At 36.7% G+C, this 72,089-nt stretch overlaps 2 protein-coding genes and 1 pseudogene across 2 annotated transcripts; 1 reads left to right on the forward strand and 2 right to left on the reverse strand.

Annotated features, from left to right (window-relative positions):
* Positions 1-30,626: 30,626 nt before the first annotated feature.
* Positions 30,627-33,434, reverse strand: LOC146887640 (uncharacterized). Its single transcript, XM_085670316.1, has 12 exons — positions 33,414-33,434; positions 33,123-33,326; positions 32,794-33,045; positions 32,138-32,716; positions 31,949-32,041; positions 31,719-31,894; positions 31,465-31,632; positions 31,289-31,393; positions 31,141-31,216; positions 30,961-31,056; positions 30,823-30,882; positions 30,627-30,638 (listed from the first exon to the last, which is right to left on the reverse strand). The coding sequence occupies exons 1-12, from the start codon at positions 33,432-33,434 to the stop codon at positions 30,627-30,629; spliced, it is 1,842 nt and encodes a 613-aa protein (XP_085526442.1).
* A 179-nt stretch (positions 33,435-33,613) lies between these two features.
* Positions 33,614-36,851, reverse strand: LOC114175213 (uncharacterized; annotated as a pseudogene).
* Positions 36,852-43,828: 6,977 nt separating this feature from the next.
* On the forward strand, positions 43,829-44,512 carry LOC114175214 (uncharacterized). The gene is made up of 2 exons (XM_028059977.2): positions 43,829-44,119; positions 44,240-44,512. The coding sequence occupies exons 1-2, from the start codon at positions 43,829-43,831 to the stop codon at positions 44,510-44,512; spliced, it is 564 nt and encodes a 187-aa protein (XP_027915778.2).
* Positions 44,513-72,089: the final 27,577 nt, after the last annotated feature.

The following is a 72,089-nucleotide window of genomic DNA, read 5'->3' on the forward strand; positions in this document are numbered from 1 at the left end:
ATCTAGCTACTTCTATAATCTTCTTTTAGTATCATTTCTCCTTCTTGTTCTCTTCATCTCAGTATAAAGAATCAAATTTTCAACCAATTTTTGACCTTGCATACAATAAGTAACTACAAGGCAAGTAAGCATAGAAAGATCAAAACAATATAATTAAAAACTAATAAATATCTACAATGATTCACAAGAAAATATGAAATTCATTAAGACTACCAAATATTTTGGCACAAGTTACAATTAGCGATCCCAAAAATTTGTTAAGGATTAACGAGAATAGAATTGCAACTAATTAGCCATGGATTAGTGAGAATAGAATTGCGAAAAATTAACTATGGGTTAACGAGAAAAAATGTGCGAAAAATTAGCTATAGATTAGAGAGAACACAATTGCAAAAACTAACAACTGTTTGGGGGGAATGAAATTGCGACAAATAAGATACCAATTAGCTAGAACAAAATTGCGACAAATTAGGTACCTAGTACTAAGAGCAATGTTGTGACACATTAGCTACAAACTTATGTGAGCAAAGTTGCGAGAAAGTAGCTACAAATTATATAGAAATTATAAAACTTTCTCACCTCAATTAAGGAAGAATTAGCGACGAATTGACCACAAAATAGCGAGAAATTATATCTTTCTATACTTAGCAACCTGGATTTACCAACAAAAAAAACATTTTCTAGCAATTTGATAGTTAATCTTTCGCAAAAGTTCTTAGCGCAGGATTAGCTGCAGAATAGCCAACAAATATTTTGGAGCTAATATGCAAATATTTTATAGTTAGGTGATGATTTTCCTTTAGAAATTGTATTTAGTTTTTGTAATAAACTGAACAAGTGTCATTTCCATAAGGACTTATGCCAAATTTAAGATAGTTACAATCTGCTACTAAATTTTACATAAAAAGAAAAACAATTATGACTTTTCATATTTCTTTTTCTCTATATATTTATGTATCTCCTGTTCAAAAAATTTTTCCCATTTCATTTTTGGGACATCATTAGTTTCAATAGATAAGTATTTTTTTTTATTTCATGTAATGGCATGGATAATATAATGCTTCATTTACCATTCAACCAAATCACACATTATAAAAGCAAAATAGAACATGCTATTACGTAATTATAATTACCCACAATTAAAATTTTTAAAATTTTATTAATTAAATAATTTATTTCCTAAATTTCTTATTTATAGTTTTTTTTCCGATATCAATGACATATTATTAAAACGATTTACAACATAAATTGGACTTTCATTTTTATTTTTTATGAATATTTGATGTGATGAACAATAGAAACTTAATTATGAGGAATGCATTAATTTTACTTATAAATAAATATTAATTATTATATTTTATTATTTTCAGCAAAACTTTATATATATATATATATATATATATATTTATATATTCAACTATTTTTAAAATTATATTTATTTAATACCATATTTAATCATTGGATTAAGAATACAAATTGAAAATAGATACATTATTATAATTAAAATTAAAAAAGATATACATACATTAATTTTACTCTGACTTATACATAATTTTTGAAAGACTTAAACACGAAATATCGATCAATATAATATATATAGAAACATACATTAATGATAAAATTAAAAAAAATGTATAAAAAAATTATATGGCTGTTAATTCCATAAAAGAATACATACACACACATCTATATATGAGGCAAGGAGTAGAATATTGAAATTAAAATCAAGAGAAAGAAGATGAAGGTGTGTTTGGTTTTGCTCTTACTAATCGTTGTTTCCATTGAGATTGGTATGTGATATAAGGTTTTGAAGTTGATGTTTTGTTTTAAATAAGTTTGTGATGTTGAGACTAATGGCTTAACATTGAATATATTATGTATCTTTTATAAAACAGAAAGCGATGGACCATTGAAAATGATAGAGGGAAAAGTTTGTGAAGTGAAGCTATATGACTATTGCGAAAGTGATAATTGCTTGGTTGATTACCCAAAGAAATATGGAGCAGGAGCAAGTGCTCATTGTAGCCTCACTGGAGAGTGCTTATGCGATTATCCATGCTAAGGTGCTTGTCACCTTCTTTTCCGACCTTCTCTCTATTTGTATGGGGAATTGAGTCATTAATTGTACCCTTAAACTCTAATTCAAACGAAATAAAATCATTCTCTTCTCATTATATTTATTTATGTTCTTCTCAATCATATTCCAGAGTTTATATATTCTTTACTTCACACAATAACCCTTGAATTTTTTTCATATATATGTCAATAGATAGTGAATTTTTTACTTTTGATCTTATCCATATTAGTTATTATAAACAAAATTGAAACAACTTTTTACCTACTACATTTTATAAAAAACTATAAATATATTTTGCAATGTTTTTCTTTTCTAAATTTATGTATTTCATTTATATTTTTAACTTCTTTTTCCAAAATTGATGTCTTTTATAATTTATGAATTGAATTTCAATTGAAATATCTTAATACGACCGAGGATTAAAATCAATACTTTGTTAAATCTATCTAAGATGGAACTTTGCCAACTCCACTAAAAGTAAAAATTTATGTTTTCTTTAATTAATATTAATAAAGTTTCTAATAATTTTATTTTTTATAACGAAAAAGTTTTTTTCTTAAATAAACCGGTTTTATATTTCGTTCTGTCATATATTAAAAATAAGATCGTAATATGTTTCAACCAAAACAATATATAAAAACATAATATTTTTTGTTCAAAAAAAATATTAGTAACATTTTTAGGAAATAAATTCACTGGAATAAAATTATACACACATATATATATATATATATTGCTTTATTTATTTATTGTTTCATAATTGTATTAATGTGTGCAATTATGAATCATCATAAACAACGCACTGGAACCAATGCTTGCATTGATTTTTCGGTATATTTGTATAACATCATTATTCAAAATCAAAACAAATCTTACAAGTTCTCATTTGTCTAAAAAATAATTGTTGCACATGATTTGTTTAGAATTTGAAAGCATCATATTGTAAAATCAAATCAATCGTTCGTGCATTAAAAGCTTACACATCCTACACATACTCCAATTTCTCTAATTAATCCAAAAACTGTGAGAAGCATGATTATTAAAAATCACAATATATTACTTAAGCTTATAATATAGAAAACCATGAAACTCAACATTTTAATTTCCGAATTCACAATTTGAAAAACATTTTACATTAACAAAAATAGATAATTGGAAAGTTATTAATTTATGTTTACTTATTGCTTGGAACAAAAAACTATAAATGATATAAAAAAATCGAAGATTGACAATGTACACAACATTCTCGCATTGCTTGAAAACAAAAAAGGGAGAGGGGGTGTAGCGTAGGATGATAAGACTGGATCCTGTCAACATCTTCAAAGTAATCCTTGGAATCGTCATTGTAATCAGTGTAGTAGTCCAATGGCACATGTAGGGCGGTGATTTTTCTTCAGCAAGTATATTGAGTCGACGAAATAAATTTAACAAATTTCGTGTCCATGAATAAGCTTAACAAGTCTCATATCCACGAGCACATTGATTCCCTATTCCACCTACATTTCTAGGCACCCATTTGCTCTATTTGTCCTTCTAGAATTTAAATGAAGTGGACGACACTTCCTGTTGTTGCCTGTCCTTATCTAGCTGCTTCTATAATCTTCTTTTGGTATTATTTCTCCTTCTTGTTCTCTTTATCTCAGTATAAAGAAGAAAATTTTCAACCAATTTTTGACCTTGCATACAATAAGTAACTACAAGGCAAGTAAGCATAGAAAGATCAAAACAATATAATTAAAAACTAATAAATATCTACAATGATTCACAAGAAAATATGAAATTCATTAAGACTACCAAATATTTTGGCACAAGTTACAATTAGCGATCCCAAAAATTTATTAAGGATTAACGAGAATAGAATTGCAACTAATTAGCCATGGATTAGTGAGAATAGAATTGCGAAAAATTAACTATGGGTTAACGAGAAAAAATGTGCGAAAAATTAGCTATAGATTAGAGAGAACACAATTGCAAAAACTAACAACTGTTTGGTGGGAATGAAATTGCGACAAATAAGATACCAATTAGCTAGAACAAAATTGCGACAAATTAGGTACCTAGTACTAAGAGCAATGTTGTGACACATTAGCTACAAACTTATGTGAGCAAAGTTGCGAGAAAGTAGCTACAAATTATATAGAAATTATAAAACTTTCTCACCTCAATTAAGGAAGAATTAGCGACGAATTGACCACAAAATAGCGAGAAATTATATCTTTCTATACTTAGCAACCTGGATTTACCAAAAAAAAAAACATTTTCTAGCAATTTGATAGTTAATCTTTCGCAAAAGTTCTTAGCGCAGGATTAGCTGCAGAATAGCCAACAAATATTTTGGAGCTAATATGCAAATATTTTATAGTTAGGTGATGATTTTCCTTTAGAAATTGTATTTAGTTTTTGTAATAAACTGAACAAGTGTCATTTCCATAAGGACTTATGCCAAATTTAAGATAGTTACAATCTGCTACTAAATTTTACATAAAAAGAAAAACAATTATGACTTTTCATATTTCTTTTTCTCTATATATTTATGTATCTCCTGTTCAAAAAAATTTTCCCATTTCATTTTTGGGACATCATTAGTTTCAATAGATAAGTATTTTTTTTTTATTTCATGTAATGGCATGGATAATATAATGCTTCATTTACCATTCAACCAAATCACACATTATAAAAGCAAAATAGAAAATGCTATTACGTAATTATAATTACCCACAATTAAAATTTTTAAAATTTTATTAATTAAATAATTTATTTCCTAAATTTCTTATTTATAGTTTTTTTTCCGATATCAATGACATATCATTAAAACGATTTACAACATAAATTGGACTTTCATTTTTATTTTTTATGAATATTTGATGTGATGAACAATAGAAACTTAATTATGAGGAATGCATTAATTTTACTTATAAATAAATATTAAATATTATATTTTATTATTTTCAGCAAAACTTTATATATATATATATATATATATATTTATTTATTTATTTATATATTCAACTATTTTTAAAATTATATTTATTTAATACCATATTTAATCATTGGATTAAGAATACAAATTTAAAATAGATACATTATTATAATTAAAATTAAAAAAGATATACATACATTAATTTTACTCTGACTAATACATAATTTTTGAAAGACTTAAACAGGAAATATCGATCAATATAATATATATACAAACATACATTAATGATAAAATTAAAAAAAAATGTATAAAAAAATTATATGGCTATTAATTCCATAAAAGCATACATACACACACATCTATATATGAGGCAAGGAGTAGAATATTGAAATTAAAATCAAGAGAAAGAAGATGAAGGTGTGTTTGGTTTTGCTCTTACTAATCGTTGTTTCCATTGAGATTGGTATGTGATATAAGGTTTTGAAGTTGATTTTTTGTTTTAAATAAGTTTGTGATGTTGAGACTAATGGCTTAACATTGAATATATTATGTATCTTTTATAAAACAGAAAGCGATGGACCATTGAAAATGATAGAGGGAAAAGTTTGTGAAGTGAAGCTATATGACTATTGCGAAAGCAATAATTGCTTGGTTGATTGCCCAAAGAAATATGGAGCAGGAGCAAGTGCTCATTGTAGCCTCACTGGAGAGTGCTTATGCGATTATCCATGCTAAGGTGCTTGTCACTTTCTTTTCCGACCTTCTCTCAGATTGTATGGGGAATTGAGTCATTAATTGTACCCTTAAACTCTAATTCAAACAAAATAAAATCATTCTCTTCTCATTATATTTATTTATGTTCTTCTCAATCATTTTCCAGAGTTTATATATTCTTTACTTCACACAATAACCCTTGAATTTTGTTCATATATATGTCAATAGATAGTGAAATTTTTACTTTTGATTTTATCCATATTAGTTATTATAAACAAAATTGAAACAACTTTTTACCTACTACATTTTATAAAAAACTATAAATATATTTTGCAATTTTTTTCTTTTCTAAATTTATGTATTTCATTTATATTTTTCACTTCTTTTTCCAAAATTGATGTCTTTTATAATTTATGAATTGAATTTCAATTGAAATATCTTAATACGACCGAGGATTAAAATCAATACTTTGTTAAATCTATCTAAGATGGAACTTTGCCAACTCCACTAAAAGTAAAAATTTATGCTTTCTTTAATTAATATTAATAAAGTTCCTAATAATTTTATTTTTTATAACGAAAATTTTTTTTTCTTAAATAAACCGGTATTATATTTCGTTGTGTCATATATTAAAAATAAGATCGTAATATGTTTCAACCAAAACAATATATAAAAACATAATATTTTTTATTCAAAAATAATATTAGTAACATTTTTAGGAAATAAATTCACTGGAATAAAATTATACATATATATATATATATATATATATATTCGTTTATTTATTTATTGTTTCATAATTGTATTAATGTGTGCAATTATGAATCATCATAAACAACGCACTGGAACCAATGCTTGCATTGATTTTTCGGTATATATGTATAACATCATTATTCAAAATCAAAACAAATCTTAGAAGTTCTCATTTGTCTAAAAAATAATTGCTGCACGTCATTTGTTTTGAATTTCAAAGCATCATATTGTAAAATCAAATCAATCGTTCGTGCATTAAAAGCTTACACATCCTACACTTACTCCAATTTCTCTAATTATGACTTTTCATATTCCTTTTTCTCTATATATTTATGTATCTCCTTTTCAAAATTTTTTCCCATTTCATTTTTGGGACATCATTAGTTTCAATAGATAACATTATTTTTTTTTATTTCATGTAATAGCATGGATAATATAATGCTTCATTTACCATTCAACCAAATCACACATTATAAAAGTAAAATAGAACAAGCTATTACCTAATTATAATTACCCATAAGAAAAATTTTTAAATTTTATTAATTAAATAATTTAAAAGTTTTGATATAATTTATTTCCTAAATTTCTTATTTATAGTTTTTTTTTTCGATATCAATTGACATATCATTCAAACGATTTAAAATTGGACTTTCATTTTTATTTTTTATGAATATTTGATGTGATGAACAATAGAAAATTAATTATGAGGAATGTATCAATTTTACTTATAAATAAATTTTAATTATTATATTTTATTACTTTCAGCAAAACTTTATATATATATATATATATATATATATATATATATATATATATTCAACTATTTTTAAAATTATATTTATTTAATACCATATTTAATCATTGGATTAAGAATACAAATTGAAAATAGATACATTATTATAATTAAAATTAAAAAAGATATACATTAATTAATTTTACTCTAACTAATACATAATTTTTGAAAGACTTAAACAAGAAATAACGATCAATATAATATATATACAAACATACATTAATGATAAAATTAAAAAAATGTATAAAACTATTATATGGCTATTAATTCCATAAATGCATACATACACACACATCTATATAGGAGGCAAGGAGTAGAATATTGAAATTAAAATCAAGAGAAAGAAGACGAAGGTGTCTTTGGTTTTGTTCCTTCTAATCGTTGTTTCCATTGAGATTGGTATGTGATATAAGGTTTTGAAGTTGATTTTTGGTTTTAAATAAGTTTGTGACGTTGAGACTAATGGCTTAACATTTAATATATTATGTATCTTTTGTGAAACAGAAAGCGATGGACCATTGAAAATGATAGAGGAAAAGTATGTGAAGTGAAGCTATATGACTATTGCGAAAGCGATAATTGCTTGGTTGATTACCCAAAGAAATATGGAGCAGGAGCAAGTGCTCATTGTAGCCTCACTAGGGAATGCTTATGCGATTATCCATGCTAAGGTGCTTGTCACCTTCTTTTCCGACCTTCTCTCTGATTGTATGAGGAATTCAGTCATTAATTGTACCCTTAAACTCTAATTCAAACGAAATAAAATTATTCTCTTCTCATTATATTTATTTATGTTCATCTCAATCATTTTCCAGAGTTTATATATTCTTTACTTCACACAAAAACCCTTGAATTTTGTTCGTATATACGTCAATAGATAGTGAAATGTTTACTTTTGATCTTATCCATATTAGTTATTATAAAAAAAATTGAAACAACTTTTTACGTACTACATTTTATAAAAAACTATAAATAAATTTTGCAATTTTTTCCTTGTCTAAATTTATGTATTTCATTTATATTTTTCACTTTTTTTTCTATAATTGAAGTCTTTTATAATTAAAAAAAAAACTTTGTCAATCTATCTAAGATGGAACTTTGTCAACTCTACTAAAATTAAAAATTTATGCTTTCTTTAATTAATATTAATAAAGGTCCCAATAATTTTATTTTTTATAACGAAAAACTTTTCTTCTTAAATAAACCGGTGTTATATTTCATTGTGTCATATATTAAAAATAAGATCATAATATGTTTCAACCAAAACTATATATAAAAACATAATGTTTTTAGTTCAAAAACAATATTAGTAACATTTTTAGGAAATAAATTCACTGGAATAAATTTATACACACACATACACGCACACACACACACACACACACACACAGATATATATATATATATATATATATATATATATATATATATATATATATATATATATATTCGTTTATTTATTTATTGTTTCATAATTGTATAATTGTGTGCAATTTTGAATCATTATAAACAACGCACTAGAACCAATGCATGCATTGATTTTTCGGTATATATGTATAACATCATTATTCAAAATCAAAACAAATCTTACAAGTTCTCATTTGTCTAAAAAATTGTTGCACGTGATTTGTTTAGAATTTGAAAGCATCATATTGTAAAATCAAATCAACCGTTCGTGCATTAAAAGCTTACACATCCTAAACATACTCCAGTTTCTCTATTTAATCCAAAAACTGTGAGCAACATGATTATTAAAAATCATAATATATTGCTTAGCTTATAATATACAAAACCATGAAACTCAACATTTTAATTTCTGAATTCACAATCTGAAAAACATTGTACACTAACAAAAATAGATAATTGGAATGTTATTAATTTATGTTTGCTTATTGCTTGGAAGCAAAAACTATATAATGATATCAAAAAATCGAAGATTGAAAGTGTAAACAACATTCTCGCATTGCATAAAAACAAAAAAGGGAGAGGGGGTGTAGCGTAGGATGATAAGACTGGATCCTGTCAACATCTTCAAAGTAATCCTTGGAATCATCATTGTAATCAGTGTACTAGTCCAATGGCACACGTTAGGCGGTGATTTTTCTTCAGCAAGTATATTGAGTCGATGAAATAAATTTAACACATCTCGTATCCATGAATAAGCTTAACAAGTCTCGTATCCACAAGCACATTGATTCCCTGTTCCACCTACATTTCTAGGCACCAATTTGCTCTATTTGTCCTTATAGAATTTAAATGAAGTGGACGACACTTCCTGTTGTTGCCTGTCCTTATCTAGCTGCTTCTATAATCTTCTTTTAGTATTATTTCTCCTTGTTGTTCTCTTTATCTCAGTATAAAGAATCAAATTTTCAACCAATTTTTGACCATGCATACAATAAGTAACTACAAGGCAAGTAAGCATAGAAAGATCAAAACAATATAATTAAAAACTAATAAATATCTACAAGGATTCACAAGAAAATATGAAATTCATTAAGACTACCAAATATTTTGGCACAAGTTACAATTAGCGATCCCGAAAATTTGTTACGGATTAACGAGAATAGAATTTCAACTAATTAGCTATGGATTAGTGAGAATACAATTGCGAAAAATTAACTATGGGTTAACGAGAAAAAATATGTGAAAAATTAGCTATAAATTAGAGAGAACACAATTGCAAAAACTAACAACTGTTTGGTGGGAATGAAATTGCGACAAATAAGATACCAATTAGCTAGAACAAAATTGCGACAAATTAGGTACCGAGTACTAATTTCATTAGTTTCAATAGATAATATAACATATTATTTTTATTTCATTTAATAGCATGGATAATATAATGCTTCATTTACCATTTAACCAAATCACACATTATAAAAGCAAAATAGAACATGCTATTACGTAATTATATTTACCCACAATTAAATTTTTTTTAATTTTATTAATTAAATAATTTAAAAGTTTTGATATAATTTATTTCCTAAATTTCTTATTTGTAGTTTTTTTTTTGGATATCAATTGACATATCATTAAAACGATTTACAATTGGAATTTCTTTTTTATTTTTTATGAATATTTGTTGTGATCAACAATAGAAAATTAATTATGACGAATGTATCAATTTTACTTATAAATAAATATTAATTATTATATTTTATTATTTTCAACAAAACTTTATATATATATATATATATATTTATATTCAACTATTTTTAAAATTATATTTATTTAATACCATATTTAATCATTGGATTAAGAATACAAATTGAAAATAGATAAATTATTATAATTAAAATTAGAAAAGATATACATACATTAATTTTACTTTGACTAATACATAATTTTTGAAAGACTTAAACATGAAATATCGATCAATATAATATATATACAAACATACATTAATGATAAAATTAAAAAAATGTATAAAAAAATTATATGGCTATTAATTCCATAAAAGCATACATACACACACATCTATATATATGAGGCAAGGAGTAGAATATTGAAATTAAAATCAAGAGAAAGAAGATGAAGGTGTCTTTGGTTTTGCTCCTTCTAATCGTTGTTTCCATTGAGATTGGTATGTGATATAATTTTGTGACGTTGAAACTAATGGCTTAACATTGAATATATTATGTATCTTTTGTGAAACAGAAAGCGATGGACCATTGAAAATGATAGAGGGAAAAGTATGTGAAGTGAAGCTATATGACTATTGCGAAAGCGATAATTGCTTGGTTGATTGCCCAAAGAAATATGGAGCAGGAGCAAGTGCTCATTGTAGCCTCACTGGGAGTGCTTATGCGATTATCCATGCTAAGGTGCTTGTCACCTTCTTTTCCGACCTTCTCTCTGATTGTATGGGGAATTGAGTCATTAATTGTACCCTTAAACTCTAATTCAAATGAAATAAAATTATTCTCTTCTCATTATATTTATTTATGTTCTTCTCAATCATTTTCCAGAGTTTATATATTCTTTACTTCACACAATAACCCTTGAATTTTCTTCATATATATGTCAATAGATACTGAAATGTTTACTTTTGATCTTATCCATATTAGTTATTATAAACAAAATTGAAACAACTTTTTACCTACTACATTTTATAAAAAACTATAAATATATTTTGCAATTTTTTCCTTTTCTAAATTTATGTATTTCATTTATATTTTTCACTTCTTTTTCCAAAATTGATGTCTTTTATAATTTATGAATTGAATTTCAATTGAAATATCTTAATACGATCCAGGATTAAAATCAATACTTTGTTAAATCTATCTAAGATGGAACTTTGTCAAGTCCACTAAAATTAAAAATTTATCCTTTCTTTAATTAATATTAATAAAGTTCCTAATAATTTTATTTTTTATAACGAAAAACATTTTTTGTTAAATAAACCGGTATTATATTTCGTTGTGTCATATATTAAAAATAAGATCGTAATATGTTTCAACCAAAACAATATATAAAAACATAATATTTTTTGTTCAAAAACAATATTAGTAACATTTTTAGGAAATAAATTCACTGGAATAAAATTATACACACACACATACATACACACACACACACACACACACACACACACACATATATATATATATATATATATATATATATATATATATTCGTTTATTTATTTATTGTTTCATAATTGTATTAATGTGTGCAATTATGAATCATCATAAACAACGCACTAGATTGTTTCGGTATATATGTATAACATCATTATTCAAAATCAAAACAAATCTTACAAGTTCTCATTTGTCTAAAAAATTGTTGCACGTGATTTGTTTAGAATTTGAAAGCATCATATTGTAAAATCAAATCAACCGTTCGTGCTTTAAAAGCTTACACATCCTAAACATACTCCAGTTTCTCTAATTAATCCAAAAACTATGAGAAGCATGATTCTTAAAAATCACAATATATTACTTTAGCTTATAATATACAAAACCATGAAACTCATAATTTTAATTTCCGAATTCACAATTTGAAAAAGATTTTACATTAACAAAAATAGATTAATTTGAAAGTTATTAATTTATGTTTGCTTATTGCTTGGAAGTAAAAACTATATAATGATATAAAAAAATCGAAGATTGAAAGTGTACACAACATTCTCGCATTGCATAAAAACAAAAAAGGGAGACGGGGTGTAGCGTAGGATGATAGGACTGGATCCTGTCAACATCTTCAAAGTAATCCTTGGAATCATCATTGTAATCAGTGTAGTAGTCCAAAGGGCACATGTTAGGCTATGATTTTTCTTCAGCAAGTATATTGAGTCGACGAAATAAACTTAACACATCTCGTAACCATGAATAAGCTTAAAAAGTCTCGTACCCACGAGCACATTGATTCCTTGTTCCACGTACATTTCTAGGCATCCATTTGCTGTATTTGTCCTTCTAGAATTTAAATGAAGTGGACGACACTTCCTGTTGGTGCCTGTCCTTATCTTGCTGCTTCTATAGTCTTCTTTTAGTATTACTTCTCCTTGTTGTTCTCTCTATCTCAGTATAAAGAATCAAATTTTCAATCAATTTTTCACCTTGCATACAATAAGTAACTACAAGGCAAGTAAGCATAGAAAGATCAAAACAATATAATTAAAAACTAATAAAATTGGCACAAGTTCCTATTAGCGATGCCAAAAATTTGTTAAGGATTAACGAGAATAGAATTGCAACTAATTAGCTATGGATTAGTGAGAATAGAATTGTGAAAAATTAACTATGGGTTAACGAGAACAAATGTGCGAAAAATTAGCTAGAAACTGTTTGGTGGGAATGAAATTGTGACAAATAAGATACCAATTAGCTAGAACAAAATTGCGACAAATCAGGTACCGAGTACTGAGAGCAATGTTGTGACACATTACCTACAAACTTATGTGAGGAAATTTGCGAGAAAGTAGGTACAGATTATATAGAAATTATAAAACTTTCTCACCTCAATCAAGGAGGAATTGGCGACGAATTGACCAAAAAATAGCGAGAAATTATATATTTCTATGCTTAGCAACCTGGATTTAGCAAAAAAAAACATTTTCTAGGAATTTGAGAGTTAATCTTTCGCAAAAGTTGTTAGCGCAAGATTATCTTCAGAATAGCCAAGAAATATTTCGGAGCTAATATGGAAATATTTTATAGTCTTAGGTGATGATTTTCCTTTAGAAAGTGTACTTAGTTTATGTAATTGTTCCTGCAGAGAACAAATAAGATAGGTTAGGCACAAGCGTCACCTTACCATGTAGTCCGCTATCTCCTCAGTTGGCCTCTTCTTGGTTGATACATGTTAGCTTGGACCCAGGAGGGGTTACCTGTAGAAGAGTCTCCGAATCTCAAGTAAGTCAAAGTTCTCCTAAAGTCAAATTAGTGATTAATGAATGTGTACCTTTAAATGATGGGGTCCACGCATATTTATAGAGTATTAATGACGTTTGACCATTTCATGGGTTGGGCCTTGACTTGGGCTCTAGGTGGGGCTTGTGAGTGGGCCAGGGCCCAAACCCAGGCCCTTAAGATTTATTGAATGCGGGGGCTTCTATCATACTGAGTTTATTGACGTGGTCGGCTTAGGCTGTAATCTTACCAGATATGCTCGAGTAGTCGGTCTAGGCCGACTACTTGCCTTGATGGCTTATGTTGGTGATATGAGGTGCAGGTTGTCCCTTTGGACGTTTAGTTTAGGTTAAAACCGGTACAAGTTAGGCTAACTCGGCCTAGGCTGGATACTTGGCTGCCTCGATATGCACATTGTTTACTTATTTGGTCGAGTTTGGCTAGGTACGGTACACCAGTCCCCCAGCCTTGTCCGATATGAGTTGTCGGTCAAGGATGATATGTGTTGATAAGCTAGCGGAACCGGCTAGGTGTGATACACCAGTCCCCCAGCCTTTAAGTGTCGTGAAGAATGTTAAGGCTAAAAAAGTGATAACCGTCAGAGGGTAGGTGAAGGGGCGTCAGGGGTCAAATCTGGAAGTTCCAGCGCCGTCGTTTTGAAGTGTCATATCCTTTGCAATGATGGTGTCGATTGGTCTGTGGTATGGTTTTGGCGGGAAGAATTTCGTCGTTTGGGATTATGGACTATAAATATGGGTTTGCAAACAGATGAGGGGTTACTTGTTTCATTTGTGAATTCTGAATTTAGAGATCTTGTGCGCGTAAAATTGTCCGACTAGTCCTCAATTTCGACCGACATCTTCTCGTAAAAAACAAAATCAGGTATGTCCAGTAGTGGTAGCGTGTCTTCATCTAGTAGTAGTGAAAGTACTGAGTCAGATAGAAGTAAGGATAGGCAACTTGGCGGAGAGGGTACGAGTTCTGGAGTTGTTACGAGCGGGATGCCGATGGAGGTTGTGAGGGAGGTTCGAGAGGATCCCCCCGAAAAGTTGGAGGAGAGCAACTGGCCGGCGAAAGGCGGCTATGGGTGGGTTGCTGCTGATGTTCGTGATCAATCATCTTTATTCAGGTGGTCTTGTCTGTTGAACTCTTGGCTGAACTGCACACCCGTCATTTCCAAGGGTGTCAGTGGAGACATTGTTTCGCTGGAGAGGGTGAGTGTCGTCGACCGTCAAAGAAGTCCAACGCCTCATCGGCCGCCTCACAGCCATCTCCCGCTTCCTACCCAAACTAGCTGAACAAACTCAACTCATAATCCAGCTCCTAAAGAAATCCGTCCGGTTCACGTGGAGTGATGATTGTGAACAGATCTTCCAAAAACTCAAAACAACCCTAACATCACACCCATCCTCATCAACAACACAAATATCTTTGCCTGGTCGACCGCCGACCTCCCAGGAGTAGACCCCCAGGTGGCATCCCACAAGCTGTCCATATATAAAGAAGCCCGCTACGTATTCTAGAAAAAGCGCAAACTTGGAGAAGAACGTCGACAAGCGGCCAAGGTGGAGGCCGACAAGTTACTGAGCGCAGGATTTATAGAAGAAGCTCAATACACCACTTGGCTTTCTAACGTTGTCTTGGTAAAGAAAGCCAATGGCAAATGGCGGATGTGCGTAGACTACACAGACTTGAATAAGGCTTGCCCTCGCGACGCCTACCCCTTACCCAACATCGATCGACTCGTAGACGGCGCGGCAGGAAACAAGGTGCTTAGCTTTTTAGATGCATATTCAGGTTATAACCAAATCCCCATGGCCACAACAGATATGCACAAGACCGCCTTCATCACAGACAAGGCCAACTACTTCTATAGGGTCATGCCCTTTGGCCTCAAAAACGCCGGGGCAACTTACTAGCGACTAATGGACAAAGTCTTCAGCCATCTAACAGGGCACTGTGTCGAAGTCTACGTCGATGACATGGTTGTCAAGTCCCCAAGCCATCATCAACACGCTGAAGACCTGGCGGCAGTGTTCTCCGCGCTGCGCCAATATAACCTCCGCCTAAATCCCGGCAAATGCGTATTTGGCGTCGATCGGGGTAAATTCCTTGGTTTCATGCTAACCCAACGCGGCATAGAGGCTAACCTTGAAAAATGCAAGGCTATCATCGAAATGCGCAGCCCCACTACCGTCAAAGAAGTCCAACGCCTCATCGGCCGCCTCACAGCCATTTCCCGCTTCCTACCCAAACTAGCTGAACAAACTCAACCCATAATCCAGCTCCTAAAGAAATCCGCCCGGTTCACGTGGACTGATGATTGTGAACAGATCTTCCAAAAACTCAAAACAACCCTAACCTCACCCCCTATCCTCCACAAACCAGACACCAGCCAACCCTTGCTGGTATATATCACGGCCACCGACTATACCGTCAACGCAACGCTCGTTCAAGAAGTAGAAGGCACATAACATCCTGTGTATTTTGTGAGCAGAACACTTCAAGATCCTGAAACCAGGTATTAGATGGTAGAAAACTAGCCCTATCTTTGGTCCACGCAGTACGCCGCCTCCGCCCATCTTTTCCAAAACCACACCATAACCGTCAAGATCGACTACCCAATCCAAAAAATATTACAAAAGCCGGATCTAGCCAGACGCATGTCATCATGGGCCGTGGAACTGCCAGAATTCAACATCCGCTATGAACCCCACGGCCCCATCAAAGCCTAGTGTCTCTTAGACTTCGTCAACGACCTACAACAAACAACCGTTGAGGACCAGTGGACGCTTCACGTAGATGGCTCCTCAAACCCAAGGGGTGCCGGCGCTGGCATCGTCTTAGAAGGCCCCAACGACATCCTCATCGAGAAATCCCTTCATTTTGCTTTCAAAACGTCAAATAACCAAGCCGAGTACGAAGCCATCCTCGCCAGCCTTTCCCTAGCCCGTGAAGTCGGCGTCAAGAAGTTAACATGCAAAACCGACTCCAAACTCACCGTAGGTCATCTAAATGATGAATTCCAAATCAAAGACCCCATCCTCCTACAGTATTACCATCTGGTCCGTGCGATTATTCAATCCGCTTTCGAACAAGTCCGTGTCAAACACATCCCGAAAACCGACAACGTCAGGGCCGACATCCTTTCCAAATTGGCCAGCACCAAACTCAGAAACCGTAATCAATCCCTACTACAGCAAACACTCTCCACACCTTTCATCACACACACTTGCCAAACATTAAACCACACCCCAGCAAGCAACGTCACCCTCTCCCAAACCCAAAACTGGACCACCCCCTACATTCAATACCTCAAAACCGGCAACCCCCCCTCGATGCAGACAAAACTTGGCTGGCTAAGGCCGCCAGGTACACTATGATAGGTGATGACCTCTACAAACGCGGATACGGCCAACCCCTACTTCAATGTGTCACAACAGAGCAAACCCAATATATCATCAAAGAATTACACGAAGGAATTTGTGGTTATCATTCAAGCGCAGGCACCATGGCTACAAGAGTTCTCAGAGCCGGATACTTCTGGCCCACTATAGAAGCAGACTGCTAGGATCATGTCAGGAAGTGCAAGCCATGCCAGAAGCACGACAACCTTATTCATCAGAAACAGGAACAACTACACCACATACTGTCCCCATGGCCATTCGCTAAGTGAGGAATGGACATCCTCGGCCCCTTCTCACCTGGCAAGGGGCAAGTAAAATTCCTAATCGTAGCCGTTGATTATTTTACCAAATGGATCGAGGCCAAGCCGCTAACCACCATCACGGCCCAGCAAGTCCAGCAGTTCGTGTGGAAGGACATTATATGCAGATATGGTGTACCACATACCATTATAACAGACAATGGCCGACAATTTATTGACAAGGAGTTAGCCAAATTCTACACCGGCCTAGGCATCAAACACATCACAAGCTCTGTAGAACATCCACAAACCAATGGGCAAGCAAAGGCAGCAAACAAAGTTATTCTCGTAGAGCTGCGCAAGAGGTTGGATACCACCAAAGGCCGATGGTCTGAAGAGTTAATAGAAGTACTATGGCCTTACAGATGCACCCCTCAATCATCAACAAACGAATCCCCATTCAGCTTAGTCTACGGCGCAGACGCCATGATACCAGTAGAAATTGGCGAACCATCCCTGCACCGAGAACTATACGACCCAACCCACAACCACCAAAACATGGCCTTACATCTCGACCTCCTACCCGAACTCAGAGAAAAAGCCCAAATACGCAATCTAGCCGCCAAACAACGAGCTGCCACGAAATATAATGCAAACCTACACCCACGATCATTTGTCGTCGGGGACCTAGTATGGAGAATGGCCAGTAGTGCTAGAAAGAAGGATGGCAAGTTCTCCGCCAATTGGGACGACCCGTACCACATACGAGAAGATGCAGGAGGAGAAGCTTATCGCCTAGAACAGTTATCTGGGGAAGAGATTCCCAACATATGGAATGTATCCCACCTCAAGTTCTACTTCAGCTAAATGTATATTGTAATCGAACCAATACTTGTAATCCCGGGTGTACTCTTTTTCCTCACTTGGTCTTTTTTCCCTAAGGAGGGTTTTGGCCAAGGAGGTTTTAACGAGGCACCACTATTCAATAAATAAAAAGAAGGGTTCCCTACTTTATGACTCTATGTTTTGACTTTTGGATAATTTGTTTAAGTTCCCCACCCTTACCCCAAGTAAGCGGCCTGGGTGGAACACCCTTTACTCATGGTCAATTTGTTTAAGTTCCCCACCCTTACCCCAAGTAAGCGGCCTGGGTCGAACACCCTTTACTTTTGGTTAATTTGTTTAAATTCCCACCCTTACCCCAAGTAAGCGGCCTGGGTCGAACACCCTTTACTTTTGGTTAATTTGTTTAAATTCCCACCCTTACCCCAAGTAAGCGGCCTGGGTCGAACACCCTTTACTTTTGGTTAATTTGTTTAAGTTCCCCACCCTTACCCCAAGTAAGCGGCCTGGGTCAAACACCTTTTACTTTTGGTTAATTCGTTTAAATTCCCCACCCTTACCCCAAGTAAGCGGCCCGGGTCGAACACCCTTTACTTTTGGTTAATTTGTTTAAATTCCCACCCTTACCCCAAGTAAGCGGCCTGGGTCGAACACCCTTTACTTTTGGTTAATTTGTTTAAGTTCCCCACCCTTACCCCAAGTAAGCGGCCTGGGTCAAACACCTTTTACTTTTGGTTAATTCGTTTAAATTCCCCACCCTTACCCCAAGTAAGCGGCCCGGGTCGAACACCCTTAAACATACAATCGCTCACGCCGTACATAACATACACCACAAGTCGTCAAAATTCGATATACACAATAACATACAGAAACTAATCGCATTAAGCATGAACACAAATAAATGTACCAACGCAGCGAACATATTGTACTAGATAATACAGACATAGGCTCAATAATACTTTCACAAATTTAAAAAATCAATGTCCTACTCTGCTAAATCATGGCCCACCTCTGCAGCCTCATCCGCTTTCCTCTCCTCCTCTGCCGCCTTCTCCTCCACCTCCTCAGCATCCCCCTCATCCTCCCTCACCAACTTTCCATCAACTATGTCCTTATCTACATCGAACCTTGAATCCGAGATGTCTACATCTGGATGGAAGAAGGCCGCCTGCCGCAACCCCTTCTCAAAACCATTGATATGCTCCTGGATGACGATGTTCTTCAGATCATCAAGTTGCCCAACAGCCCCATCATACTTATCCTTCAAGTCCTCATAGTCTTCCTCCAACTCCCCTATACGCTCATTCAATTTATCCTCAGAATCCAAGCAACGCACCTTCCATGTTGCCAGCCTTTTCCTCTCCGCTTCCCAGCCTTCTTTCTCCTTTTTTAAGGCCGCCTTCTCCTCCTCCAGCTTATCCACCCTACCCTGCAACTCCCCAACCTCCTTTACTTCCTTTCTGTAAAGAGACCCTACACGCCGACTCAGGACTAAGGCCTTGCTCCCAAACTCTACCATGGTTCTCACAATATGATCCACGTCCATATTATCGATAGAGTTAACAACGGTATCCGGGAGGTCGATCGAGATATCCTTCCTAACGGATATCTCTGGCAACTCGATCAACCCGGCTTCAGGCCCTTTCTCCCCACTAGCCGACCCCGCCCCGCTAGCCGTTCCAAGAAGAGCTGCCCTTATCTTCTTCACATCTTTGCCCTTCCTAGGTCGAGGCAAAAGCTCAACCTTCCTTTTCGTCCCTCCATGTACGTGCACCTCCACCACTGATTCCTGCAGGTTGGGAACATCAGATTTCCCAACCGCCTTGGCCTTAGTGGCCATTTCTTTCCTTAATGATTGAAAGAGCGCCAGATTCTTCTTGCCAGATTGCGCCATATACCCTGCAATAACATATCACGACTCGGATCAAAACAACAGCATTATTAACATAGCTTAAGTAATAAACAGATACCTTCAATATCTATTATCGGATGCACCAAATTATAAACCCTAACTAGGCCCTTAGTGGGCAACTTATCCACAAACTTCAACAACATCCCCACCACCTCCTTATCACCAGCCGACAACTCCTCCACTCCCATGTCTTTATATCGAGAAGGATTGTTGGTCCAGCTAAAGGGAAACTTGGTACTCCCATCCGCATTCAAAAAATGAGATTTACCCCCTTCCTTAACAACGACTTTGAAGTACCCGTCCTTGAAATGCTTGAAAGACTGGGAGAAAGCATCCAGTCTGCTGATGCTGGGGCGACTGATCAAAGAGAGCCAAGTAGTCGGTCTTTGGGGTCTGGTGTCATAAAAATATAAGAAAGCATAGGGAGTAGGCTCCAAATATAAGGACTTGCACAGAATGTGGAAGGCCTGCAAGTAGGCCCAACTATTAGGATGTAGCTGGGTAGGTGCCACATTCAATGCCCGCAGCACACCCATAGTGAAATCGTCTAAGGGCAGTCACACATGAAGCTGAGAAAAGTGGCACATATACATGTAGAAGAATTTTTCGGTAGCCCCCTCCTGCCCGTGGCATAGCCGGTCGACGACACTCACCCTCTCCAGCGAAACAATGTCTCCACTAACACCCTTGAAAATGACGGGTGTGCAGTTCAGCCAAGAGTTCAACAGACGAGACCACCTGAATAAAGATGATTGATCACGAACATCAGCAGCAACCCACCCATAGCCGCCTTTCGCCGGCCAGTTGCTCTCCTCCAACTCTTCGGGGGGATCCTCTCGAACCTCCCTCACAACCTCCATCGGCATCCCGCTCGTAACAACTCCAGAACTCGTACCCTCTCCGCCAAGTTGCCTATCCTTACTTCTATCTGACTCAGTACTTTCACTACTACTAGACGAAGACACGCTACCACTACTAGACATACCTGATTTTGTTTTTTACGAGAAGATGTAGGTCAAAATTGAGGACTAGTCGGACAATTTTACGCGCACAAGATCTCTAAATTCAGAATTCACAAATGAAACAAGTAACCCCTCATCTGTTTGCAAACCCATATTTATAGTCCATAATCCTAAACGACGAAACTCTTCCCGCCAAAACCATACCACAGACCAATCGACACCATCATTGCAAAGGATATGACACTTCAAAACGACGGCGCCAGAACTTCCTGATTTGACCACTGACGCCCCTTCACCTACTCTTTGACGGTTATCACTTTTTTAGCCTTAACACTGTTCACCACACTTAAAGGTTGGGGACTGGTGTATCACACCTAGCCGGTTCCACTAGCTTATCAACACATATCATCCTTGACCGACAACTCATATCAGACAAGGCTGGGGGACTGGTGTACCGTACCTAGCCAAACTCGACCAAATAAGTAAACAATGTGCATATCGAGGCAGCCAAGTATCCAGCCTAGGTCGAGTTAGCCTAACTTGTACCGGTTTTAACCTAAACTAAACGTCTAAAGTGACAACCTGCACCACATATCACCAACATAAGCCATCAAGGCAAGTAGCCGGCCTAGACCGACTACTTGAGCATATCTGGTAAGATTACAGCCTAAGCCGACCACATCAATAAACTCAGTATGATAGAAGCCCCTGCATTCAATAAATCTTAAGGGCCTGGGTTTAGGCCCTGGCCCACTCACAAGCCCCACCTAGAGCCCAAGTTAAGGCCCAGCCCATAAAATGGTCAAACGTCATTAATGCTCTATAAATACACGTGGACCCCATCATTTAAAGGTACGCATTCATTAATCACTGATTTGACTTTAGGAGAACTTTGACTTACTTGAGCTTCGGAGACTCTTCTACAGGTAACCCCTCCTGGGTCCAAGCTAACATGTATCAACTGAGAAGAGGCCAACTGAGGAGATAGCAGACTACATGGTAAGGTGACGCTTGTGCCTAACCTATCTAATTTGTTCTATGTAGGAACAGTAATAAACTTAACAAGTGTCATTTCCATAAGGACTTATGCCAAATTTTAAGATAGTTATAATCTACTATTTTAAATTTTACATAAAAAGAAAAAAAAATTATGACTTTCATATTTCTTTTTCTTTATATATTTATGTATCTCCTTTTCAATTTGTTTCCCATTTCATATTTGGGACATCATTAGTTTTAATAGATAACATTATTTTTTTTTCATTTCATGTAATAGCTTGGATAATATAATGCTTCATTTACCATTCAATCAAATCATACATTATAAAAGCAAAATAGAACATGCTATTACGTAATTATAATTACCCACAACTAAAATTTTTAAAATTTTATTAATAAAATAATTTAAAAGTAATCCTTGGAATCATTATTATAATCAGTGTAGTAGTCCAAGGGCACATGTTAGGTGGTGATTTTTCTTCAGCAAGTATATTGAGGCAACGTAATATCCTTAAGACATCCTGTATCCATGAATAAGCTTAACAAGTCTTGTATCCACGAACACATTGATTCCTTGTTCCACCTATATTCCTAGGCACCCATTTGCTCTATTTACCCTTCTAGACTTTAAATGAAGTGGACGACACTTCCTGTGGTTGCCTGTCCTTATCTAGTTGCTTCTATAATCTTCTTTTAGTATTATTTCTCCTTCTTGTTCTCTCTATCTCAGTATAAAGAATCAAATTTTCAACCAATTTTTCACCTTGCAAACAATAAGTAACTACAAGGCAAGTAAGCATAGAAAGATCAAAACATTATAATTAAAAACTAATAAATATCTTCAAGGATTCACAAGAAAATTTGAAATTCATTAAGACTACCAAATATTTTGGCACAAGTTCCTATAAGCGATGCCAAAAATTTGTTAAGGATTAACGAGAATAGAATTGCAACTAATTAGCTATGGATTAGTGAGAATAGAATTGTGAAAAATTAACTATGGGTTAACGAGAACAAATGTACTAAAAATTAGCTATAGATTAGAGAGAACACAATTGAAAAAACTAGCAACTGTTTGGTGGGAATGAAATTGTGACAAATAAGATACCAATTAGCTATAACAAAATTGCGCAAATCAAGTATCGAGTACTGAGAGCAATGTTGTGACACATTACCTACAAACTTATGTGAGGAAATTTGCGAGAAAGTAGGTACAAATTATATAGAAATTATAAAACTTTCTCACTTCAATTAAGGAGGAATTGGCGACGAATTGACCACAAAAGAGCGAGAAATTATATATTTCTATGCTTAGCAACCTGGATTTAGTAAAAAAAAACATTTTCTAGGAATTTGAGAGTTAATCTTTCGCAAAAGTTGTTAGCGCAAGATTATCTTCAGAATAGCCAAGAAATATTTTGGAGCTAATATAGAAATATTTTATAGCCTTAGGTGATGATTTTCCTTTAGAAAGTGTACTTAGTTTATGTACTATATTTAACAAGTGTCATTTCCATAAGGACTTATGCCAAATTTTAAGATAGTTATAATCTACTATTAAATTTTGCATAAAAAGAAAAAAAATTATGACTTTTCATATTTCTTTTTCTTTTTATATTTATGTATCTCCATTTAAATTTTTTTCCCATTTCATTTTTGGGACATCATTAGTTTCAATAGATATCATTTTTCTTTTTTCCATTTCATTTAATAGCATGGATAATATAATGCTTCATTTACCATTCAATCAAATCAAACATTATAAAAGCAAAAGAGAACATGCTATTAGGTAATTATAATAACCTACAATTAAAATTTTTGAAATTTTATTAATAAAATTTTTCATATAATTTATTTCCTAAATTTCTTATTTATAGTTTTTTTTCCGAAATTAAAACGATTTACAACATAAATTGGACTTTCATTTTAATTTTTTATGAATATTTGATGTGATGAACAATAGTAAATTAATTATGAGGAATCTATCAATTTTACATACAAATAAATATTAATTATTATATTTTATTATTTTTAGCAAAAAATTCTATATGTATATATATCCAACTATTTTTAAGAATACAAATTGAAAATAGATACATTATTATAATTAAAATTAAAAAAGATATACATACATTAATTTTACTCTGACTAATATATAATTTTTGAAACACTTAAACAGGAAATATCGATCAATATAATATATATATATACAAACATACATTGATGATAAAATTAAAAAATTGTATAATAAAATTATATGGCTATTAATTCCATAAAAGCATACATACACACACACACCTAAATATGAAGCAAGGAGTAGAATATTGAAATTAAAATCAAGAGAAAGAAGATGAAGGTGTCTTTGGTCTTGCTCCTTCTAATCGTTGTTTCCATTGAGATTGGTATGTGATATAAGGTTTTGAATTGGTTTTTGGTTTTAAATAAGTTTGTGACGTTGAGACTAATGACTTAACTTTGAATATATTATGTATCTTTTGTGAAACAGAAAGCGATGGACCATTGAAAATGATAGAGGGAAAAGTATGTCAAATGAAGCTATATGACTTTTGCGAAAGCAATAATTACTTGGTTGATTGCCCAAAGAAATATGGAGCAGGAGCAAGTGCTCATTGTAGCCTCACTAGGGAGTGCTTATGCGATTATCCATGCTAAGGTGCTTGTCACCTTCTTTTCTGACCTTCTCTCTGATTATGCGGGGAATTGAGTCATTAATTGTACCCTTAATCTCTAATTCAAACGAAATAAAATTATTCTCTTATCATTATATTTATTTATGCTCTTCTCAATCATTTTCTAGAGTTTATATATTCTTTACTTAACACAATAACCCTTGAATTTTGTTCATATATATGTCAATAAATAGTGAAATGTTTACTTTTGATCTTATCCATATTAGTTATTATAAACAAAATTCAAACAACTTTTTACGTACTACATATTATAAAAAAGTATAAATATATTTTTCAATTTTTCCCTTTTCTAAATTTATGTATTTTATTTATATTTTTCACTTCTTATTCTAAAATTGAAGTCTTTTATAATTTATGAATGGAATTTCAATTGAAATATCTTAATACGATCGGGGATTAAAATCAATACTTTGTTAACTCTAAGTTGAAACTTTGTCAACTCCACTAAAATTAGAAATTTATGCTTTGTTTAATTAATATTAATAAAGGTCCTAATAATTTTTTTTTTACGAAAAACTTTTTTTCTTAAATAAACCGGTGTTATATTTCGTTGTGTCATATATTAAAAATAAGATCATAATATTTTTCGTTGAAAACTATATATAAAAACATAATATTTTATGTTCAAAAATAATATTAGTAACTTTTTTAGGAAATAAATTCACTGGAATAAAATTACACACACACACACACATATATATATATAATCATTTATTTATTTATTAATTCATAATTGTATTAATGTGTGCAATTATGAATCATCACAAACAACGCACCAGAACCAATGGATGCATTGATTTTTTAGTATATATGTATAACATCATACATTCAAAATCAAAACAAATCTTGCAAGTTCTCGTTTGTCTAAAATATTGTTGCACGTGATTTGTTTAGAATTTGAAAGCATCATATTGTAAAATCAAATCAACCATTCGTGCATTAAAAGCTTGCACATCCTAAACATACTCAAGTTTCCCTAATTAATCCAAAAACTATGAGAAGCATGATTATTAAAAATCATAATATACAAAACCATGAAATTCAACATTTTAATTTTCGAATTCACAATTTGAAAAACTTTAACATTTTACAATAACAAGAAGAGATTAATTGGAAAGTTATTAATTTATGTTTGCTTATTGCTTGGAAGTAAAAACTATATAATGATATCAAAAAATCGATTATTGAAAGTGTACACAACATTCTGGCATTGAATAAAAACAAAAAAGGGAGAGGGGGTGTAGTGTAGGATGATAAGACTGGATCCAGTCAACATCTTCAATGTAGTAGTCCAAGGGCAGATGTTAGGCGGTGATTTTTCTTCAGCAACAATATTGAGTTGACGTAAAAACCTTAACACATCTTGTATCCATGAATAAGCTTAACAAGTCTCGTATCCACGAAAACATTGATTCCTTGTTCCACCTATATTCCTAGGCACCCATTTGCTCAATTTGTCCTTGTAGAATTTAAATGAAGTGGACAACACTTCCTGTTGTTACCTGTCCTTATCTAGTTGCTTCTATAATCTTCTTTTAGTATTATTTCTCCTTGTTGTTCTCTTTATCTCAGTATAAATAATCAAATTTTCAACCAATTTTTCACCTTGCATACAATAAGTAACTACAAGGCCAGTAAGCATAGAAAGATCAAAACACTATAATTAAAAACTAATAAATATCTTCAAGGATTCTCAAGAAAATTTGAAATTCATTGAGACTACCAAAATTTTGGCACAAGTTCCTATTAGCGATGGCAAAAATTTGTTAAGGATTAACGATAATAGAATTGCAACTAATTAGCTATGGATTAGTGAGAATAGAATTGTGAAAAATTAACTATGGGTTAACGAGAACAAATGTGCGAAAAATTAGCTATAGATTAGAGAGAACAAAATTGCAAAAACTAGCAACTGTTTGGTGGGAATGAAATTGCGACAAATAAGATACCAATTAGCTAGAACAAAATTGTGACAAATTAGGTACCGAGTACTGAGAGCAATGTTGTGACACATTAGCTACAAACTTATGTGAGCAAAGTTGCGAGAAAGTAGCTACAAATTATATAGAAATTATAAAACTTTCTCACCTCAATTAATGAGGAATTAGCGACGAATTGACCACAAAATAACGAGAAAGTATATCTTTCTATACTTAGCAACCTGGATTTAGCAAAAAAAAAACATTTTCTAGCAATTTGATAGTTAATCTTTCGAAAAGGTTTTAGCGCAGGATTAGCTGTAGAATAGCCAACAAATATTTTGGAGCTAATATGCAAATATTTTATAGTGTTAGGTGATGATTTTCCTTTAGAAAGTGTACTTAGTTGATGTAATAAACTCAACAAATGTCATTTCCACAAGGACTTATGCAAAATTTTAAGATAGTTACAATCTGCTATTAAATTTTACATAAAAAGAAAAAAAATATGACTTTTCATATTTCTTTTTCTTTATATATTTATGTATCTCCTTTTCAATTTTCTTTCCCATTTCATTTTTGGGACATCATTAGTTTCAATAGATAACATTTTTTTTTATTTCATGTAATAGCATGGATAATATAATGCTTCATTTATAAATCAACCAAATCATACATTATAAAAGGAAATAGAACAGGCTATTACGTAATTATAATTACCCACAATTAAATTTTTTTAAATTTTATTAATAAAATAATTTAAAAGTTTTCATATAATTTATTTCCTAAATTTCTTATTTATAGTTTTTTTTCCGATATAAATTGACATATCATTAAAACGATTTACAACTTAAATTGCACTTTCATTTTTATTTTTTATGAATATTTGATGTGATGAACAATAGTAAATTAATTATGAAGAATCTATCGATTTTACTTATAAATAAATATTAATTATAATATTTTATTATTTTCAGCAAAAAATTCTATATCTATATCTATATCTATATATATATATATATATATATACATATTTAATACCATATTTAATCATTGGATTAAGAATAAAAATTGAAAATAGTTACATTATTATAATTAAAATTAAAAAAGATATACATACATTAATTTTACTTTGACTCATACATAATTTTTGAAAGACTCAAACAGGACATATCGATCAATATAATATATATATATATATATATATATATATATATATATATATATATATATATATATATACATTACTGATAAAATTAAAAAATTGGTTAAAAAAAATAGATGGCTATTAATTCCATAAAAGTGTACATACACACACATCTATATATGAGACAAGGAGTAGCATATTTAAATTAAAATTAAGAGAAAGAAGATGAAGGTGTCTTTGGTCTTGCTCCTTCTAATCGTTGTTTCCATTGAGATTGGTATGTGATATAAGGTTTTGAATTGGTTTTTGGTTTTAAATAAGTTTGTGACGTTGAGACTAATGACTTAACTTTGAATATATTATGTATCTTTTGTGAAACAGAAAGCGATGGACCATTGAAAATGATAGAGGGAAAAGTATGTCAAATGAAGCTATATGACTTTTGCGAAAGCAATAATTACTTGGTTGATTGCCCAAAGAAATATGGAGCAGGAGCAAGTGCTCATTGTAGCCTCACTAGGGAGTGCTTATGCGATTATCCATGCTAAGGTGCTTGTCACCTTCTTTTCTGACCTTCTCTCTGATTATGCGGGGAATTGAGTCATTAATTGTACCCTTAATCTCTAATTCAAACGAAATAAAATTATTCTCTTATCATTATATTTCTTTGTGTTCTTCTCAATCACTTTCCAGAGTTTATAGATTCTTTACTTCACACAATAACCCTTGAATTTTGTTCATATATATGTCAATAGATAGTGAAATGTTTACTTTTGATCTTATCCATATTATTTATTATAAGCAAAATTGAAACAACTTTTTACGTACTACATTTTATAAAAAAGTATAAATATATTTTTCAAGTTTTTCCTTTTCTTAACTTATGTATTTCATTTATATTTTTCACTTCTTTTTCTAAAATTGAAGTCTTTTATAATTTATGAATTGAATTTCAATTGAAATATCTTAATACGACCGAGGATTAAAATCAATACTTTGTCAACTCTATCTAAGTTGAAACTTTGTCAACTCCACTAAAATTAGAAATTTATGCTTTCTTTAATTAATATTAATAAAGGTCATAATACTTTTATTTTTTATTACGAAAAACTTTTTTTCTTAAATGAACCGATGTTATATTTCGTTGTGTCATATATTAAAAATAAGGTCATAATATGTTTCCTTAAAAAAAAATATAAAAACATAATCTTTTTTGTTCAAAAATAATATTAGTAACTTTTTTAGGAAATAAATTCACTGGAATAAAATTACAGACAAACACACATACATATATATATATATATATATATAGTCGTTTATTTATTTAATGATTCATAATTGTATTAATCTGTGAAATTATGAATCATCATGTTCTTGTGGAGAACAAATAAGAGATGTCAGACACAAACGTTACCTTACCTCAATCCACAATCTCTTCAGTAGGCTTTCTTTTGGCTGGCATATGCTATCTGCTGGTGTCTTGGCTTGGACCGGTTTGGACCCAAGAGGGGTTACCTGCGGAGAAGACTCCGACGCTCAAGTCAACAAAGAACTCTCAGAAAGTCAAATCTCGTGATTAAGGGATTAATGAATGCATACCTTTAATTGCTAGGGTCCATGCATATTTATAGATTATTAATTATGCTTGGCCACATCATGGGTTGGGTCATCGTTAGGAGCTGTAGGTGGACCTAGGCCTGGCCCAGGCCCTTAGTTTGACCACTCATAGCCTAGGGGTCTTACTTGTAATACCTTAAGTCTGGAATACTTGACAGGTTCTCGTTTTATCCTCTGATGTAGGCGGCTTAGGTCGCTTACGCATGCTTGATTGGTTCATCTGATAGCTGTTTGCGGGTATTTATTCAGGCTAAGCCGCCAAGGTGTACTACACCAGTTCCACAGCCTGTGCCGGTGTATCTAGAGCGACAAAGGATGAGAAGTGTTGGTGTGTTTTGTTAGGTCGCCTAGGTGTAGTACACTAGTCCCCCAACCTTTAAGTGTGATGAACAATGTTAAGGCTTAGAATTTGAATAGGTTTGTGGTAGGTGAAAGGGTGAAAAATGTCAAAGGTCTAGTCAAAGGGGTTTTGCGCCGTCATTTTGAGGTTGGTGACCTTTGGTGTGCGTTGTGATGTTTCGTTTAATCATTGTTTTTTGCGGGAAAAGTTGAAGCATTTGAGATGATGACTATAAATACAAGTGTATGAGAAAAGAAGGACTTCACTTTGGTTCATTCGCAAGAATTTGGGGGGAGCTGTCTGTTTGCGTGAGATCGTGTCCGATATCTTCCTTATTTCTGCCGTCTTCCTAAAAAAGAATAGGTATGTCTACTAGTAGTGATAGGTTTTCCTTGTCAAGCCTGAGTAGTGAGCGGTCAGGGGGGAGCGAGAGTAGTCAGTCAGGTGGTAGTGATGGGGAGCAACCGGGAAATGTGGGGAGGATTCCTATGGAGAGAACAGTTGAAGTTAGGGAGGATACGCCAGAGGAGTTGGCGGAGAGCTGTTGGCCGGCAAAGGCAGGATACGAGTGGGTTGCAGCGGATGTGTGAACGCAATACTCAATATTTCGGTGGTCACGATTGTTGAAGTCGTGGCTGAATTGTACTCCACTAGTATAGAAAAAGCCTATTACATCGGTTATTTTGGGCCTATTACATCGGTTTTCTCACCGATGTGGTAGTTCTCGATATAGTAAGTGTTTGATATATTACATCGGTCCCCGAAACCGCTGTAATATCTGTAACATATTACCTCGGTGCAACTTTAACCGCTATAAGCGCTTTGAAAATAAAAAACAGAGTCTGTAACATATTACATGGTCACAACCGCTGTAATAGGGACGTGTTTTTTTTTCAAAAGCTGATTTGTTTTGGGAACTATCCAATAACCTGCAAAAGTCACAAAAAATCTAGATTCCAGACAATTCAAATTTTCGTTTCCTAAGATACAATCATTTACCCTATCAAAACTATAAGGCTAAATGTTAAAGCCACAAAATACCTTAAATATGAAAAATAAAACATTTCTAAATGGCTATCAAAACTAATGTTTTAGCCTCAAAAAATATCTTGCCCATTCCTTGCGAATTTCTTCAATTTTATCGTTACCCAAGGGCTCGACTCCATCAAAAACCTGAAATATGGAATATATTAATTATGGTGTATCATAGGAAGCAAAGTTAAACATCAATAATTAAATTATAACTCTTACATTGGCCCATGAATCAACAATGGTAGCACGAGCTATGGTCCACATCCAATGCATAATGTAGTATCCACACTCAAAGCTTCCACGTTGCCTATTGCACTAATATATGAAAATTATGTAATTAATATATGAAGAACTAAGAGATTTAGTTGATAATATGTAGATTCAATGCAAAGTACATACCTTAGGATAAATCCAATCAGGATGAGATGAAGATGCAGTGGATTTACCATCCAAGACACCACTTACATTAATAGCACTAAAATAAAAGTCATTAGTAATTTACAATATAATTATGATAAAACACATTACATTTGTAATGAACACATACCTTTGTATTAAAGTTTTCATTTCTTTGCTTGGCTTCTTGTGCAATGAACAAAACCATATGACAATACGGTCTATGGGGCAAATAATAATCAATTGCCAATGACACCTGCTAAATAAGAATTTTAGTTAGTGATATGAAATTAGTTAGATAATAACTAAAGTAAGAGTCCAACTTACCCTTCAATATAAGGGGCGATGTCAATTCTTTTCTTGGATTCATGAATCCATCGTTGAATATATCTTTGAGTGTGCATTGATCTATTCCCAAACTTTTGTATAATTTGAGGCTCAAGGAAACCATAAATATCATTGTGCCCCGCATTGACAATTAATTCATTTATATACCTACATTCACACAATTTCAGAAGGCTAAGGTTGATTTCACAAAAAACACAAGATAAATGCAAAATCTAAATTTAGAGTGCACTCACATAATCCAAAGTTGAATGACTGCAATGTTCAACATATGATTACCCTCTATTATTTCCCACAAATCTGACATGTTGACATACAAAGGTATATTGCCATTGTCAACGCCAAATATTGTTGCATCCCAAGGAATGGGAAAAGGTTCTTGATACAAATCAGAAGAAGCCACAATCAACCCCTAAATTGGATTACCATTCTGATGAGATAGGGGCTCGAGCTCAGGCTCATCCACGGGCTCATCCTCGGGCTCATCCTCGGACTCATCCTCAGGCTCATCCTCAGGCTCATAATCGGGCTCAAGGCTTGCATGAGATATAATTGGGGACTTTTGTCTAATCATAGGGTCTTATAAAACATACTAACAAACTTAAATATGATGTGTGTTAAAAGTTATGTACAAATGTAATTAAGAAAAACATACCTTTTTTCTTGAAATTGACTTGATTAATTCTTTTGGCCATGAGATAAATGTTCCAATTGTGTCTCCTACTACTTGCACCTCCCTTGTGGGCACTGGTACTGGAGCAGTGGCATCTCTAATGTCTTCAACCACCACTCTAACCAAATCATCTAGCATTGGCACAATGTGCATGGTGGACCCACCTGGATAGACTCTCCCAATGGCCATAAAATGAGGAACACCTCCAACAAAAAACTTACAGCAATAGGAGATATCAGTCTCTATGTCCTCATCTTCATTTGGATTCAGCACATTATGGTTGGTGGACATGGACTCCCATCGTTGCTCCCACTCACGCCTTAAATCTTTAGTAACTTGTCTCCTTATTTGCTGAGAAAATTGCTCCATCATCTCTTGAGTCATAGGTGCCGCAGAAGTGTTGGGTCGAGGACATGATCCAAAATATTGTCTCACACCCACACCAAAACCAGCAGTACGCACACGACCAGGGTGTTCTTCACTACCAATAGCAGTGGTCAATATGTCACGACGACCATGAGAGACAAAATTACCTTGTGAACTTTGTTCTACAAGTTCATCCTGCAAAAAAGAATACATTGTCACTTATAATACAAATTACAATAAATAATTGCTACACCATCTCCATTGTAACTTACAATTCTTTTAGCAATCATCATTGATTTCTCATATGTCATTTGTCCTCCTGCTTTTGTACGAGCCATCTTCCATTTCTCATGTCGGCTAGGAGGAGATGGGGGAGAAGGAACTTCTTCAGCAGCAGCTATGTCTATTTGTTTCTTTAACTTCTCTTCCATCATTCTCTTTTCCAATAAGTCATATCCTCCTCGAGAAAGTCTGTGAGGAGTAGTATTATTTTGTTGGATAGCTTGAGCTTTCTTTCTCTTTTCCTGTTAAAGAAACAATATTCATAAATAGTGAATGGCACTATGAATTTATCAAAGTGTAACATCAACAAAAAATATACCTGCCAAGAAGGATCCAATCGAGTCTGAATAAACAATTGCCATGTCTCCTCATCTATGCCATACATTTCACAAGGTCTTTTGTCTTTATATTTTCCAAAGACGTAAAAGCTAATCAAATTAGTCTTGAATTGTCGCCATTTTGAGGCTACTGATGACATTATCTTAATCCTTATGGAATTGGAAGTTTCAAATTCAAAGTTTGACTACAAAATAAGATATTGGTCATAAGTAATTAATATTCAAAATCATAATTAATGAGTTAATATATATAAGTTGAGCAAATAACTTACACGAATATCCTGCCAAATCATGTTTCTTTCTGCTTCTGTCACATGATCCCATTTAGGTACTAAAATGGACACCTTTGATCGAGCTAAGACACCTAAATAAATAACAAAATCATTTCGATTGGGTCCTTTAGCTCTTCATGTGTCAGGGTCTATTGCAACATGAACTTTACCCTTAGTTTATCGTTTAAGAGCTAGATGTTTCATACGTGTAGCTTCTCGAGTCTTCTTTGATGACTCAGCCATGTTAACTGCAAAATAGAACTATTAATTTTAAACATTGTATTCAAAAAGAAATTGTTAACTATAACAAATATAACTTCATCATTATCAACTTCATCATTCATTGGAGGTATTCGCCTTAACAGTGAAGGAGTATCTATAAGATTCAGTGCTGACTCATCATGATCATGACCATCATGCTTAACTTTTTCTTGAAGAACACTTGACCATCTCTCATTTGAAGGATCATTGACGTAAAAAACTTGTTTTGCTTGGTATGCCATGATAAAAGGATCTTCCTTATAGGAAACCTTCTTAAGATCAACTAGAGTAAATCCCAACTCATCAACATGTACTCCTGTATTGATGTCAACCCATTTGCACTTAAATACAGGTACTCTAAATTTGATATAATCCACCTCCCAGATTTCTTCAATGACACCATAATAACTTATAGAAGCCATAACAAGATTATTGTCTTTTGAACTAGAAAAGTGCATTGATTCAGCTTCAAGGGTCACACCACTATTTTGCATAGTATTTTTGTCATCTTCCGCCTTTGTATAAAAAGACAACATATTAATGTCATATCCGGTCCATGTTATAACATCAAAGTTCAGCCCTCTAGCTAACCATTTTAAATGCTCAACATCATAATCTTCTTGACTAATTTTTTCTTTAAACCATTTCATAAAAGTCTTGTTATGTTCAATCAACAACCACTTTTCATTTGCCCGAGGATTCATTGACTTCAACAAGCTTTTATGTGAGTCAATGTAAGGGATAACATCATTAGTATTATTCAATATATAGAAATGTGCCTGGAGGACTTCATGTTGATCTTTTCGAACAACCTTTACACCCCGTGTGCCTTTACCTTCATTTCTTCTTCATGTCTTGACTTTGGAAGGCCAATGACTTCAACATCTGACAAATATTCTGTACAAAACTAAATTGCTTCCTCAGCAATATATCTCTCAATAATAGATGCTTCTGGTCGATAAGTATTCTTCACATACCCTTTCAATATCTTCATATATCGCTCAACTGGGTACATCCATCTTAAAAACACAAGGCCACATATTTTAATCTCCCTTACTCGATGGACTATTAAGTGGACCATGATGTCAAAAAATGAAGGAGGGAAATACATTTCTAGTTGACATAAGATAATGACAACTTCATTTTCCAAGTCATTTAATGTGTTTGGCTCAATTACTTTCTGACAAATACTATTAAAAAATATGCATAGATGAGTGATGACTTGTCTTACATTCATAGGTAAGATGCCACGAATACCCACTGGGAGAAGTTGTTGCATGAGAACATGGCAGTCATGAGATTTCAAGCCAACAAGTTTCAAATCTTCCATTGAAACAAGACTCTTAATATTTGAAGAGTATCCTTGTGGTACTTTCATTTCGCGGAGGCATGCATAAAAACTTTTCTTCTCAACTTTTGACAAAGTATGACATGCTGGAGGCAAATAAGTCCTTTTACCATAAGCTTGTGGTTGTAACTCCAAGCGAAGACCCATCTCAACTAGATCTTTACGAGAATTTACATCATCCTTTGTTTTCCCTTTAATGTTAAGCAATGTCCCAATTATACTATCACAAACATTCTTTTCCACATGCATTACATCAATACAATGCCTGACATCTAATTTGGCCCAATATGGAAGTTGAAAGAATATTGAGTTTTTCTTCCAAATGTTTTTCATGATAGGTTTCTTTAGTATTTTTCCAAATGTCACATTGACTTGACACACTCGCTCATAAACTTCTTCTCCAGTTAAGGGTGGAGGTGCAATTTTATCCTTTTGAAATCCATTGAAAGCCTTTTTCAACCTACGATATGGGTGATTACGTCTTAGAAATTTTCGATGACCAATGTAACATGTCTTCCTGCCATGTTTGAGTTGATGATAACTTGTGTTTTCTTCACATATCGGACAAGCATAATGTCCCTTCACACTATAACCGCTTAAGTTTCCATATGCCGGAAAGTCATTGATTATGCAAAATAACAAAGCTCGCACATTGAAATTGTCATTTCCATGTGCATCAAACACCTCCACTCCTTCATCCCACAACAATCTCAAATCTTCTATCAATGGAGTTAGGTAAACATTAATATCATTTCCTGGTTGCTTTGGTCCTGATATCATTATTGATAACATCATGTATTTTCTCTTCATAGACAACCAATGAGGCAAGTTGTAAATGATCAACAAAAAAAGCCACAAACTATGCTTGGTACTTAAATTACCGTAAGGATTCATCCCATCTGCTACAAGACCAAGCCTCAAATTTCTTGGATCACTCCCAAACTGTGGATAAAGAGTATCAATTTTCTTCCATTGAGGTGAGTCAGCTGCGTGTCGTAACAATCCATCACGCTTTCTTCCATTTGCATGCCAAACAAGGTTTTTTGCATCATTAACATTGGCAAATAAACGTTTAAATCGTGGTATGATTGGAAGATACCATAACACTTTTGCAGGAGGGCCCTTCTTCATGTTATCTTCATCCACGTCATCATCCTTCACTTTGAATCGTGATACCCTGCATCTTGGACACTTAGTCAATGTTTCAAACTCTTTTCTATATAATATATAATCATTTGGACAAACATGTATTTTCTGGTACTCCATACCCATCGGACATAGTATCTTCTTTGCTTCATAGTGCCGGGTTGGCAATATATTCCCCTCTGGGAGCATTTCATGCAATAATTCAAAAAATTCAGTGAAACTTCTATCGGTCCACCCATTTCTTGCCTTGATGTTAAATAATTTTAATATTGCTGACAAACGCATGAATCTTGTACAATCGGGGTATAAAGATTTTTCTGAATCATCTTTTAATGACTCATACAGTTGTGCGCTTTTAAAATTGTCTTCTCTAATATCATCAATCATATCCTCCATGCGATCTTCATGATATACATTCGACTCTTGAGATTGAGGTATACTTGAGAGGTTTACAACTTCACCATGCCAGGTCCACGTTCTATAACTCTTTAAGAAACCGTCACATATGAGATGTTCTCTTATCAACTATATTTATTATCGTCTAACATTCAAACAATTAACACAAGGGCAATAATATTTTCATTCACGAGTGTTGCATTTCGCTGAGCAAATTGAAGAAACTCTTCAACGCCATTCTCATACACATCAGTAATTCGACTAGCATGCACCCAACTCCGATCCATTACTACACAACATAAAAAGCTCGTTTATACTTGCATTCAATATTCTCCAACTGTCTAAATGAACAGTTAAAGTTGATAAGAATCATTTTCTTGATGATTGAAAAACATCTTTAAATCATTGATTGAAACCACTAAAAATCTTTTCTAAAAACATTACCGAGGGTCGGACACCTTTGGACTCAACGAACACGTTCAATAATAACCGCAAACATACAACAACAAATACAATCTTAATTAGGTATTCAATTCAAATTTAAAATTAATTCTAATTCTAACAAATATAAAAAATAAAATTTAAAAAATTTAAAAAAACTAACCGTGAGGAGGTAAGAATCGTTGCCCACTGTGTTTGAACTTCAGACAACAATGCAACACTTAAAGGAGCCCTGAAAAATGAATAAAGTGCAGCGACAACAGATAGGATGGGGGACAAGCGACGGCGGCAACAGCGGGAAGCGGTGGTAGCAGTGGGTAGCGGCAGTAGTGGAAAACCAACGACAACAACAGTAAGCGAGAAGCTTTAGACCACCAACGTTGGAGAACCCTCGACGACGCGGTGGTGCGATGGAATGACGGCAGCGCGAATGGGCGCGGTTCGGAGCGCGATTCGGAACTCGACTAACGGCGGAAGAACTCCCAAGCAGCGGCGTCGTTGTTCGAATAGCGGAGAGCGACTCCGTGAATGGTGGCCTGATTCGCGAAGGTGGAGGAGATGCTGCGTTGAACGAAGAGCGACAACGCGGAGAGGGTGTACGTGGAGGAGAGGAGTGGCTGCGCAGAGGAGAGAAAGCGCAACGCCTGCGCAGAGGAGTGGTTGCGTGGAGTATCGGCCGCGCGAGGAGAACCTGCGGTGTGCTGCGGTGGTCGTGCGGTGTTGGTGTGAAGCGCCTACGCGATGCTTGTGCAGAGGAATGGTTGCGTGGAGGAGCGGCCGCGTGAGGAGAACCTACGATGTTGGTGTGGTGCGGTGGCCGTGCGGTGCTTGTGTGGTGTGGTGGCCGTGCGTTGTTGCTGTGGTGCGGTGTGGTGGTTGGGAACGAAGAGCGAAGAGAATGAAGAAAGTGCGAAGACGAAAAGGAGAAATGAGGGGGAAACCCCTACTGAGAAAAAAAATGCGTACTACATCGGTTAAACGGGGCAACCGATGCAGTATAACTGCTCAACCTATTTTTTATTTAATTTTTTTTTAAAAAAATGGGTATTACATCGGGTGTGTTGGGAAACCGATGTAATATAGTTCGCAGAAATTCCAAAAATGCCACCGCACACTATATTACATCGTTTTTCATGTAATTGATGTAATATCTTGTTGTAATATACCATTTCTGCACTCATAGGCCTAAGGGTCTTACCTGTAATGCCTTAAGTCTGGAATAGTTGGCAGGTTCTCGTTTTATCCTCTGATGTAGGCGACTTAGGCCGCTTACGCATGCTTGATTGGTTCATTTGATAGTTGTTTGGGGGTATTTATTCAGGCTAAGCCGCCAAGGTGTACTACACCAGTCCCCCAACCAGTGTAGGTGTATCTAGAGCGACAAAGGATGAGAAGTGTTGGTGTGTTTTGTTAGGTCACCTAGGTGTAGTACACTAGTCCCCCAACCTTTAAGTGTGATGAACAATGTTAAAGCTTATAATCTGAATAGGTTTGTGGCAGGTGAAGGGGTGGCAAATGTCAGAGGTCTAGTCAAAGGGGTTTTGTGCCGTCATTTTGAGTTTGGTGACCTTTGGTGTGCGTTGTGACGTTTCGTTTAATCATTGTTTTTTTGCGGGAAAAGTTGAAGCATTTGAGATGATAACTATAAATACAAGTGTATAAGAAAAGAAGGACTTCACTTTGGTTCATTCGCAAGAATTTGGAGGAGCTGTCTGTTTGCGTGAGATCGTGTCCGATATCTTACTTATTTCCGCCGTCTTCCTAAAATAGAATAGGTATGTCTACTAGTAGTGATAGGTTTTCCTTGTCAAGTCCGAGTAGTGAGCGGTCAGGGGGGAGCGAGAGTATTTGTAAGGCCCACTTTTCGTGCTGCCCTTTTCCTTAAGGTTGTCCTAACCTTTGGGCCGGAGGGCTGGCTCAAAAAAGGAAAAACTGACCTAAAGCTGCCCAAAACCCTAATTTTGGTACTTTTGCGTAAAACAGATTTCCACACACCCTTGAGCTGTTGCTGCCGTCTCTGCTAGGGTTTGGTGTTCCGTTCCGTTCGAGTTAGTTCAACCTCGTTGCTCCTGCACATAAGTTTGTTCCATGACCTTAAACCCTCTCTAAGTTATTTTTCATGTTCTATGTTGGGATTCACTATAGTAAACCTAATCTCCCTTCTGTGCCACTATCTCTAGCTCTTCAATCTTCTCGTGGAGCTGCTGTAGTGGTGCGCTTAGGTGTCAAAGTTATTTTGCTAGCTCATTCTAGGTAAGGGAAGCTAGGACCCTTGGTTGTTGTGTTTTTTCGCTGTTTTGTCATCATTTCGTGTCTATATGGTTTGATTGTTGTTGTGTTCGATTTGGATTGAGTTAAACCATGTTTTGGTTCGTGGTTTTGGCTGCTGTACGAGAAAACAATGGTGAGTGCTGGTTTTCTCGCCCAAGCGAGCTAGTCTCGCCTAGGCGAGATTATCAGAGGCTTGCCCAGGTTTTTGTTGCACAAATTGTCGCATAGGCGACGTGCATTCTTTTTGACGAGGAGTGCTCTTGCCTAGGCGAGAAGGGACACGCCTGAGCTAGACCTCGCAGAGTTCCCTATCCCCTCATCGCGCCCTCGCCTAGGCGAGATGTGACTCGCCTGAGCGAGAGGATCCGTCTCACCTGAGCGAGCCATGTTAGCTTGAGCGAGGCAGTAGGCGGGTTTTGATGTTGTTATTGAGTGGTTCAGCGATATGTGGTTTGTCTATCTGACCCAAATGCTTTACTAGAATGGCTGTGTGATGATGGCACGATTAATATGTACATTTGAAATGGAAATGGCATGTTGTTTGATTGGGTATGAATTGGAAAGCATGAATTGTATGAATTGTTGATTGTACATGATATTTATGTTATGGGAAATTCTTGATTGGTGGGCGGAACATGTTTAAAGCATTGGTAGGGCATAATTCCATGACTCTTGTAGTGAGAGATCTTGGTGGCGCCTCATCGGTTGGACGTAATCCCATGGACCCTCTTAAGGGGAGTCCCTGGTGGTGCCTCGACAAAAAGGACGTAATTCCACGGGGGGTCGTGGTGGTTCCTCAAGGCCAGGGCGTAATTCCATGAAGACCACGTGGTGGTGCCTCAGTTACGTATCCCGATAGTTAAATCTTAGGGTTTTATATGGATGGATACTTCACATGTGGGTGTCTGCTATGTATGCTTGAATGTGAAATGGTATGTTGAGTGCCTAATATGATGATTTATTCGCTAGCTTACCCTTTCGCTTGCTTGTGTGTTATGCGTGGTCTCTTCCTTTGCAATGATGATCAACCTTGTTGATGTGAGCAGATGTGAGAACCCCTAGCAATGGTGATGGAAATAGGAATGTTGCAGCTTGATGGATTGGACAGGTGTTGGGCCCACTGTGGGGCCCATGAATGGAGGATTTTATTATTTATGTTTTCTTGTCCGAACAAGACCTAGTATATTTATTTGTGTTCTTTTCAGTACATTTCTGGTTGGGCCATGTGGGCCCTTTTCTTGTAATTCGGGTATATTTGACGTATTGTATACCTTCTTACCCTAAACCCCGTACTCTCTGAATATTCATGTATGTGATGGTTTATTAATTGAGGTTATTCAGTTTTGGGATGTTACATTTATGGTATCAGAGCGGTCGATCCTTAAGTCTGTGGACTTGGGTGTCCGCTTAGCTTTCTCTGTGTCTTTCTGAGTATTCTTCGTTAATTCCTGACTTATCGAGCCTAACCAAGTGATTTTCTGTGTGCCAGTGAATTATGGCACCGTCTCGTAGGACCCCGCAATCTTCCCAGGGCGATGTGCCAGATATCGCCCGAGCGATTGAAGCAATGGTAGCTGCTATGACGCAGCAAAGTACGGCAATGATGCAACAACATGAAGCATCAATGCAGCGATAGGCAACAACGCTTGAACAGCAGCAATTGGTGATGCAGCAGATGGAGGCTGCTAGGGCGGCTGCTAAGGATGCTCACAGACAGCACATGGAGGCGCTCTGCCAATTGGAGGAGGACAGGGTAGCTGCCCTTACTTTTGGCCCGGAGCCATGACCTACGGCTAGGGAGTGGAGTCTGGAGGACTTTCTAAAACACCACCCCGTGAAGTTTGAAGGCAAGACCAGTCCAGACGCAGCAGACTAGTGGCTGAAAGACCTGGAGAGGATATTTGATGCCAAGATATGCCCAGAGGAGAGTAGACTGGCATTCGCGGTGTATATGCTCACGGGTGAGGCTGAGCACTGGTGGGTCTGTATGAAGTCCATGATGAAGGAGAGGCAGGAAGTAATTATTTGGGAAGTCTTTAGGAGAAAATTTCTCTCTGAGTACTTCCCCAATAGCGTTAAGTATGCTAAAGAGGTGGAGTTTCTACAGCTAACTCAAGGGAACGGATCTATGACCGACTATGCGAAAAAGTTCAAGCATCTCAGCCGTTTCTACGCGATCAAATTAATACTACTTATCTATAACAACTTCAGTATTATTAAGAAAGTAGTCAACAAAATAGAAAGGGTAAAGTAACCCAAAGTCGTCTCCCAACGAACACGGAATTGATTTTTAACAAATTAGTTCTTATAAATTCTATACAAAAGAGTTAGTCAAATAAAATAATAAAAATGTGGGGATTAAGATAAACACAGATAGAAATAAAATTTAAAAGATAAAAAGAAATAAAAACAATAGTAAAGAAAATAGATTGATTCCATTGCTTTTTCAAAATAAATTCATCATCGGTTATCTAAAGATTATTGCTCAATTAATTATTGTTATAGATTTACAAATTAATCAATGTAAAGTCTCAATTAATTTGTTGGCGTTCTCACTTTTAACCAAAGTACAGTCTCAATCAAAAGTGAGAACTTTTAGATTATCCACAGTAAATTCAACCAAAGTACAGTCTCAATCAAATTTTACTATGCCTAATCATGTCTATTCTTTTATCTTCTCACCAAATAAAAAGCTTAACTAATCAAAGTAAAGTCTCAATTAATTGTAGTTAGAGTAAATACCTTTAACCAAAGTAAAGTCTCAATTATTGGTAAAAACTCATTTAATCATATGAAAGTTTCTAAATAAAATCAAAGTAAAGTCTCAATTAAATTTAAAAACCCTTGAACTCATATGATTAACATGCATATAGATTTAAAATCATTACTTTTTACGTGATTCAAAGATAAAAGACATAGATGAATTAAAACCTCAACAATAATAAAAAGAACAAAGAAATTAATTCATTCTAACCTCAGAATCCATAATGAAATTACAATGGAATCAACCCAAGAAGTTTAGCACTCCATGAAATACAAAATAGAAATAAAAGAAGAATAGAGAGAGAAAGGAAACGAAATTAGGCCCCCCTGAGGGTTCCTAAACTCCGAAGTCCCGAGCTTGTTTTTTTACTTCTCCCTTGGTCTCTTTATATAGGAATTGGACTGGGCTTTTCTGTTGCTAAAATCTCTCAAATATCTTTTAAAATAAAGATAAATATAAATATTTAAAAATATTTGGAGAGATTTAGAGTATTTGACAAATATAGTTGGTTGATAATATCAATATCTAATATAATTAAATAAATTAATTACTTAAAGATATATGATAAATTATCACCAATTAATATTTGTATTAATTTTCCAAATCAACACTTTGCAATCTCCTCAAATTATCTTCTAAATAATCCAATATCTTCAAGATATATTTGTTTGTTGTGGATCTAAAAAGATTCCAGAAGATCTTGTCATATTTAAAAAGATTTGGTAGTTATTATCTTTTAATATTTTATGATATAATTAAATAAGATAATTATTTAAAAATATCAAATAAAATATCTAAGATATATTTTTCTCAAATTATCTTCTATCATAAAGATAAAGAAAATTGCAAGGTCCAATTTTTCTTTCCTCTCTTCTTGGTTTAGCCAAACTTCTTCACTTTTTCAAGCTTTCCTTGCCGTCTTCATGTAATGCTTGGCCTGAATTTTTGTGCTTTTGATCATTTCTTATTCTTTGATTTATCTTTAAGGTGTCATGAAGCTTTAATCAATTTATTTCCACACCTCTAAATGAGCTTAAAACTTAACTTCAACTGCATCAACAAACGTTAAAATATCCAAAAATAATTTATGCAGCTAAAAATCACTTTTTAAGACATTTTTATCACACAAGCTCAAACAACCTAATTATCAGAATTATCAATTAAATCACTCTTTAGGCACACAAATTCAATTAAATACCCAGAATTAAACATTAAATGAGGGCAAAAATACGCACTCATCAGACCGACTATGCGAAAAAGTTCAAGCATCTCAGCCGTTTCTACACCATGCCACTAGATGAAAAGTGGCGATGCAGGAAGTTCGAGAACGGCCGCCGTGGAGACCTTCGTCTGATGGTGGCCCCACAATCCATCAAGGACTTTGCCGCCTTGGTGGAGAAGGCAAGGGTCATGGAGAATATAAGGGTAGAGGTTGGAACTCAGCGCCCATCACAACAGAGAGTGGGAGGACCATCTGGGTCCAGGCATAGGCACGAGGAGAGGAGGAAGCCCTATACTAGGCCCCATTTCCAGTCTCAGGGGTCTAGGGAGTCTTCTTCCTAGCGGAACTGGATTAAGTGCTACCAGTGTGGGGGACCGCACAAGAGGAATGTCTGCCCCCAACTTGCAGGCTTCAAGAAGTGCAACAACTGTGGCAAGGAGGGCCACTTTGGGAGGGACTGCCCCACCCTTGCTAGAGTAGTGACGCGACCTCCAGTATAGGCTCCTGCACAGAACCAGCAGAGGCACAGAGGCAATAGGCCTCAGGCGACCAATAGGGTGTACGCCATGACCGGAGCGGAGGCTGGAGGCTCAGGTAACCTTGTTATAGGTCATTGTTTGATAGCTGGGAAAGCTTGTTTTGTACTATATGACTCTGGAGCGACACACTCATTTGTGTCAGATGCATGTGTGAAAAAGTTGAGTCTGCCGATGTGTGAGTTAGAGTGTGAACTTGTGGTGTCTATTCCGACATCGGGTTTGGTCAGGACGTCGTCCTTGTGCGTTAGGTATCAGGTGGAGGTAGAAAGGCGGAAGTACAAAGTGAATCTGATCTGTCTACCTCTACAAGAGTTGGAAGTGATCTTAGGGATGGATTGACTCTCTACTAATCGCATCCTTATCGACTGCCGAGAAAAGAGATTATTATTCCCCGACTCAGAGGAGCTTGAGTTGTTGTCATCCCAAGGGGTTCTGAAGGAACTGCGAGATGGTGCACAGTGCTTTGTGATCATCACACATCTAGGGGTGGAAGGAGGAAAGATGGAGTCTGCCATACTAGTGGTGCAGGAATTCGAGGATGTATTCTCCGAGGAGGTGCCAGGGCTACCTCCCCATAGAGAGGTGGAGTTCTCTATCAATCTAGTACCGGAGACGGGTCCGGTGTCGATGGCTCCATACCGAATGGCTCCGACAGAGTTGGTTGAACTTAAGAAACAGATTGCGGAGTTGATGGCGAAGCAGTTTATCTGACCCAACACTTCGCCTTTGGGAGCACCAGTTCTGTTGGTGAAAAAGAAGGATGGGAGCTCACGCCTATGTGTGGACTACAGGCAGCTAAACAAGATGACAATCAAGAATAAGTATTGATGGACATCCTAGGTGTAGGAGAGGAAGGAGATCCATGGAAGACACAAAAAAGAAGATGAAATGCAGCGGAAATGAAGATAAGAGCAAGAAGAGCTTTAGGCAATGAAGGTTTTTGGTGAAGATGAAGAGTAGAAGTGGAACTATGGTATGGAAGGTGGCTAGAGGAGATCAAGGAGAAGGTTAGCCATGTATGCTCTCAAAATAATAGAAGAGTGGAGTGATCTCAACACAAACATTCTATTAGAAATTTCAAGAGTTAAAATGTACAAATGGTCTACTTTTGGCTTTTATATGTGAGCCTAAAAGCTAGACTAATTCTTGGCCCTTAGATCAAGCTTGGAGGAGAAGCTTTAATCATCACCCTTGGATGGTGGCTTGGAGAAGGAGGCATCTTCCTAGCCTTTGGATGAAGACTTGGAAAAGAAGACACTCTCTTAGCCCTTGGATGAAGGAGGCACATGGGTAGAGTGTGGACTTGGCTCCATGGGATGCATGATCCATGAGGTGTAGGAAGGAATGTTGACTTCCACTTAGTCTACCTTTGACCTTTGGTAGCTCATGGCCAAATCTCCTATTGGGCTTAGTCAAGCCCAATTTTATCAATTCAACTACACATTGTTTGACTTATTATTCTAGAAAAACAAGGCCTAAACAATGGCCCAATTTAAATCTATACTACTTCCTTCATGCATCATCTCATATTTTAGAGATTTCTTTAGCCCATGTGAATAATGTAAAAAGCCCATGATTGACTTGATCATCTTGTGAGAGGCCTGTGTGAATCTTTCTCATCATGCTTCTAGTGATTGGGCCTTGATGTGGGCTTGGGCTTGTTGATGCACTTGAGCTTGGGCTTGTTGGGGTCACATCATCCCCTCCCCCTTGAAGAGGATTTGCCCTCAAATCTTGGTGGTCACCCTCTTCATCAAAAATACCTACAAAAGGAATCAAATCAGTAATGTTGAAAGTAGGATGCACACCATATTCTGGAGGAAGATCCAATTGATAAGCATTATTATTGATCTTCTTGATTATTTGGAATGGACCATCACCTCGGGGACTAAGTTTGGATTTTCTTATATTAGGAAATCTTTCCTTTCTTAAGTGCAACCAAACTAAATCTCCTTCATTAAAAGACCGAACTCTCTTGCCCTTGTTTTTAGAATAAGCAATCTTTTCAACTTGCGCTTGAATTTGGTGTTTAACCTTCTCATGAAAATCTTTTATGAACTTGGACTTAGAAACCCCTTCTTTATGAACAAAATCAAAAGAAGTTGGAAGAGGTAATAAGTCCAATGGTTTGAGAGGGTTAAAACCATAAACTAACTCAAAGGGTGAGAGTTTGGTGGTGCTATGGACCACTCTATTGTAAGCAAATTCAATGTAGGGAAGATACTCATCCCAAGATTTATGATTCCCCTTAAACAAAACCCTAAGCAATGTGGAAAGGGATCTATTGACTACCTCGGTTTGCCCATCAGTTTTTGGGTGACAAGAGGTAGAGAAAGAAAGTTTTGTTCCTAGCCTAGACCACAAGGTCATATCAAACACAATTGTTTTGGGTAAACCATGGAGGCGAACCACTTCTCTAAAGAACAACCTTGCTATGTTACTAGCATCATCTACTTTGTGGCATGGTATAAAATGTGCCATTTTAGAAAACGGTCCACCACCACAAATATAGAGTCAACAGCCCTAGAAGTCCTTGGAAGCCCTAGGACAAAATCCATACTTATATCCTCCCAAGGGGTGGAAGCAACAGGCAAAGAAGTATACATCCCTACAAGCATTGCGCTAGACTTAGCATGCAAACAATTCAAACAACTAGCGCAATGGTTTTGTATTTCCCTTTTCATATGGGGCAAAAGAATTTCTCTTTAAGCATGGCCAAAGTTTTGGCGACCCCAAAGTGACCCATAAGTCCTCCCTCATGCATTTCTTTGATCAAAAGTTTTCTATGAGAACCTAGAGGAATACATAGGTGACCTTCTTTGAAAAGATATCCATTTGAGAGATAAAAGCCGCCTTGGGACTTAGTGAAACAATCATGATAAATGGTAGCACAGAAGGGATCATAAATATACAATTCACATATGTTATCAAATCCAAGAATTTGGGACCCAAGCTTGGCTAAGAGAGTATATCTCCTTGATAGTGCATCAACCACCACATTAGCTTTCCCTTTCTTGTACTTGATAACATAAGGGAATTGTTCCAAGTACTCAACCCACTTTGCATGCCTTTTATTCAATTTGTGTTGGCTCTTCAAATACTTGAGAGTTTCATGATCACTATGGATAATAAACTCTTTTGTCACAAGATAATGTTCCCAAGTATGAAGAGCTCGCACAAGAGCATATAGCTCTTTGTCATAGGTGGGATAGTTACGAGAAGGACCATTTAGTTTTTCACTAAAATAGGCAATTGGATGGCCTTCTTGTAACAAAACTGCACCTATTCCCACCCCAAAAGCATCACATTCTAGCTCAAAAGTTTTCTCAAAGTTTGGAAGAGCAAGAATGGGAGCTTGGGTGAGCCTAGTCTTGATATTATCAAAAGCCTTTTGTTGTCTTTCACCCCATTCAAAAGATATGTCTTTCTTAACAAGTTCATTGAGGGGTGAAGCAATGGTGGAGAAGTTGGGGACAAATCTTCTATAAAAATTTGCTAATCCATGAAAACTTCTAATGTCCCCAACATTCTTTGGCACAGGTCATTCTTGGGTGGCCTTGATTTTTGCAGGGTCAACATGCACCCCACTCTTATTGACCAAAATTCCCAAAAAGATGACACTCTCTACACAGAAAGTGCACTTGTCAAGGTTAGCATAGAGTTGGTGGTCTCAGAGAAGAGATAACACAACTCTTAGAGCTTGTACTATACACCAAGATGTCATCAAAATAGACAACAACAAACTTGCCTATACAATCTCGCAAGACATGATTCATTAGGCGCATGAATGTACTAGGAGAGCATTGACTAACAATTCATATAGACCAAATTTTGTTTTGAAAACAGTTTTTCACTCATCACCTTTTTGAATACGAATTTGGTGATAACCACTTTTGAGGTCTATTTTTGAAAATATTTGTGCTCCATGTAATTCAACCAACATATCATCTAGTCTTGGGATTGGGTGCCTATATTTTATGGTGATGTTGTTGATAGCCCTACAATCACAACACATACGCCACTTTCCATCTTTCTTGGGCACCAACAACACAGGCACAACACAAGGACTTAAACTTTTTTGAACCCATCCCTTGTCTAGCAACTCATTCACTTGAGTTGAGTTTTTATCTCCTTGGACTCAATTGGATTTGTCCTATAGGCGAGTCTATTAGGAAGACTTGCCCCTGGTACAAAATCAATTTGGTGCTCAATCCCTCTAAAAGGTGGGAGACCATGAGGGCCATCCTTTGGAAAAATATCTTGAAATTCATGAAGAAGAGCACGGATGGAAGGAGGTAGATCCTTAAAAGAAGGATGTTCGAGACAAGTAAGGATTGCTTGACAAAGTAAGAGGAAGGGAGGTTGCTCATTATGAAGAGTGTGCAAAAGAGTTTAATGAGTTAAAAGAACTTCATGAGCAACATCCTTAGAAAAAGAAACTTCCTCTACCTTTGTCTTGTCTTTAGAATCTTTAGAAGCATTAGAGTTCTTGGAACTCTCTTCCTCTCTCCTAGCTCGCATTTGAACTTGATCACTAGCAACTTGGCTAGGAGTGAGGGGATGCAACACAAAAGTTTTTGAATGATGTTGGAGGATGATCTCATTGGTGTGGCCATTGTGTAAGGTTTTATGATCAAATTGCCATGGCCTCCCCAAGAGAATATGGCAAGCTTCCATTGGGATTACATCACATAAAACTTTATCTTTAAATTTCCCAATAGAGAACTTGACTTTTACTTGATGTTCAACTTTGAGATCCCCATCTTCATTAAGCCAATGAAGTTTGTAAGGTTTGGGATGGGGTAACAAATTCAAATTCAACTTCTCAACCAATCTTGTGCTACAACAATTGCAACAAGACCCACTATCAATGATCAAAGAACAAGTGTTTTTCAAAACCTCACATCTTGTGTGGAAAATATTTTCTCTTTGATCATTGAGAGGAATGCTAGGTTGGTTATTGAGAAGCCTCCTAATCATCAAAAGTTTCCCTTCATTTGGATATGAATGTTGTTGAGAATCACTAGAATGAGAAGTGTCAGAGTCACTTGAAGATGATTCCTCTTGGCTAGTGTAGAGGTCTTTGCCCTTAAGCACAACGGTGTGTTTGGTAGGGCATTGAGCGACCACATGACCTCTACCTAGACACTTGAAACATTTGATGTCACTACCTCTTTTGTTGGTGGAGGATTCATCCTTGTCACTTACCTTTGTAAGGCTCTTATGAGTGGACTTTTTTTCTTTTGAAAAATCTTTCTTTTGAAAATCACTTTTAGAAAAAGAGGGAGAATCCTTGCGAGAAGGACGTCTCAAAAGTTGTTGCTCCACCTTGATGCTCATTTGAACAAGATCATTAAAATTGCGGTAGGGGAGCAACTCAACTTTATCTCTTATGTTGTAATTGAGTCCACTTAAGAACCTAGCAATGGTAAGTTCCTCTTCTTCTTCAATTCCGGCTCTCATGATGTAGAGCTCCATCTTTTGTCTATACTCTTCTATAGACATAGATCTTTGTTGGAGCCTTTGGAGCTTGTCCAAGAGCTCTCTTTTGTAGTAGGAGGGAACATGGCGGGCATGAAGAGCTTCCTTAAGATCATTCTAATACTCAATATCATGTAGCCCTTTTCTCTTTCTTTGGAGGACTAAGGAAGTCTACCAATTAAGAGCATGCCCTTGAAAGCTAAGAGTAGCTAGAGACACACGCCTCTCTTCCTTCACAACATGACTCTCAAACAATTGTTCTACTTTGGCAACCCAATCAAGAAAAACCTCAATATTATCCTTTCCATAGAAATGAGGCAAATCAATTTTGACTTCCTTTGGGTGAGGAGGTATGCGCCTTTGCCTTCTTACACGAGGAAATTGTCTAAGGTTAATGCGCTCATCTTCCTTCTCTTCAAAATCATACTCATGCCTTGAAGGGGCACAAGAAGGCCTAGGAGAGGCATGGGTATTATGGTTGGGAGGGGTAAGTTGATTGGCAATTAATTGAAGATTGGCTTGCATGGAAGCCATTTGAATTTTAAGGTCCGTAACCTCTTAAGAGAGATTATTTAGGACTCTAGGATCAACCTCAACCTCCTCATCACCACTTGTGTGGAGGTTGATTTCATCATGTTATTGATGTTGGGTACTAGCACGAGTAGCCCTTCTAATGCTCATGGTGATTAAAAGAACTTATAACTTTAACAAATTGGTGAAAGAAGAAACCAAGCACAAGTAGACCTCCAGGTTAGGCGAGGTGAGTCTAAAAGACTTCTTAAGTACCAAGGCCAATCCTTGCCAAGATGTACTTGCAAAAGGTTTCAAAGATCACACAATTGTTTAAGGCTAAGTAAATAGAATCACTTGAGACACTAAGCACTAACAAACACAAACAAGACTCAAAGAAAAGAAAAGACTAACACTAAAAACGGACCCCTAAATGGCAAAAATTTTAGAGACTTTGGTCTCACAAATTTAAACCACTAAGCGTCTAACTTTGCGGCCTAAAAATAAGGTGAGAAAGCACTTAGAACTTTCAACACACTCACTTACCAAGTAGGCCATGGATACTTAGGTTCTACTTAGGAGATGGGATTGAACACCTTTGGTTCCCCAAGACACCTAAGTAGGCCATGGATACAATTGAGAACTTGAAACCAATTTTGGTTCACTAATTTGGTACTCAAAATGAAGCAACCTCAAGCCACTTAATATCTCAATTTTTGATGCTCAAAAGATGCAGTTTCACAATCAAGGAGGCTTCAAAATGGTACCAAATAAGATGTGCCAAACTGCTGCGAATTTGCACAAAATCAAAAGCCAAGAGCTTGGCTTGTAGCCTCCTTTTGATTTGAACAAAGACCACCACCAAGTAAGGCACTTGTAAGCACCTTAAGCCACCAAAATGAAGTGCAAAATAACAATTATAGCCTTGGTTTTAAGGCCAAAACAACCACCAAACCTGCACCAAAAAAATAAAATAGCAAGAAAACTATACTAAGCAATGGAGTTAGCACACACTCTCAAATGAATAGGTCCAAAACTCTCAATAGGTGGTGAGGAAAAGGATAAGCACACAAGCTAAAATTCTACTTCAATATCCACCACCTAAGATGCTACCAAATCATAGAAACCATTCTAAACTTCATAGCATCATCAATCACAACCAATAACCAAGAGTCAAGTATATGAACCCAAACAAAGGAGAAAGCAAGAAAAGCTAATAAGAAATGTTAAACCAAAAGAGAATTGAAATGAAACATGACTAGAAGGAGATTCAAGAAGTGACAAGCAAGAAATTAAAGGCTAGAAAGAAAGGCAAGAACCACAAATAAGAACCTATTAATGCACTAGAATAGATGAAAAAAAAACTAAAAATAGAGAAGAAAAAGTGCTCAGAAACAGCCACTGTACTCATTGCAATTTTGTGCCAAATTGAGGGAATAAATTCCACTTCTATTGAAGGAAAACTCAAGCCAATATAGAGTACACAATGAAGGAATCAATTAGAATAACAAAGAGCACTTAAAAGTACCACAAAACGCACAAAACAGCAGTAAAACATAAAATTCACGAGACCACTGCGCCAGAAAACGTGAAAATTTGCCTCAAATTCACCGATTTTTCATTTTTTTTTGTACTCAACATTTTTGAATGATTCTTTTTTTTTCGTCTGGATGTTAGCTAATTGACGAAAAATTCAGATTAAAATTTGGACTAGGCAGTGAGTCATGAAAAATCTCAAACAATAGGTGTGCGTGCAGTGAAAACTTGAAAAACAGACGGGAGCAGAAATGCTCACGGAAATTGTAAGATGTTTTATGAAAATTCAAGATGAATGAACTTGATTATGATCTAAAATCAAGTATGAATCATAGAAGAACATCCTAAACACTCAAAAGCACAATCCAATTGGTGAAATGGACGAAAAATAGTGAGACTATTGTCTTACACATCCACAAGCATCACTTGAAGTTCATAGCTCATTTTGTGTGATGTAGGACTTGGTTCTCATCAAGCAAGTGCAGAATTCAGCCATATGAACGAAAATTAAGATGAATTAAAGTGCTAAAACATGACTTAAGACAAAGCACAACATAAGGAACTAAAAATTGAAAGATGCACCGATTAAAATGAAGAAAAACAGCAAGGAAGAAAAGAACAAGTGTTGGAAAACGAAAATGGAACCTAAAACAGATTTGCACTAATGAAGCAAGGAGTACTACAAGATGAATCAATGGAGATTCATGTAGCATCAATGTCAAACGGTGGAGAGCAACAAGAACATGAAAAAAACAGCAACAAAAGTGAAGAAAACAGTGGAGAAGAGAGACAAAACGAAAATTGAAACAAGAGACAAGTATGGACACAGAACCTTACCCAAACCAAGAGGGTGGATGCACCAAAGGCTTGGATGGCTCTAGATACCATTTGATGGACGCCCTTGCTGTAGGAGAGGAAGGAGATCCATGGAAGACACCAAAAAGAAGATGAAATGCAGCGGAAATGAAGATAAGAGCAAGAAGAGCTCTAGGCAATGGAGGTTTTTGGTAAAGATGAAGAGTAGAAGTGGAACTATGGTATGGAAGGTGGCTAGAGGAGATCAAGGAGAAGGTTAGCCATGTATGCTCTCAAAATAATAGAAGAGTGGAGTGATCTCAACATAAACATTCTATTAGAAATTTCAAGAGTTAAAATGTACAAATGGTCTACTTTTGGCTTTTATATGTGAACCTAAAAGCTAGACTAATTCTTGGCCCTTAGATGAAGCTTGGAGGAGAAGCTTTAATCATCACCCTTGGATGGTGGCTTGGAGAAGGAGGCATCTTCCTAGCCTTTGGATGAAGACTTGGAAAAGAAGACACTCTCTTAGCCCTTGGATGAAGGAGGCACATGGGTGGAGTGTGGACTTGGCTCCATAGGATGCATGATCCATGAGGTGTAGGAAGGAATATTGACTTCCACTTAGTCTACCTTTGACCTTTGGTAGCTAATGGCTAAATCTCCTATTGGGCTTAGTCAAGCCCAATTTTATCAATTCAACTACACATTGTTTGACTTATTATTCTAGAAAAACAAGGCCTAAACAATGGCCCAATTTAAATCTATAATACTTCCTTCATGCATCATCTCATATTTTAGAGATTTCTTTAGCCCATGTGAATAATATAAAAAGCCCATGATTGACTTGATCATCTTGTGAAAGGCCCATGTGAATCTTTCTCATCATGCTTCTAGTGATTGGGCCTTGATGTGGGCTTGGGCTTGTTGATGCACTTGAGCTTAGGCTTGTTGGGGTCACATCAAGTACCACCTCCCGAGAATCGATGACTTGATGGATCAATTGCATGGATCGTTGGTGTTCTCGAAGATAGATCTACGGTCAGGATACCACCAAATATTGGTGAAGGCTGATGATGTGCAGAAAACGGCCTTCAAGTCCCGGTATGAACACTACGAGTACGTGGTTATGCCTTTCGGTGTGACCAATGCCCCGAAAGTGTTCATGGACTACATGAACAGGATTCCGGAAAAGCATACAGAACACCTGAGGTTGGTGCTTGGTGTTTTGAGAGAGAAGCAGCTGTATGCCAAGTTGTCCAAGTGCGAGTTCTAGATGGGTGAGGTTCAATTTTTGGGGCATGTGATATCCGCCCAGGGGATTACAGTGGACCTGGCGAGGGTCGAGGCACTGGTCAAGTGGGAAATCCCTAAGTCGGCCACAAAGATCAGGAGCTTTGTGGGGTTAGCAGGCTACTATAGGAGATTCATAGAGGGATTCTCCCAGATAGTGGCGCCTTTGACTTTGCTTACTCGGAAGGACCAACCTTTCACTTGGAGGACAAGTGTGAGGAGAGCTTTCAGGAGCTAAAGAGAAGGTTGACGTGTGCTCCTATATTGGTGATTCCCGATGTGGGGAAACCATTTGAGTCTATTGTGACGCATCTCATCTTCGGCTCGGCTGCGTTGTAATGCAAGAGAAGAAGGTTGTGGCGTATGCTTCGAGACAACTTAAGGTGCATGAGCGCAACTATCCCACTCATGACCTAGAGTTGGCAGCTATAGTATTTGCCTTGAAGATCTGGAGGCACTATCTTTATGGTGCTCAGTTCCATGTGTTCAACGATCATAAGAGTCTCAAGTATCTGTTTGACCAGAAAGAGCTGAACATGAGGTAGAGGAGGTGGATGGAGTTCCTTAAAGACTATGATTTCAAACTGTTGTATCACCCGGGGAAGGCAAACGTGGTAGCCGATGCCTTGAGTAGGAAGACTGTACATACGACACGTCTCATGATAAGGGAGGTGGAACTGCTAGAAAAGTTCAGAGACATGATACTACAGGTAGATTTGGGGCCCGAGTCCATTAGGTGTAGTGCCCTTACTATATCTAGTAACTTTTTGGACTCAGTCAGAGAGAGGCAGTTGTTGGATGCCAATCTAAATCGAGTCAGAGAACAACTTGGGTCGGATGAGGCTAGAGACATTTCCTTGGGTAATGATGGTATACTGAGATTTCAGGGTAGAATCTGTGTACCTAATGATGCAGAGGTGAAAAATTTGATCCTTGAGGAAGGACACAAAAGTCGTCTTAGTTTGCATCCTGGCATGACTAAGATGTGTCAGGACCTCAATGAGACTTTCTAGTGGCAAGGGATGAAGAAAGATGTGGCCCTATTTGTATCAGCCTGTCTGACCTGTCAGAAGGCGAAGGTGAAGCACTAGAGGCCCGGTGAGATTCTACAGCCTTTAGAGATACCAGTGTGGAAATGGGACAGCATCTCGATGGACTTTGTGACCCATTTGCCACGAACTTTTAGAGGACATGACACTATCTGGGTGATAGTGGATCGATTGACCAAGAGTGCCCACTTTTTGGCGATGAACTTGAGGATGTCCAGGGCCAAGTTAGCCCAGTTGTACATCAAGGAGATCTTAAGGTTGCATGGAGTACCTTCGAGCATAGTTTCTGACAGAGACCCACGATTTACATCCCGGTTCTGGCAAACCTTACAAGAGGCTTTAGGGACCAAGTTGACTATGAGCTCGGCCTACCATCCCCAGATTGATGGCCAATTAGAGAGGACCATCCAGTCACTTGAGGACTTATTACAGACGTGTATATTGGATCACCTAGGGGCTTGGGATGAGGTGTTGCCCTTGATCGAGTTTACCTACAACAACAACTTTCCTACGAGCATTGGCATGGCGCCGTATAAGGCTCTTTATGGCAGAAGGTGTAAAACTCCTCCCTATTGGTACCAGGATGGATAAGCAGTATTGGTTGGACCAAAATTATTAGAGCATATCACTGAAAAAGTGAGGATGGTGAGGAACATAATGCAGGCTTCTTAGAGTAGGCAGAAGGCCTATGCAGACCGTAGGAGGAGGCCCTTGGAGTTCGAAGTTGGCGATCATGTGTTCTTGAGGGTGACCCAAACCACTGGTGTGGGAAGGGCTCTCCGCTCAAGGAAACTTTCTCCTAAATTCCTTGGTCCATATTAGATCACGAGGAGGATTGGGCCAGTGGCTTATGAGATAGCTTTACCCCCTCAGTTGGCAAACCTTCATTCGATGTTTCATGCGTCACAACTGAGGAAGTATGTGTTCGACCCGGCCCACGTATTGGAAGCTGAGGATATACAGATCAGAAAGGATCTTACTGTGGAAGTACCACTCATTGCTATAGAGGATAGCAGGGTTGAGGAACGTCGAAGAAAGGTCGTCAGTCTTGTTAAAGTCATCTGTGATCGGAGGACGGGTGACTCGACTTGGGAGTTAGAGGAGGACATGAGAAAATTGCATCCACATTTGTTTACCTAGTAAGTTTCATTTTCGAGGTCGAAAATTTTCTTGTTAGGGAGAATGTAAGGCCTACTTTTCGTGTTGCCTTTTTTCTTAAGGTTGTCCCTAACCTTTGGGCCTGAGGGTTAGCCCAAAAAGGGAAAAACTGACCTAAAGCTGCCCAAAACCCTAATTCTGGTACTTGTGCGTAAAACAGATTTTCGCACACCCTTGATCTGCTGTTGCCGTCTCTGCTAGGGTTTGGTCCTCCGTTCCGTTCGAGTTAGTTCAACCTCGTTGCTCCTGCACGTAAGTTTGTTCCATGACCTTAAACCCTCTCTAAGTTATTTTTCGTGTTTTATGTTGGGGTTCACTGTAGTAAACCTAATCTCCCTTCTGTGCCACTATTTCTAGCTCTTCAATCTGCTCGTGGAGCTGCTGCAGTGGTGGGCTTAGGTGTCAAAGTTATTTTGCTAGCTCATTCCATGTAAGGGAAGCTAGGACCCTCGATTGTTGTGTTTTTCGCTATTTTGTCATCATTTCGTGTCTGTATGGTTTGGTTGTTGTTGTGTCCGATTTGGATTGAGTTAAACCATGTTTTGGTTCGTGGTTTTGGCTGTTGTACGAGAAAATAGTGGCGAGTGTTGGTTTTCTTACCCAAGCGAGCTAGTCTCGCCTAGGCGAGATTATTAGAGGCTCGCCCAGGTTTTTGTTGCACGAATTGTCGCCTAGGCGACGTGCGTTCTTTTTTAGCGGGGAGTGCTCTCGCCTAGGCGAGAAGGGACTCGCCTGAGCGAGACCTCGCAGAGTTCCCTGTCCCCTCGTCGCGCCCTCACCTAGGCGAGATAGGACTCGGCTGAGCGAGAGGGTCCGTCTCGCCTGAGCGAGCCTTGTTAGCTTGAGCGAGGTAGTGGGCGGGTTTTGATGTTGTTATTGAGTGGTTCATCGATATGTGGTTTGTCTATCTGACCCAAATGCTTTACTAGAAGGGTTGTATGATGATGGCATGATTAATATGTACATTTGAAATGGAAATGGCATGTTGTTTGATTAGGTATGAATTGGAAAGCATGAATTGTATGAATTGTTGATTGTACATGATATTTATGTTATGGGAAATTCTTGATTGGTGGGTGGAACATGTTTAAAGCATGGGTAGGGCATAATTCCATGACTCTTGTAGTGAGAGATCTTGGTGGCGCCTCATCAGTTGGACGTAATCCATGGACCCTCTTAATGGGAGTCCCTAGTGGTGCCTCGACAAAAAGGACGTAATTCCCCGGGGGGGTCGTGGTGGTGCCTCAGGGCCAGGGCGTAATTTCATGAAGGCCACGTGGTGGTGCCTCCTGTAAGGGTATAATTCTGTGAAGGCCTCGCGGTGACGCCTCGTTGCTAGGACATAATTCCACTGCCACGTGGTGGTGCCTCAGTTACGTATCCGGATAATTAAATCTTAGGGTTTTATATGGATGGATACTTCACATGTGGGTGTCTACTTTGTATGCTTGAATATGAAATGGTATGTTGAATGCCTGATATGATGATTTATTCGCTAGCTTACCCTTTCGCTTGCTTGTGTGTTATGGGTGGTCTCTTCCTTTGCAATGATCATCAACCTTGTTGATGTGAGCAGATGTGAGAACCCCTGGCAGTGGTGATGGAAATAGTTATGCTGCAGCTTGATGGATTGGACAGGTGTTGGGCCCACTGTATGGCCCATGAATGGAGGATTTTATTATTTATGTTTTCTTGTCCGAACAAGACCTAGTATATTTATTTGTGTTCTTTTCAGTACATTTCTGGTTGGGCCATGTGGGGTCCTTTTCTTGTAATTCGGGTATATTTGACGTATTGTATACCTTCTTACCCTAAACCCCGTACTCTTTGAATATTCATGTATGTGATGTTTTATTAATTGAGGTTATTCAATTTTGGGATGTTACAGTAGTCAGTCAGGTGGTAGTGATGAGGAGCAACCGGGAAATGTGGGGAGGATTCCTATGGAGAGAATAATTGAAGTTAGGGAGGATCTGCTAGAGGAGTTGGTGGAGAGCAGTTGACCGGTAAAGGCGGGATACAAGTGGGTTGTAGTGGATGTGCGAAAGCAATACTCAATATTTCGGTGGTCACGATTGTTGAAGTTGTGGCTGAATTGTACTCCTATCTTTGAGAAGGGCGCTCGAAGGAATATTGTGGTGCCAAAGAGGGTTAGTGTTGTAGAATGTGTTTGCCACGGCCGAGACGGAGCTGCCGAGGAGTTATTTTATATGTACATGTGTCATTTTTCACAATTGCACATCAGGTTGCCGTTTGATGAGTTCACCATGGGAGTATTGCGGTTGTTGAATGTTACTCCCACTCAACTACATCCGAACAATTGGGCATACTTGTAGGCGTTCCAGTTGTTGTGTATGGCTTTGTACTGGCAAACTTCTCCGCGGGCGTTCCTCTACTTCTTTGATACAAGGCCGAGAAGTCCTACTACATGGTTGTCGCTTGTAAGCCGACCTGAAATTAATAGATTGGATGCTTTTACCCAATCTTTCAAACACTTTAAAGATGGGTTCTTTAAAGTGGTGGTGAAGCAAGTTGGACGTTCACATTTTTACACCAACGATGGGAGTACTAAGTTTCCCTTTTGTTTGGACCGGTAACCCTTAGAGGTATAAGGGAATGGCGAGGGAGGAGTTATCGGTGGCCGACCAGGAGGTGGTGGATGCGGTGATGCTTTTTAGTGATAAGATGCCCACTAAGGGCTTATTTAGGGTTTATAATTCGATTCATCCGATTATAGATATTGAAGGTATCTTTTCGTATTTCTGAGTGTTATACTGTGTTTGAGTGGTCTGATGGATGTGTGTTGTTGTTTGCAGGCCATATGGCGCAGATGGGGAAAAAATCTAACACTTTTTCAAACATTGCGAAAGGAGAAAGCGGCCAGAGCCAAAGCCATTGGGAACACTGAGGTTTCTAATTTGCAGGATTCTCTAGTGGATGTACATGTGCACGGTCGGACGAAGAGAAAGGCCGAGTTGCCGGCTAGGCCTGGCAAAGGCAAAGACATGAAGAAAGTGCGAGCGCTTTGTTATCGCCGGGGTCGTCTAGTGGTGCCAAAGGACCAGAGGCTGCCCTGATTGAGCTGCCAGAGACGGTTGTGCGGCAAGATATTGAAATCAATGTGCCAGAGGAGCTTATTAACTCAATCGATAGCATGAAGCCCAATGCATTGGTGAAGGCCATGGTGGAATTCAGCAGTAAGGCGCTGATATTGGGTCGTCGGGTTGGGTCGTTATATCAACGAGAGTTAAAGGAGGGGAATCGAGATAAGCTGGAGGAATTGCAAGGTTGTGTTAACAAATTTGCGGAGGAGAAGGAATCGTGGGAGAAGGAAAGGGAAGAGTGGAAAGAAGAGAAGAAGAGGCTGACAACTTGGAAGGTGCGCTGCCTAGACTCGAAAGAGAAGCTGAAGGGTCAAATTGCAGATCTAGAGGTCGATTATGATGAGTTAAAGGAGAAACATGACGACTTGGAGGTAGAGCTAGAAGATTTAAAGAGTTGTGTTATCCAAGAGCATATAAACAAATTCCAGAAGGGGTTGCGGCAAGCGTCCTTCTTTGATAAGGATGTTGATGTTAATGATGTTAAATTTGATGTAAATAAAGATATGGTTGATGGTATGGTTATGGATGAGGTGGAGTCTAGCCCTAAGGAGGATGCGGGGAAGATGGCCGAGGCGGAGACAATAGATGCAAATTTTGATTATGTTGGGGATGCAAAAGGTGCTGAATAGGGGGCGGCTTAGGATTGATATTTGAATATTTTCGATTTTGATTTTGATTCTAAGTTTGTATTATTCCGTACATTTTCTATATTTTCGTTAATACGTACACTATCTTCTTTACCATTAATGTGATGGTCATTCTAGGTATGTTTGTTGTTGTGTGATACCGATAGGATGTGTTATAGGGACGTGCAGAATGATGTTTTTCTAAACGTGTTTTGACGTAGGCCGAAAAGTGTTATAGTTCGTTTTAACTTGGGAAGTAGTTCGGTGTTTTGGGATGCGATTGTTGTAATAGTTGTAAGTTAAGGGTGTTAAACCCAGGCGGCTTACTTGGGGTAAAGGTGGGGAACTTAAACGAATTAAAATTAAGTTAAGGGTGTTCGACCCACGCTGCCTACTTGTCGTTAGGGTGGGGAATTTAAACGAATTGAAATTAAGTTAAGGGTGTTCGACCCAGGCCGCCTACTTGTTGTTGAAATTAAGTTAAGAGTGTTCGACCCAAACCGCTTACTTGTGGTAAGGGTGGGGACCTTAAATGAATTGAAATTAAGATAAGGGTGTTCAACCCAGGCCGCCAACTTGTGGTAAGGGTGGGGCACTTAAACGAATTGAAATTAAGTTAAGGGTGTTTGACCCGTGTCGCCTACTTGTGGTAAGGGTGGGAAACTTAAACGAATTGAAATTAAGTTAACGGTGTTCAACCCATGTCGCTTACTTGTGGTAAGGGTGGGGAACTTGAACGAATTGAAATTAAGTTAAGGGGGTTCGACCTAGGCCGCCTACTTGTGGTAAGGGTGGAGAACTTAAACGAATTGAAATTAAGTTAAGGGTGTCCAACCCAGGCCGCTTACTTGGGGTAAGGGTGGGGAACTTAAACGAATTGAAATTAAGTTAAGGGTGTTCGACCCAGGCCGCCTACTTGTGGTTAGGGTGGGGAACTTAAACGAATTGAAATTAAGTTAAGGGCGTTCGACCATGGCTACCTACTTGTGGTAAGGGTGGGGAACTTAAGCAAATTGAAATTAAGTTAAGGGTGTTCGACCCAAGTCGCTTACTTGTGGTAAGGGTGGGGAACTTAAACGAATTGAAATTAAGTTAAGGGTGTTCGACCCAGGTCGCCTACTTGTGGTAAGGGTGGGGAACTTAAACAAATTGAAATTAAGTTAAGGGCGTTCGACCCAGTTCGCCTACTTGTGGTAAGGGTGGGAAACTTAAACGAATTGAAATTAAGTTAAGGGTGTTCAACCCAAGTGGCTTACTTGTGGTAAGGGTGAGGAACTTAAACGAATTGAAATTAAGTTAAGGGTGTTCGACCCAGGCCGCTTACTTGTTGTAAGGGTGGAGATTTTAAACGAATTGAAATTAAGTTATGGGTGTTCGATCCAGGCCGCTTACTTGTGGTAAGGGTGGGGAACTTAAACGAATTGAAATTAAGTTAAGGGTGTTCGACCCAGGCCGCTTACTTGTTGGAAGGGTGGGGAAACTTAAACGAGTAGAAGCGTGTCAAGGGGTGGACGTGAAATTTTAAGAACCCTTTGTTTTATTCATGAAATTTGGAGTGCCTCGTTAAAAACTCCCTAGCCTAAACCCTCCTTAGGTAAAAAAGACCTGGTGAGGAAAAAGAGTACACCCAGGGTTACAGGTATTCGGTATAGTAGGTATCTTAACTGAAGTAAAATTTGAGATGGGACACGTTCCATGTATTTGGTATCTCTTCGCCTGATAACTGTTCAAGCTTGTACGCGCCTCCCCAAGCATCTTCGCGTATTCGATACGGGTCGTCCCAATTGGCAGAGAATTTGTCATCCTTCTTTCTTGCACTGCTGGCCATCCCCAAACTAAGTCTCCTCTAGCGAATGATCTTGGGCATAAGTTTGTGTTATACTTTATGGCTACTCTTTGTTTGGCTACTAAGTTGCGTATTTGGGCCTTGTCTCTTAATTCAGAAAGGAGGTCAAGGTGGGTGCTCATGTTTTGGTGATTTTGAACTGGGTCGTATAGTTTTCGGCGCAGAGATGGTTCGCCAATTTCTACTGGTATCATGGCGTCTGCACCGTATACTAGGCTGAAAGGAGATTCGTTTGTTGCTGATTGAGTGGTACACCTATAGGCCCACAACACTTCCACTAATTCTTTTGGCCATCGGCCCTTGGTGTTATCCAGTCGTTTGCGCAGTTCTACTAGTATGACTTTGTTGGCTGCTTCGGCCTGCCCATTGGTTTGTGGGTGTTCAATAGAGCTGGTTACATGTTTGATGCCGAGGCCATTATAGAACTTAGCGAGTTCTTTGTCTATGAATTGTCGGCCATTGTCGGTGATGATCGTATGTGGGTTGCCATATCGGCATATAATATCTTTCCAAACGAACTGCTAGACTTATTGAGCTGTAATGGTGGCTAATGGTTTGACCTCTATCCATTTAGTGAAGTAGTCGATGACTACTATAAGGAATTTCACTTGGCCTTTTCCTCGGAAAAAGGGGCCGAGAATGTCCATTCCCCACTTTGCGAAGGGCCACGGGTATGCATTTTTTGACAAAAGTGTGGCAATCTGCCTCAATGGTTGGCCAAAAGTAGCCGGCGCAGAGGATTCTGGTGGTCATGGTTCGTGCGCTAGAGTGATATCCGCATATGCCTTCGTGTAATTCTTTTATGATGTCACCTCCTCATCCTAAAGAAGTCAAAATTGATTTGCCTCATATCTATGGAAAGGATAATGTTAAGGTTTTTCTTGATTGGGTTGCAAAAGTGGAACAATTGTTTGAAAGTCATGTTGTGGAGGAAGAGAGGCGTGTGTCTCTAGCTACTTGTAGCTTTCAAGGGCATGCTCTTAATTGGTGGACTTCCTTAGTCCTCCAAAGAAGGAGAAAAGGGCTACATGATATTGAGTATTGGAATGATCTTAAGGAAGCCCTTCATGCCTGCCATGTTCCTTCCTACTACAAAATAGAGCTCTTGGACAAGCTCCAAAGGCTCCAACAAAGATCTATGTCTATAGAAGAGTATAGACAAAAGATGGAGCTCTACATCATGAGAGCTGAAATTGAAGAAGAAGAGGAACTTACCATTGATAGGTTCTTAAGTGGACTCAATTACAACATAAGAGATAAAGTTGAGTTGCTCCCCTACCGCAATTTTAATGATCTTGTTCAAATGAGCATCAAGGTGGAGCAACAACTTTTGAGACGTCCTTCTCGCAAGGATTCTCCCTCTTTTTCTAAAAGTGATTTTCAAAAGAAAGATTTTTCAAAAGAAAAAGAGTCCACTCATAATAATCGTACAAAGGTAAGTGACAAAGGTGAATCCTCCACCAACAAACGAGGTAGTGACATCAAATGTTTCAACTTTCTAGGTATAGGTCATGTGACCGCCCAATGCCCTACCAAAGGCACCATTGTGCTTAAGGGCAAAGACCTCTACACTAGCCAAGAGGAGTCATCTTCAAGTGACTCTGACACTTCTCATTCTAGTGATTCTCAACAACATTCATATCCAAATGAAGGGAAACTTTTGATGATTAGGAGGCTTCTCAATAACCAATCTAGCCTTCCTCTCAATGATCAAAGAGAAAATATTTTCCACACAAGATGTGAGGTTTTGAAAAACACTTGCTCTTTGATCATTGATAGTGGGTCTTGTTGCAATTGTTGTAGCACAAGATTGGTTAAGAAGTTGAATTTGACTTTGTTACCCCATCTCAAACCTTACAAACTTCATTGGCTTAATGAAGATAGGGATCTCAAAAGTTGAACATCAAGTGAAAGTCAAGTTCTCCATTGAGAAATTTAAAGATAAAGTTTTATGTGATGTAATCCCAATGGAAGCTTGCCATATTCTCTTGGGGGGGCCTTGGCAATTTGATCATAAAACCTTACACAATGGCCACACCAATGGGATCACCCTCCAACATCATTCAAAAACTTTTGTGTTGCATCCCCTCACTCCTAGCCAAGTTGCTAGCGATCAAGTTCAAATGCGAGCTTGGAGAGAGGAAGAGAGTTCCAAGAACTCTAATGCTTCTAAAGATTCTAAGGATAAGACAAAGGTAAAGGAAGTTTCTTCTTCTAAGGATGTTGCTCATGAAGTTCTTTTAACACATAAAACTCTTTTGCACACTCTTTATAATGAGCAACCTCCCTTCCTCTTACTTTGTCAAGCAATCCTTACTTGTCTTGAACATCCTTCTCTTAAGGATCTAACTCCTTCCATTCGTGCTCTCCTTCATGAATTTCAAGATATTTTTCCAAAGGATGGCCCCCATGGTCTCCCATCTTTTAGAGGGATTGAGCACCAAATTGATTTTGTCCCAGGGGCAAGTCTTCCTAATAGACCCGCCTATAGGACAAACCCAATTGGCCTAACCAATGCTCCTAGTACATTCATGCGCCTAATGAATCATGTCTTGCAAGATTGTATAGGCAAGTTTGTTGTTGTCTATTTTGATGACATTTTGGTGTATAGTACAAGCTTTAAGCTTCATGTGGGTCATCTTAGAGTTGTGTTATCTCTTCTCCGAGACCACCAACTCTATGCTAACATTGACAAGTGTACTTTTTGTGTAAAGAGTGTCATCTTTTTGAGATTTGTGGTCAATAAGAGTGGGGTGCATGTTGACCCTGCAAAAATCAAGGCCATCCAAGAATGGCCTATGCCAAAGAATTTTGGGGACATTAGACGTTTTCATGGATTATCAAGTTTTATAGAAGATTTGTCCCCAACTTCTCCACCATTGCTTTACCCCTCAATGAACTTGTTAAGAAAGACATATCTTTTGAGTGGGGTGAAAGACAACAAAAGGCTTTTGATGATATCAAGACTAGGCTCACCCAAGCTCTCATTCTTGCTCTTCCAAACTTTGAGAAAACTTTTAAGTTAGAATGTGATGCTTCTGGGGTGGGAATAGGTGCAGTTTTGTTACAAGAAGGCCATCCAATTGCCTATTTTAGTGAAAAACAAAATGGTCCTTCTCGTAACTATCCCACCTATGACAAAGAGCTATATGCTCTTGTGCAAGCTCTTCGTACTTGGGAACATTATCTTGAGCACTTGGAACAATTCCCTTATGTTATCAATACAAGAAAGGGAAAGCTAATGTGGTGGCTGATGCACTATCAAGGAGATATACTCTTTTAGCCAAGCTTGAATCCCAAATTCTTGGATTTGACAACATATGAATTGTATATATATGATCCCTTCTTTCCTACCATTTATCATGATTGTCTCACTAAGTCCCAAGGCGGCTTTTATCTTTCAAATGGGTATCTTTTCAAAGAAGGCCGCCTATGTATTCCTCTAGGTTCTCAGAAAAAACTTTTGATCAAAGAGATGCATGAAGGGGGACTTATGGGTCACTTTGGGGTCGCCAAAACTTTGGCCATGCTTAAAGAGAAATTCTTTTGGCCCTATATAAAAAGGGAAATACAAAACCATTGTGCTAGTTGTTTGAATTGTTTGCATGCTAAGTCTAGCGCAATGCCTGCAGGGATGTATACTCCTTTGACTGTTGCTTCCACCCCTTGGGAGGATATAAGTATGGATTTTTTCCTAGGGCTTCCAAGGACTTCTAGGGGCGTGGACTCTATATTTGTGGTAGTGGACCGTTTTTCTAAAATGGCACATTTTATACCATGCCACAAAGTAGATGATGCTAGCAACAAAGCAAGGTTGCTCTTTAGAGAAGTGGTTTGCCTCCATGGCTTACCCAAAACAATTGTGTCTAATAGGGATGCTAAATTCCTAAGCCATTTTTGGAGGACCTTGTGGTCTAGGCTAGGAATAAAACTTTCTTTCTCTAACTCTTGTCACCCACAAACTGATGGGCAAACCGAGGTAGTCAATAGATCCCTTTCCACATTGCTTAGGGTTTTGCTTAAGTGGAATCATAAATCTTGGGATGAGTATCTTCCCCACATTGAATTTGCTAACAATAGAGTGGTCCATAGCACCACCAAACTCTCACCCTTTGAGGTAGTTTATGGTTTTAACTCTCTCACACCATTGGACTTATTACCTCTTCCAACTTCTTTTGATTTTGTTCATAAAGAAGGGGTTTCTAAGTCCAAGTTCATCAAAGCTTTTCATGAGAAGGTCAAACACCAAATGCAAGCCCAAGTTGAAAAGATTGCTCATTCTAAATACAAGGGTAAGAGAATTCGGTCTTTTAATGAAGGAGACTTAGTTTGGTTGCACTTAAGGAAGGAAAGATTTCCTAATATAAGAAAATCCAAACTTAGTCCTCGAGGTGATGGTCCATTCCAAATCATCAAGAAGATAAATAATAATGCTTATCAATTGGATCTTCCTGCGGAATATGGTGTGCATCCTACTTTCAATATTACTGATTTGGTTCCTTTTGTAGGTATTTTTTATGAAGAGGATAACCACCAAGATTTGAGGGCAAATCCTCTTCAAGGGGGAGGGGATGATGTGACCCCAACAAGCCCAAGCTCAAGTGCATCAACAAGCCCAAGCCCACATCAAGGCCCAATCACTAGAAGCATGATGAGAAAGATTCACATGGACCTCTCACAAGATGATCAAGTCAATCATGGGCTTTTTACATTATTCACTTGGGCTAAAGAAATCTCTAAAATATGAGATGATGCATGAAGGAAGTAGTATAGATTTAAATTGGGCCATTGTTTAGACCTTGTTTTTCTAGAATAATAAGTCAAACAATGTTTAGTTGAATTGATAAAATTGGGCTTGACTAAGCCCAATAGGAGATTTGGCCATGAGCTACTAAAGGTCAAAGGTGGACTAAGTGGAAGTCAACATTCCTTCCTACACCTCATGGATCATGCATCCCATGGAGCCAAGTCCACACTCCGCCCATTTGCCTCATTCATCCAAGGGCCAAGAGAGTGTCTTCTTTTCCAAGTCTTCTTCCAAAGGCTAGGAAGATGCCTCCTTTTCCAAGCCACCATCCAAGGGTGATGATTAAAGCTTCTCCTCCAAGCTTGATCTAAGGGCGAAGAATTAGTCTAGCTTTTAGGCTCACATATAAAAGCCAAAAGTAGACCATTTGTACATTTTAACTCTTGAAATTTCTAATAGAATGTTTATGTTGAGATCACTCCACTCTTCTATTATTTTGAGAGCATACATGGCTAACCTTCTCTTTCATCTCCTCTAGCCACCTTCCATACCATAGCTCCACTTTTACTCTTCATCTTCACCAAAAACCTCCATTGCCTAGAGTTCTTCTTGCTCTTATCTTCATTTCCGCTGCATTTCATCTACTTTTGGTGTCTTCCATGGATCTCCTTCCTCTCCTACACCAAGGAAGATGTGAAGACCTCGCCTAGGAAACTTTGCTTGTAAATACTAGATTTGGATTTTATTTTGGGCTTTGAATTTTGGGCCCAGTAGAATATGGTTTTCTTTGGGCCATGTATTGGGCCTTAGAGGAAATTGGGCTTTAGAAGTAATTTTGGACCAAAAAGGGGAATTGGGCCAAATGGGCCAAGAGTAGTGTGTCTACTCTAGAAAAGCCTAGAAGCTTCTCAAACTTGCTCTCCAAGGATGATAGTCAGCTTCCCATGGCAAGACAAGTGTGACTTGCTTAGGTGGCAAGTCACACCTCCCACATGCTCCTTTTTTGCTCAAAAATTCAACTTTCTAGACTCCTTTTTCCCTCCACTTTTTGGAGACTCCTTGGTCTCATTTTAACCTATAAATAGAAGGCTTAGGAGATGTATTTTTCAGCTTGAAATTGAGTAAAGAATTGCTGACCAAATTTGTGCACAAATCTCTTTTGAGCTCACCTTAGAGTAAACTCTTCTCTAGTTTACTCTAGTCTTCTTCCTTAGGAGTTGGGCTCACCTCTCTTAAGAATCCTTTCACCTACACCAAACCAAACACCTTAAGCTTCTTTCCTTCATGCTTCTGCATCCAACACCATCCATGGAGCCTCCATTCTTCATGCAAGCTTCAATGGAGAAAAGAAGAAGCCATCAGGGGTAGGATTGTACTCGCTTTCTTCTTTAGTAGGCTGGAAAGCTGGGGACTTTGCAGCGTCGGATGTTTCCTTGGCCTTTCCCTTTTGGGTGGCATTGGCTTCAATCTCCCTCTTTAGGCGTGAGTTTTCCTGTCTAAGTGCCTCTATGTCATCAACACTATGCTTTTTCATATCAGCAAACTCTTGCAAGATTTTGGCTTGGCCTTCCAAGATAGCGGCCAAGTTTGGGGTGGTATTAGCAGGTGCTACAGGACCTGCTTCAGTTTGTTTGTTAACTCCTGCTTTGTTGCGGGTTGAGACCATCTTCGAGAGAATGCGGGTTGATCCGTAAAGTATTATTTCGTGCCCCACGGTAGGCGCCAATTGTTCCTGCGGAGAACAAATAAAAGATGTCAGACACAAACGTTACCTTACCTCAATCCACAATCTCCTTAGTAGGCTTCCTTCCGGCTGGCATATGCTATTTGCTGGTGTCTCAGCTTGGACCGGTTTGGATCCAAGAGGGGTTACCTGCGAAGAAGACTCTGACGCTCAAGTTAGCAAAGAACTCTCAGAAAGTCAAATCTCGTGATTAAGGGATTAATGAATGCGTACCTTTAATTGTTGGGGTCCATGCATATTTATAGATTATTAATTATGCTTGGCCACGTCATGGGCTAGGCCATCGTTAGGGGTCGTAGGTGGGCTTGGGCCTGGCCTAGACCCTTAGTTTGATCACTCATAGGCCTAGGGGTCTTACCTATAATACCTTAAGTCTGGAATAGTTGATAGGTTCTCCTTTTATCCTCTGATGTAGGTGGCTTAGGCCGTTTACGCCTGCTTGATTGGTTCATCTGATAGTTGTTTACGAGTATTTATTCAACCTAAGCCGCCTAGGTGTAGGACACTAGTCCCCCAGCCTGTGTTGAGGTATCTATAGCGGCAAAGGATAAGAAGTGTTGGTGTGTTTTGTTAGGTCGCCTAGGTGTAGTACACATCATAAACAATGCACCAGAACCAATACATGCATTGATTTTTCGGTACGTATGTATAACATCATACATTCAAAATCAATACAAATCTTCCAAGTTGTCTAAAAAATTGTTGCACTAGATTTGTTTAAAATTTGAAAGCATCCTATTCTAAATTCAAATCAATCGTTCGTGCATTAAAAGCCTACACATCCTAAACATACTCCAGTTTCCCTAATTAATCCAAAAGCTGTGAGAAGCATGATTATTAAAAATCACAATATACTACTTTAGCTAATAATATACAAAACCATGAAACTCAACATTTTAATTTTTGAAATCACAATTTGAAAAACTTTAACATTTTATAATAACAAGAAGAGATTAATTGGAAAGTTATTAATTTATATTTGCTTATTGCTTGGAAGTAAAAACTATATAATGATATCAAAATATGGAAGATTGAAAGTGTACACAACAATCTTGCATTGAATAAAAACAAAAAAGGGAGAGGGGGTGTAGCGTAGGATGATGAGACTGGATCCTGTCAACATCTTCAAAGTAATCCTTGGAATCAACATTATAATCGATGTCGTAGTCCAAGGACACATGTTATTGAGTATATTAGGTGGTGATTTTTCTTCAGCAAGTATATTGAGTCGATGTAATAAACTTAACACATCTCGTATCCATGTATCAGCTTAACAAGTCTCATATCCACGAGCACATTGATTCCCTATTCCACCTACCTTTCTAGGCACCCATTTGCTCTATTTACCCTTCTAGACTTTAAATGAAGTGGACGACACTTCCTGTTGTTGCCTGTCCTTATCTAGTTGCTTCTATAATCTTCTTTTAGTATTATTTCTCCTTGTTGTTCTCTCTATATCAGTATAAAGAATCAAATTTTCAACTAATTTTTCACCTTGCATACAATAAGTAACTACAAGGCAAGTAAACATAGAAAGATCAAAACACTATAATTAAAAACTAATAAATATCTACAAGGATTCACAAGAAAATCTGAAATTCATTAAGACTACCAATTATTTTGGCACAAGTTCCTATTAGCGACGCCAAAAATTTGCTAAGGATTAAGGAGAATAGAATTGCAACTAATTAGCTATGGATTAGTGATAATAGAATTATGAAAAAATAACTATGGGTTAACGAGAACAAATGTGTGAAAAATTAGCTATAGATTAGAGAGAACATAATTGCAAAAACTAGCAACTGTTTGGTGGGAATAAAATTGCGACAAATAAGATACCAATTAGCTAGAACAAAATTGCGACAAATTAGGTACCGAGTACTAAGAGCAATGTTGTGACACATTAGCTACAAACTTATGTGAGCAAAGTTGCGAGAAAGTGGCTACAGATTATATAGAAATTATAAAACTTTCTCACCTCAATTAACGAGGAATTAGCGACGAATTGACCACAAAATAACGAGAAATTATGTCTTTCTATACTTAGCAATCTGGATTTAGCAAAAAAAAAACATTTTCTAGCAATTTGATAGTTAAGCTTTCGTAAAAGTTGTTAGCACAGGATTAGCTACAGAATAGCCCACAAATATTTTGGAGCTAATATGCAAATATTTTATAGTGTTAGGTGGTGGTTTTCCTTTAGAAAGTGTATTTAGTCGATGTAATAAGCTTAACAAGTGTTATTTTCACAAGGACTTATGCCAAATTTTAGGATAGTTATAATCTGCTATTAAATTTTTTATAAAAAGAAAAAAAACCACTTTTCATATTTCTTTTTGCTTTATATATTTATGTATCTCCTTTTAAATTTTTTCCCATTTCACTTTTGGGACATCATTAATTTCAATAGATAACATTTTTTTTCAATTCATATTGACAATAACGTAGATAGTATAATGCTTCATTTACCATTCAACCAAATCATACATTATAAAAGGAACCAGAACATGCTATTACGTAGTTATAATTACCCAAAATTAAAAATTTTAAATTTTATTAATAAAATACTTTAAAAGTTTTCAATTATATTTTTTTCTTAACTTTATTATTTATAGTTTATTTTTATATAAATTGACATATCATTAAAATGATTTACAACTTAAATTGGGCCTTCATTTTTATTTCTTACGAATATTTGATGTGATGAACAATAGTAAATTAAATTTGAGGAATCTATCAATTTTACTTCTAAATAAATATTAATTATTATATTTTATTATTTTCAACAAAAAATATTATATATATATATATATATCCAACTATTTTTATATTTATATTTATTTAATACAATATTTAATCATTGGATTAAGAATACAAATTTAAAATTGATACATTATTATAATTAAAATTAAAAAAGATACACCTACATTAATTTTACTCTAACTAATGCATAATTTTTAAAATACTTAAACAAGATATATCGATCAATATAATATATATACAAGCATACATTAATGATATATAAAATTAAAAAATTGTATAAAACAATTATATGGTTATTAATTTCATAAAAGCATATATACACACACATCTATATATGAGGCAAGGAGTGGAATATTGAAATGAAAATCAAGAGAAAGAAGATGAAGGTGTCTTTGGTTTTGCTCCTTCTAATCGTTGTTTTCATTGAGATTGGTATGTGATATAAGGTTTTGAAGTTGATTTTTGGTTTAAAATAACTTTGTGACGTTGAGACTAATGGCTTAACATTGAATATATTATGTATCTTTTGTGAAACAGAAAGCGATGGACCATTGAAAATGATAGAGGGAAAAGTATGTGAAGTGAAGCTATATGACTATTGCGAAAGCGATAATTGCTTGGTTGATTGCCCAAAGAAATATGGAGCATGAGTAAGTGCTCATTGTAGCCTCATTGAGGAGTGCTTATGCGATTATCCATGCTCAGGTGCTTGTCACCTTCTTTTCCGACCTTCTCTCTGATTGTGCAAGGAATTGAGTCATTAATTGTACCCTTAATCTCTAATTCAAACGAAATAAAATTATTCTCTTATCATTATATTTATTTATGTTCTTCTCAACCACTTTCCAGATTTTATATATTCTTTACTTCACACAATAACCCTTGTATTTTGTTCATATATATGTCGATAGATAGTGAAATGTTTACTTTTGATCTTATCCATATTAGTTATTATAAACAAAATTGAAACAACTTTTTACGTACTAAATTTTATAAAATGTTAGAATTGATGCACCAATATTTCACAACCAAGAGGGGGGTGAATTGGTATTAACAACTTTTACCCAGTTTTAGCACTTTGAAACTGTCTTGATAAAAAAACCTTTGCTTTTGAATCAATTGAAATAGTATAGTTTGATGCTTAATGTATGGAGCATTTATACTATGACCAAATATAGAGAGAAAGAGATAAAGCACACATAAATTTTATACTGGTTCGATTCTTAAGAATCTACATCCAGTTCATCTAGCAAACCACAGCTAGATATATTCACTATATCACAAGAATTTCAAGATTTACAAATACAATTGATAAATCTAAATTCTAAGATAAAGGAACACAAATGCAAGGCATCCACACACTTGCACAACCACGCACTTGCAAAGGGCAGAAAAAAACCAGAAACAAATTGTTTCAAAACTGTATCAAAACACAAACAAAGCAAAGACTACAAATTGGATTGAATACACCTTTTCAAGATTGAGATCTCTTCATCTTGCCAAGTCAACAATGAATGGGTTTTGATAGAAATCTTCAAAAGGACCTTCCAAGATTTACTCCAAGAAACTGTTTCGCACTTCTCTTTCTTTCTTCTGATTTCCCAGTTCACTCTCAAAAAATTGCAGAAACTGT

Source organism: Vigna unguiculata, chromosome 3, assembly GCF_037176805.1.
Source record: "Vigna unguiculata cultivar grain cowpea cultivar isolate G323 ecotype 2 chromosome 3, ASM3717680v1, whole genome shotgun sequence".
NCBI lineage: Eukaryota > Viridiplantae > Streptophyta > Magnoliopsida > Fabales > Fabaceae > Vigna > Vigna unguiculata.

Coding starts and splice junctions, on each gene's coding strand:
- LOC146887640 (XM_085670316.1), bottom strand. CDS start 33,434: ATGATTTGGCAGGATATTCGT. Junction 32,042..32,137: donor AGTCAATTTCAAGAAAAAAG/GTATGTTTTTCT, acceptor ATTAGACAAAAG/TCCCCAATTATATCTCATGC. Junction 31,217..31,288: donor ATGAAAACTTTAATACAAAG/GTATGTGTTCAT, acceptor CTTTTATTTTAG/TGCTATTAATGTAAGTGGTG.
- LOC114175214 (XM_028059977.2), top strand. CDS start 43,829: ATGACCGGAGCGGAGGCTGGAGGCTCAGGTAACCTTGTTATAGGTCAT. Junction 44,120..44,239: donor TACCTCTACAAGAGTTGGAA/GTGATCTTAGGG, acceptor GGGGTTCTGAAG/GAACTGCGAGATGGTGCACA.